This window comes from Salmo salar, chromosome 16 (genome assembly GCF_965601325.2).
Source record: "Salmo salar chromosome 16, fSalSal1, whole genome shotgun sequence".
Classification (NCBI taxonomy): domain Eukaryota; kingdom Metazoa; phylum Chordata; class Actinopteri; order Salmoniformes; family Salmonidae; genus Salmo; species Salmo salar.
This window is the reverse complement of record NC_138306.1, coordinates 25846339-25918427: the sequence shown is the minus strand read 5'-3', so window position 1 is coordinate 25918427 and position 72089 is coordinate 25846339. Positions and strand designations below refer to the sequence as shown.

At 44.5% G+C, this 72089-nt stretch overlaps 2 protein-coding genes across 2 annotated transcripts in view; both read left to right on the top strand.

Annotated features, from left to right (window-relative positions):
- The window catches only part of LOC106573511 (otogelin-like protein), a 56682-nt gene extending 56239 nt beyond the window's left edge, over positions 1-443 (top strand). Inside the window, exon 53 of the mRNA XM_082963251.1 lies at positions 1-443. This exon is cut by the window's left edge and continues 989 nt beyond it. The gene's annotated coding sequence lies outside the window, so the exon portion shown is untranslated.
- Positions 444-22082: 21639 nt separating this feature from the next.
- On the top strand, positions 22083-69310 carry LOC106573425 (phosphatidylinositol phosphatase PTPRQ). The gene is made up of 45 exons (XM_082963250.1): positions 22083-22187; positions 23425-23533; positions 25465-25579; positions 30392-30625; positions 31107-31335; positions 31494-31622; positions 31832-31978; positions 32281-32444; positions 36136-36643; positions 40823-40984; positions 41076-41255; positions 42464-42571; positions 42695-42976; positions 43188-43296; positions 43382-43657; positions 43973-44146; positions 44325-44479; positions 44645-44790; positions 44939-45067; positions 45864-46104; positions 46491-46874; positions 46955-47230; positions 47355-47506; positions 47707-47848; positions 47978-48259; positions 48450-48667; positions 48804-48966; positions 59813-59931; positions 60014-60200; positions 60322-60563; positions 60726-60795; positions 60963-61121; positions 61265-61583; positions 61695-61768; positions 63312-63411; positions 64796-64924; positions 65858-65884; positions 66105-66186; positions 66270-66360; positions 66447-66523; positions 66670-66804; positions 66889-67014; positions 67964-68245; positions 68405-68528; positions 68619-69310. Exons 1-45 carry the CDS (start codon positions 22118-22120, stop codon positions 68654-68656), a joined length of 7665 nt encoding a protein of 2554 aa, XP_082819376.1. The 5' UTR covers positions 22083-22117; the 3' UTR covers positions 68657-69310.
- Positions 69311-72089: the final 2779 nt, after the last annotated feature.

Genomic DNA, 72089 nt, shown 5'->3' with positions numbered 1-72089 from the left:
AACACTAGCTAGTCCTCTCTGGCTTTATAATGTTCAGTGCTGATTTAGTATGTCAGTGATCTAGTGCTCTCCTGATGACTGACATGTTTAATATGCCGCTAATATTTGTCTTAGAACAAAAAACATGAATTACAAATGTAAAACTTTTATACAGAAGTATTTGGATTTAAATCAATGAATTATTAATCCACCTAAGCATCTGGTAGTAGATGATCTGTAGTTCTACAGAAGGCTGTATCTGGGGTATTGTTTCTAGTGACGCATTGTGCCAGTAATCATACAGTATGTGCTGTATTGTTTCTTGTGAAGCATTGTGCCAGTAATCATACAGTATGTGCTGTATTGTTTCTTGTGAAGCATTGTGCCAGTAATCATACAGTATGTGCTGTTGCCATCACACAGATGTTACCACTCAGAATAGAACAATAAAACACTCAACAGTGTCTGACTGACTGGTTGGTGTTTTTTTTGCATGAATGAAAAACTTTCCATCCTCCTCCTCCTCTTCCTCCACACACACACTCCCCTGCTGACTCAGTGTGTTCAGTGCTGACGTGTGTTTGTGTTTCTCTGGCCTGGTAGTGTGTAATTATGGTTTGGGAGTCTGTAACAATGTGTGTGTATATACACTGAGTGCACAAAACATTAGAAACACCTTCCTAATATTGAGTTGCGCCCCCCTTTGCCCTCAGAACAGCCTCAATTCATGGACTCTACAAGGTGTCGAAAGCGTTCCACAGGGATGCTGGCCCATGTTGACTCCAATGCTTCCCACAGTTGTGTCAAGTTAGCTGGATGTCCCTTGGGTGGTAGACCATTGTTGATACACACAGGAAACTGTTGAGTGTTAAAAACCCAGCAGTGTTGCAGTTCTTGACACACTCAAACCACCTGGCACCTACTACCATACCCCGTTCAAAGGCACTTAAATCTTTTCTTGCCCATTCACCCTCTGAATGGCAAACATACACAATCCATGTCTCAATAGTGTCAAGGCTTAAAAATCATTCTTTAACCTGTCTCCTCCCCTTCATCTCCTAACCAATTGTGCTATTATGTGTTTTTTTCGCGATATTTGTGAATTATTTTGTACATAATGTTTCTGCAACCGTATCTTAAGGCAGAAAAGAGCTTGTAGATATCAGGACAGCGATCAGTCACCTCGGATTAGACAAAGATTTTTTCAACAACAACAGCAGCAGCAGCAAGCAGGACTCACGATATTCTCCAAACACCCCACAGGGCAGACGTCCCAATTATACGCTAAAGGAGGCGACGCAGAGGAAGAAGAGCGGGATGCCTCGTCCGGACCCGAAGAAGGCAACTAGGAAAGCTGCCGTTACCGTCAATATTACTCGCCAACGTGCAATCATTGGACAATAAACTAGACGAGGTACGATCATGAATATCCTACCAACGGGACATCAAAAACTGTAATATCCTATGTTTCACGGAATTGTGGCTGAATGACGACATGGATATGTAGCTAGCGGGATACACGCTGCACCGGCTAGATAGAACTGCACACTCCGGTAAGACGAGGGGGGGTGGTCTGTGCATATTTGTAAACAACAGCTGGTGCACAGAATCTAAGGAAGTCTCTAGATTTTGCTCGCCTGAAGTAGAGTATATTGTGATAAATTGCACGACACACTACTTGTCTAGAGAGTTCTCAGCTATACTTTTCGTGGCTGTTTATTTACCACCACAGACAGATGCTGGCACTAAGACCGCACTCAGCCAGCTGTATAAGGAAATAAGCAAACAGGAAACCACTCACCCAGAGGCGGCGCTCCAAGTGGCCGGAGACTTTAATGTAGGGAAACTTAAATCAGTTCTACCATATCTCTATCAACATGTTAAATGTGCAACCAGAGGGAAAAAAAATCCAGATCACCTGTACTCCACACACAGAGATGCGTACAAAGCTCTCCCTCGTCCTCAATTTGGTAAATCCAACCACAACTCTATCCTCCTGATTCCTGCTTACAAGCAAAAATTAAAGCAGGAAGCACCAGTGACTCGATCTATAAAAAAATGGTCAGATGAAGCAGATGCTAAACTACAGGACTGTTTTGCTATCACAGACTGGAACATGTTCCGGGATTCTTCCGATGACATTGAGGAATACACATCAGTCACTGGCTTTATCAATAAGTGCATTGAGGACGTCGTTCCCACAGTGACTGTACGTACATACCCCAACCAGAAGCCATGGATCACAGGCAACTTTCGCACTGAGCTAAAGGGTAGAGCTGCCGCTTTCAAGGTGTGGGACTCTAACCCGGAAGCTTACAAGAAATCCTGCTATGCCCTGCGACGAACCATCAAAGAGGCAAAGCGTCAATACAGGGCTAAGATTGAATCATACTACACCGGCTCCGACGCTCGTCGGATGTGGCAGGGCTTGCAAACTATTACAGACTACAAAGAGAAGCACAGCCGCGAGCTGCCCAGTGACACGAGCCTACCAGACGAGCTAAATCACTTCTATGCTCGCTTCGAGGCAAGCAACACTGAGGCATGCTTGAGAACATCAGCTGTTCTGGACGACTGTGTGATCACGCTCTCCGTAGCCGACGTGAGAAAGACCTTTAAACAGGTCAACATTCACAAGGCTGCGGGGCCAGATGGATTACCAGGACGTGTGCTCCGGGCATGTGCTGACCAACTGGCAGGTGTCTTCACTGACATTTTCAACATGTCCCTGATTGAGTCTGTTATACCAACATGCTTCAAGCAGACCACTATAGTCCCTGTGCCCAAGAACACAAAGGCAACCTGCATAAATGACTACAGACGCATAGCACTCACGTTCGTAGCTATGAAGTGCTTTGAAAGGCTGGTAATGGCTCACATCAACACCATTATCCCAGAAACCCTAGACCCACTCCAATTTGCATACCACCCAAACAGATCCAGAGATGATGCAATCTCTATTGCACTCCACACTGCCCTTTCCCACCTGGACAAAAGGAACACATACGTGAGAATGCTATTCATTGACTACAGCTCAGCGTTCAACACCATAGTACCCTCAAAGCTCATCACTAAGCTAAGGAACCTGGGACTAAACACCTCCCTCTGCAACTGGATCCTGGACTTCCTGACGGGCCGCCCCCAGGTGGTGAGGGTAGGTAGCAACACATCTGCCACGCTGATCCTCAACACTGGAGCTCCCCAGGGGTGCGTGCTCAGTCCCCTCCTGTACTCCCTGTTCACCCACGACTGCATGGCCAGGCACGACTCCAACACCATCATTAAGTTTGCGGACGACACAACAGTGGTAGGCCTGATCACCGATAACGACGAGACAGCCTATAGGGAGGAGGTCAGAGACCTGGCCGGGTGGTGCCAGAATAACAACCTATCCCTCAACGTAACAAAGACTAAGGAGATGATTGTGGACTACAGGAAAAGGAGCACCGAGCACGTCCCCATTCTCATCGACGCGGCTGTAGTGGAGCAGGTGGAGAGCTTCAAATTCCTTGGTGTCCACATCAACAACAAATTAGAATGGTCCAAACACACCAAGAAAGTCGTGAAGAGGGCACGACAAAGCCTATTCCCCCTCAGGAAACTAAAAAGATTTGGCATGTGTCCTGAGATCCTCAAAAGGTTCTACAGCTGCAACATCGAGAGCATCCTGACCGGTTGCATCCCTGCCTGGTACGGCAATTGCTCGGCCTCCGACCGCAAGGCACTTCAGAGGGTAGTGCGTACGGCCCAGTACATCACTGAGGCTAAGCTGCCTGCCATCCAGGACCTCTACACCAGGCGGTGTCAGAGGAAGGCCCTGAAAATTGTCAAAGACCCCAGCCACCCCAGTCATAGACTGTTCTCTCTACTACCGCATGGCAAGCAGTACCAGGGTGCCAAGTCTAGGACAAAATGGCTTCTCAACAGTTTTTACCCCCAAGCCATAAGACTCCTGAACAGGTAACCAAATGGTTACCCGGACTATTTGCATTGTGTGCCCTCCCCCTGCTACTCTCTGTTTATCTTATATGCATAGTAACTTTAACTATACATTCATGTACATACTACCTCAATTGGCCTGACCAACCAGTGCTCCCGCACATTGGCTAACCGGGCTATCTGCATTGTGTCCCACCACCCGCCAACCCCTCTTTTTACACTGCTGCTACTCTCTCTTCATCACATATGCATAGTCACTTTAACCATACCCACATGTACATACTACCTCAATAAGCCTGACTAACCGGTGTCTGTATATAGCCTTGCTACTCTTTTTTTCAAATGTCTTTTTACTGTTGTTTATTTCTTTACTTACCTACACACACTCACACACACATACCTTTTTTTCCACACTATTGGTTAGAGCCTGTAAGTAAGCATTTCACTGTAAGGTCTACCTGTTGTATTCGGCGCACATGACAAATAAACTTTGATTTGATTTGATCTACACTGATTGAAGTGGATTTAACAAGTGACATAAATAAGGGATCATAGTTTTCACCTGGATTCACCTGGTCAGTCTATGTCATGGAAAGAGCCGGTGTTCCTAATGTTTTGTGCACTCAGTGTATAATTACCATGTCAATAAACCATGTTAATGACACTTCGTCATCAGTAAAACACCAGTGGCCTCCACCAGGAAGAAGTGAAGTATTGAAGAGGCAGTAAACCACATTGATCCGTCATTGATTAGTGATTGATCAGTAAATTATTCATTTTTTTCTCATTCTCCACAGACCACTAGCTCACATTCAACTACTCGCTGTTCAGCTCTCTGGGTGTGCACACTCACTCTCTCTCATACACACACAGACTGTTTTGATCTGCCGTGTGGAACACACAGCAGTGGGGTTGGTTAGCAAACCACTGCATCAATGTGTGTCTGTGTGAGAAAGAGAGAGTGGTCCTGAATGCACTGGAGAATGAATCTGCAAAGAGGCTGAGGTGTATGGAATGTTGTCTATCTGGTCGACTTTAAGTTCTTTACTTTCAGCCTGTTCTTTCTCCCTACCCTTCTCTCTCCCTTTCTTTCTTTCTTTCTTTCTTTCTTTCTTTCTTTCTTTCTTTCTTTCTTTCTTTCTTTCTTTCTTTCTTTCTTTCTTTCTTTCTTTCTTTCTTTCTTTCTTTCTTTCTTTCTTTCTTTCTTTCTTTCTTTCTTTCTTTCTTTCTTTCGTTCTTTCTTTCTTTCTTCCTCTCTCCTCAGGAGTTGCTCTCTGTGTGGCTGCAAGCCTGGTTGTCAGAGCTATGGTTGTCATAGCTCTTATCCCAACAAAGAGGAAAGGGCAGCAGGGCAGAAAAAATTGGGCTGAACGACACACACACTGATTGAATTGGACTGTGCGTGTCTTCACACGAGGCTCTGCTTCTCGGAAAGCTACAGCTAAATTCAAAGTTGTGTTGCGTCACTGGGGAGGACTCCTCGGTGCAGTTCAGCTGTGATTACACTCCTCCTCCTCTTACACAGAGCTCTGACAACCTCAGTCCTCACTGAAGCCACTGGACGTGTAGTTACCTCGCTCTTCGGTACATAGATGAGATATCCAAACAGCCAGGTATTCTGATTCCAAAGCCATATTGATATTGGATGTATGCATGTTGTGGTACTATCTTTAGAGGATAGTGCATGCCACTCCTGTTGTGCACTGATGAGATGACCAGGCTTCCCCATGGATGGAACGGTGCGTGTGTGGCTGCTGGTAGGGTTCATCCAGGTAAGACACACACAAACAGTTTCTAGCTATTACTTTTAGGTGAAACAGTTCTATCTATCACAACACTCGTTTAACAGTCTGTGTCAAAGTTTCAAATGTGACACCTATAGTCTGAGCGATTTATAGAATGTCTATGTATAGAACATCTCTCTCTTTTCCCTCTCCCTCTCTTTCCAGGTGGTCAGTCTCTCTTGTGTCCAGTGCTCCGAGCCGGCGGTCGTGGTTGTTGAGGTTATGTTTGGCTGCTTCCCCTCCGGTCAGGATCCAGACTGCTACACTATCTCCTACAGAACGGCACACAACCTCACGGTCAGAACCCACCCACCACACCACCTCCATACAACAATCACCCAACCTCACGGTCTGACCACACAACCACCGGACAACCACAAACATATCGCAACCACTAAACCACTCTCTGTCCTCACCCCTTCAGGTGTGGCTTGATCCTATTGGCCACTCTGAGAGTTCGCCTGACTGCAGGCTGCTGCTCCTCATGGCTGAGGAGCCAGTAGAAAGTAACATCACACTGAACGCTATAAAAAAAACACCACACTGGAGATTAAGACCTTTCATATTGGTGAGCCTAACCTTGACCCCTGACCTCTATGGTCCTGTTATAAAACAGAATTGAACAGATAATGGATGAAAAGGAATGGTTTACTGTTTCACAATTAGGCTTGTGCAGTTGTAACAGGTTTGTGTGTGTGTGTGTGTGTGTGTGTGTGTGTGGTGTGTGTGAGTGCGTGCGTGCATTTGTGTTTGTTTATGTGTGCACTCTGTAGCTCCTGTCCCCCTCCTCTCTCCGTGTCGAGGTGACCACCACCAGTGCTTTGCTGTCCTGCAGCCTACAGAACCAACAGACCCTCACTGCCCTCAGTCTTCACAACCATGCACACCAAACACACACACACACTGAACACACACACAGACCACACACACACAACTCCTCGTACGCAGTGAGAGGTCTGCAGTCTGGAGCACACTACAGCATCACAGCAGAGTTGACCACGCCGTTCACACACCTCAACATCAGCCTCACCCAGAGACTACACACCACCATAGAGACAGGTATATTTTTAGATTTTTTTCCTTTATTTAAGCTGGGGGTCAACATTGAGACCAGGGCCCTGCATATACCAGAGCCCTGCATATACAATTTCATGAGACAAAATCACAAATCGAATACAATATAAACCAAGTTAAATACAACATAAATATTCACGAAAAACAATTCCATTCCTCAATAAGAAGGTTCCCAATCAGTATTTGAAATTGCTCGAGCAACACCAGAACATCCAATCGTAATGTATTTTGTAGTTAGTGCCAGCAGTGAGGTGTTTTAAAACTAAAAGTGGATTTACCTAGTTCGGTGGAGACCCAAGGAACCTCAAGAGTTAACCAACCTTGTTAACAGGTTTGGTATCTCATATTTTAATAGTGAAGTTAGGTGAGTTGGAATGTTGTGTAGTAGAGCTTTGTAAACAAAATGGGAATAATGAAGTGATCTACGGGACTTTAATGAGGACCAGCCAACCAGATTCAGATTCAGATCAACTTTATTATCCCACCAGCGGGAAAGTCATTTGGTCATGTGCTTGAAAAGACAGTAGATAAAACATGACAACACAAAAACGACACAATAAAATTCAGTCAAAGTGCTATAGCTCCACATTTAAAATGAAAGTGTAATATACTGTGTTCACGAAGGACCAACAGACTATCTATTATACAGCCTAATGGCTGTCTGAATAAACCAGTCCCCATATTTATCTGTTTTGATTTTCTTTTGAAGAAGTCTCTTTCCCCTTGTTCGGCTGCTGCTGTGACTGAATTCTAAGTGAAGGGGATGAGTACTGTCCTGTAAAATGCTTTCAAGTTTTAGGAGGATGAGTTTTGTGTACAGGTTGATGGCTAAAGGTGTAAGAGAACTTTTGCCTTATGGCAAGGTGCTCCATCATGCTTGAAAAGGCATTGTTCGTCACCAAACTGTTCCTGGATGGTTGGGAAAAGTTGCTCTCGGAGGATGTGTTGATACCATTCTTTATTCATGGCTGTGTTCTTAGGCAAAATTGTGAGTGAGCCCACTACCTTGGCTGAGAAGCAAACCCACACATGAATGGTCTCAGGATGCTTTACTGTTGGCATGACACATGGTTGCGCTCACCTTGTCTTCTCCGGACATGCTTTTTTCCGGATGCCTCAAACAATCGGAAAGGAGATTCATCAGAGAAAATGACTTTACCCCAGTCCTCAGCAGTCCAATCCCCGTACCTTTTGCAGAATATCAGTCTGTCCTTGATGTTCTTCCTGGAGAGAAGTGGCTTCTTTGCTGCCCTTCTTGACACCAGGCCATCCTCCAAAAGTATTCGCCTCACTGTGCGTGCAGATGCACTCACACCTGCCTGCTGCCATTCCTGAGCAAGCTCTGTACTGGTGGTGCCCCAATCCCGCAGCTGAATCAACTTTAGGAGACGGTCCTGGCGCTTGCTGGACTTTCTTGGGCGCCCTGAAGCCTTCTTAACAACAATTGAACCGCTCTCCTTGAAGTTCTTGATGATCCGATAAATGGTTGATTTAGGTGCAATCTTACTGGCAGCAATATCCTTGCCTGTGAAGCCCTTTTTGTGCAAAGCAATGATGACGGCACGTGTTTCCTTGCAGGTAACCGTGGTTGACAGAGGAAGAACAATGATTCCAAGCATTCCTTTTGAATTTTCCAGTCTGTTATTTGAACTCAATCAGCATGACAGCGTGATCTCCAGCCTTGTCCTCGTCAACACTCACACCTGTGTTAACGAGAGAATCACTGACATGATGTCAGCTGGTCCTTTTGTGGCAGGGCTGAAATGCAGTGGAAATGTTTTTGGGGGATTCAGTTCATTTGCATGGCAAAGAGGGACTTTGCGATTAATTGCAATTCATCTGATCACTCTTCATATCATTCTGGAGTATATGCAAATTGCCATCTGATAAATGATGTCACCATAGTCAAGAACTGCCAGGGGGGTTGACTGTATAATCTTCTTTCTGTTATTTTGGCAAGAGGCAAGATCTATGAAAAAAAGAACAATACACATTAACGTTGACTGGTATATGTCTGAGTTGACTATTGTCTCTCCTCAGCCCAGTGTCCTATTGGTTGGCTGGCGAGTGGAAGGAGCTGCTATAGTGTGAGTAGGCAGAGCCTGTCATGTGGCGACGCCCAGCACACCTGTATGGGCATGGCTTCAGGCGGTCACCAGGTAGAGGTTAAAACAGAGACAGACCTCCTCCTCCTCTCACCTGACCACACATAACAATCTGCTACTGCTCTGGACCGCTCTCAATGACAGAAAGGTAACACACACATAAGCGAGTGAGTGAGAGAAACGGGCTGTGTTAGCATGAATGGTGTTTGCTTTTCTAAACAGGCAGACACATTAGTTTCCTCCTTACAAAGGAGCGTGTTAGTCTGTGATTTAAAACTAATGATTGGGACATTCTCAGCATGTCTGTCTGACACGAACAAACACAAAATGTTTTTTTGTTGTTGTTTCTCTTCACAGGATAAGAGGTGGCCCCACTCGTCCGATGGCTCCTCCTACAACATGACTAGTGCTATGATATCATCATCGCTGCCAGCCAATCAGACGGACTGTTTTGCCCTGCAGAAGAACTCTACTGGACCCGGCTACTTTCTTACGCCGTTCTTCTGCCACATCCTTTTACCCTTTATCTGTCACTGGGAAAGTATGCATTAATACAGTCAATACCCAAGTAAATATACACCCCAATGCCTCTTTACCACTGCCAGACAAACATTAACCCTATCTCTCTCTGTCTCTCTTTCTCTCTCTCTGTCACTCTCAGTCCCTCTCCTCCCTCGTTTGTTCACCTTTGACCTGCTGGACATAACAGAGAGAAAAGCAGATATCCACTGGAGTGACGTCACGTTCCTAAACTCCCAACCCGCCCCCCAGCTCTATGTCCAATACAAAGATCAGGAGGAAGGGGAAGAAAATGGAGAAAAGGAGAAAGAAAGGGAGAAGAGAAGTGCAGGTCGTGTCCCAGTGTCCCTCTTGTCCAGAGGGCTGAAGGTGCCAGGTCTGTCCCCAGGGAAGGTCTACTCTCTGTCCCTCAGAGCCTCTCACTTCACTGGGGCCGCTTGGCACCTTGGGAACACGCACATCACTCACACACGGCCCCTTCCCCCTCGGAACATCACCATTTGCAATGTGACAGCCAGTCAGATCACAGTAAGCTGGACGGCCCCAGACTCCCAGCATGCTGTGCAGTGGGGCTTCCTGGTTTGCTGGGGGGATGTAGCTTCAGGCCAGGAGAGGAGAATGGGCGTGGCCAGCAGTTCCAGGTCAACTGTGATTGGAGGACTGGAGGGGTTCAGGAAGTACAGGGTCAGAGTTAACTCAGTCACAGAGCATGGTGTGGAAAGCTGTGGATGAACTGACCATACACACTGGTATGAAACTCTGTGTTTGTGTAATTCTTTAGGTGTGCTTCTGCCTGGTTGTGTGTCTTATAAATATATTGAGTTGTGTTTATGTGGTTCTGTACAGTATATTGACTGTGTGTGTGTGTGTGTAGCGGTGAGCCCCCCAGGTTTTGTGTATGTTTCTAGCAGAGGGGAGAATCTGACAACGTGTTGGCCGACCCTGTCAGGTGCGTGTGTGTAGTTCTGCCATCACCCAGCAGTGTGAGAGAGGGCTCAGTAACAGAGTCGTCAGTAGAGATGCTTTGGGATCCAGCCCCTGGACATGGACACAACTATGAAGTCATCTGTCTCGACTGTCACCACACACTTACGATACGTCTGTAGAGTGTGTGTGTGTGTGTGTGTTTATAACGTGTGTGTGCATGTATACTGTGTGTATGTGGTCGAGTAAATCAAATGTCATGTAGACTAAGAGTGAAATACTTACCTAAGCAGCATTTTTTGGGCCCTTCCTAACAATGCAAAGAGAAAACGAGAAATTATAGAAAAATAATAAGACCAGGAATAAATATCCAATGGGTAACGATAACTTGGCTATATACACGGGGAACGAGGACCGAGTCAATGTGCAGGGGTACGAGGTAATTGAGGTAGATAAAGTTGAAGTCGGAAGTTTACATACACTTAGGTTGGAGTCATTAAAACTTGTTTTTCAACCACTCCACAAACGTCTTGTTAATGAACTATAGTTTTGGCAAGTCGGTTAGGACATCTACTTTGTGCATGACACAAGCCATTTTTCAAACAATTGTTTACAGACAGATTATTTCACTTATAATTCACTGTATCACAATTCCAGTGGGTCAGAAGTTTACATACACTAAGTTTACTGTGCCTTTAAACAGCTTGGAAAATTCCAGAAAATTATGTCATGGCTTTAGAAGCTTCTGATAGGCTAATTGACATCAATTGAGTCCATTGAAGGTGTACCTGTGGATGTATTTCAAGGCCTACCTTCATACTCAGTGCCTCTGCTTGACATCATGGAAAAATGTAAAGAAAACAGACAATACCTCAGAAAAAAATTGGACACCTCCACAAGTCTGGTTCATCCTTGGGAGCAATTTCCAAACGCCTGAAGGTACCCCGTTCATCTGTACAAACAATAGTGCGCAAGTATAAACACCATGGGACCACGCAGCCATCATACCGCTCAGGAAGGAGACGCTTTCTGTCTCCTAGAGATGAACGTACTTTGGTGCGAAAAGTGAAAATCAATCCCAGAACAACAGCAAAGGACCTTGTGAAGATGCTGGAGGAAACAGGTACAAAAGTATCTATATCCACAGTAAAACGAGTCCTATATCGACATAACCTGAAAGGCCGCTAAGCAAGGAAGAAGCCACTGCTCCAAAACCGCCATAAAAAAGCCAGACTACGGTTTGCAACTGCACATGGGGGCAACGATTGTACTTTTTGTAGAAATGTCCTCTGGTCTGATGAAACAAAAATAGAACTGTTTGGCCATAATGACCATTGATATGTTTGGAGGAAAAAGGGGGAGGCTTGCAAGCCGAAGAACACCATCCCAACCGTGAAGCACGGGGGTGGCAGCATCATGTTGTGGTGGTGCTTTGCTGCAGGAGGGACTGGTGCACTTCACAAAATAGATGGCATCATGAGGAAGGGAAACTATGTGGATATATTGAAGCAACATCTCAACACATCAGTCAGGAAGTTAAAGCTTGGTCGCAAATGGGTCTTCCAAATGGACAATGACCCCAAGCATACTTCCAAAGTTGTGGCAAAATGGCTTAAGGACAACAAAGTCAAGGTATTGGAGTGGCCATCACAAAGCTCTGACTTCAATCCTATAGAAAATTTGTGGCCTACAAATCTGACTCAGTTACACCAGCTCTGTCAGGAGGAATGGGCCGAAATTCACCCAACTTATTGTGGGAATCTTGTGGAAGGCTACCCGAAACGTTTGACCCAAGTTAAACAATTGAAACGCAATTCTACCAAATACTAATTGTAAACTGTATGTAAATCTTATGTATGTAAACTGTATGTAAACTTCTGACCCACTGGGAATGTGATGAAAGAAATAAAAGCTGAAATAAATCATTCTCTCTATTATTATTCTGACATTTCACATTCTTAAAATAAAGTGGTGATCCTACCTGACCTAAAACAGGGAATTTTACTAGGATTAATGTCAGGAATTATGAAAAACTGAGTTTAAATGTATTTGGCTAAGGTGAATGTAAACTTCCGACTTCATCTGTAGGTAAGGATAAAGTAAATAGTCAACAGGATAGATAAGAAACCGTAGCAGCAGTGTATGTGATGAGTCAAAAGAGTTAGTGCAAAAAGGGTCAATGCAGATAGTTAAATAGTTAACCAATAGCTACCCGGACTAACTATTTAGCAGTCTTATGGCTTGGTGTAGAAGCTGTTCAGGGTCCTGTTGGTTCCAGACTTGCTGTATCGGTGCCGCCTAGTAGAGAGGTCCAGGATAGCAAGGGAGCTCGGCCCCAGTGATGTACTGGGCCGTATGTGCTACCCTCTGTAGCGCCCTTAGGTTGGATGCCAAGCAGTTGCCATATCAAGTGGTGATACAGCTAGTCAAGGTGCTCTCAATGGTGCAGATGTATAACTGTTTGAGGATCTGAGGGCCCATGTCCAATCTTTTCAGCCTCCTGAGGGGGAAGAAACATTGCCGTGCCTTCTTCATGACTGTGTTGGTGTGTGTGGAGTGGGCCATGATAACAGCTGGTGCTCTCATGCATGGTTCAGTGTTGATTGCCTCTAAGCAAGCATAGAATGAATTTAGCTTGTCTGGTAGGCTTGCGTCACTGGGCAGCTCGTGGCTGGTTTTCCCTTTGTAATCTACAATTGTTTTCAAGCCCTGCCACATCCAACGAGCGTCAGAGGATTCAATCTACGTCCTGTGTTGATGTTTTGACTATTTGATGGCTCATCAGAGTTCATAGCGGGATTTCTTATAAGTGTCTGGATTAGTGTCCTGCTCCTTGATAGCGGCAGCTCTAGCCTTTAGCTCAGTGTGGATGTTGCTTGTAATCCATGGCTTCTGGTTGGAATATATAAGTACAGTTAGTGTGGGAATGATGTCATTGATGCAGTCATTGGCAGCCTGCATACTCACAAGCCCTGTCACTCATTGAGCATGTTTTGGATGCTCTGGATCGACAGCGTGTTCCAGGTCCCGACAATATACAGCATCTTTGTACAGCCATTGAAGAGGAGTGGGACAACATTCCACAGGCCACAATCAACAGCCTGATCAACTTTATGGAAAGGAGATGTGTTGCACTGCATGAGTCAAATGGTGGTCACACCAGATACTGACTGGTTTTCTGGTGTTTTTACATTTACATTTTAGTCATTTAGCAGACGCTCTTATCTAGAGCAACATACAGTAGTGAATGCATACATTTCATACATTTTTTCCCCATACTGGTCCCCCGTGGGAATCGAACCCACAACCCTGGCGTTGCAAACACCATGCTCTACCAACTGAGCCATGCCCCTATAATTTTTTTAAGGTATCTGTGACCAACAGATGCATATCTGTATTCCCAGTCATGTGAAATCCATAGATTAGGGCCTAATGAATTTATTTAAATTGACTGATTTCCTTATATGAACTGTAACTCAGTAAAATCTTTGAAATTGTTGCATGTTGCGTTTCTATTTTTGTTCAGTCCATGTCCTTGTTCAGCCACGACTCCGGGAAACATAGATTATAACAGTTCTTAAGGTCCCGTTGATAGGATAGTCTCGAACGGAGCTCGTCCAGTTTGTTCTCTAGTTATTATACGTTCCTGAGGGTAGAGACGGTTTATTTACTCGCCGTCGTAGTCTCATCAGGGAGACTCTCCGGGACTTGAAAGAGATTAGGGCCTGGTTTGGAATGAGCAGTACATCCACAGCTGCTGCCTCGTTGAAAAATATGTCTTCATCTAAATTGAGGTTAGTGATAGCTGTTCTGATGTCCAGAAGCTGTTTTTGGTCATAGGAAATGATGGTGGAAATATTATGTACCAAAAAAAGTCAAGATCAGCGTAAAAAGCACACACACAAAATAACAGAATTGGTCAGGCAAGGTCAGGTAAGACGGCAGCTATCCATCTCTGCAGCGCCATCTCATGTGGGTTGCACACACATTATATAGATACTCGGCCGCATATCTATAGAATGTGTTAATATGTGTGTGTTAGGTCCAGAAGGTGTGTGTTCAGAGGGCAGTGTTCTCTGGGTTGCTACCAGGCAGGCTGTACCACTTCTTTCTGAGGACGGAGAAAGAGTCCTTCACAGACAGCCCCCCTGCACACACACACACACACACACACACACACACACACACACACACACACACACACACACACACACACACACACACACACACACACACACACACACACATGTCTCCATCCCTGCTTAATCAGTGTGTGTGTGCGTGTGTGTGTGTGTGTTTGTGTGTGTGCGTGCGTGTGCGTGTATGTTAGCTCCCAGTCCAGTGGATGTGTTTATCCTCAGTAAGACCACCTCATCTGTGACAGTTGGCTGGGGCCAAGCCAGTGGCGAGGTGAAAGGCTTCATCCTGTCAATTACAAACCAAACCTCCAATCAGCAGCTGAACCTCTCTGCCCAGGAGACATGGTGAGTCCTGCCCTCCTGGAACACTGTGTCCTTATTGGCTGATCTAGCTGCCCCTTGCTGTCTGGGTAACTCTGGTTGTGTTTGTGTGTGTTTGCGTGTTTGTGTGTGTGTGTGTGTGCGCGTGCGTGCGTGTGTAGGTCCTACAGGTGTGAGGGCCTCTCCCCAGGAAGCCATTACACAGTAGATGTTATCAGCAGCAATGGAGAGAGGAGGAGTACAAATGCTTCTGTAGACATCAACACCAGTGAGTAATGGAGACACAAAAACACACACCAGATATTTGACTGGCAACAACTGTGAGTTATCTTGGGAGGTTCCAGCAGGAACTGAAGAATTCAGAGTTTATCTCCAGTTTATGTTCCAGGTTAAGGTCAAGTTCAAATGCTTTTTTTCTACAAGCACACACACACACACACACACACATGCACATACACATACCTCAACAACACATCACACACACTACATATTAACCACATACAACGAACCCAGTACGATTAATTAAGATTGGTTGAGAGCGATGAGGGGAATGTTGACTGATATGACAACAGATGTTCTGATTGGTGTTTCTCTCTAGTCCCAGGAGCCCCACAGGAAGTGCTGCTGGTGGAAGAGGATGTAACCTCATCAGTGTTTGTGAGCTGGGGAGCTGCCGCAGGGGGATGGAGGATGGATCCTCTCCCTTACTCTCTCCTCTCTCTCTCTCTTAATTTCTTCTCCTCTCCTTCTTCTTCTCCTTTCCTTTCCTCTTTTCTCCATAATTTATAATTTACATCCCCTGACAAATCATTAACAATAGCAAATCATTAGCAACAACAGTCTCAGTTTACCCATTCATAATAATCCCCTTACATACACACATGCACACACAAATGCGCAAACACACAGTCATCACTCTGTCTCTCTCTCTCTCTCTCTCTCACACACTAACACACACACACATAGAATGAGTTCTTCGTAAGAGGAAGCAGGACAGGTGGGTCAAGTAACACTCAAGAGAACACACTCACCTGGTGGTTGCCTAGTGATCGTCGTCAGCGCAGATTGACTCTGGTTACCGGCCCTTTAAAGATGTATGACCCCCCCCACAGCCACCGCCAGGGAGAATGACCAAGCACAATACACACACGCACGTACACACACACACACACAAACACACACACAGACAGACTTACTGCTTTATTCTGTCCAGATGAACTGAAATGCTGTTCGCTCTATGCCATTGATTTGGGGTTTGTCACTGCCCAAACAACATTTGATTTTGCCCAAACAACATCCAACATTTGATTTTGTCCTCTAATGTTTTGTCTGATTGTGTGTGTTCTTCCTAGCTACTGTTGTGTCCGTCAGGGGACAAGTCATCATGTCGTGAGATGGTGGTCCATAGCAACAGTCTCCAAGTTGGAGGTTTGACCCCAGGATCAAATTATGACTTTACCATCCTTAGCCTGCTGGGATCAGACACCAGCCAACCTGTCATTACACAGTTCTCCACACGTAAGACACAAACACACACATACAAATCAACCTCTTTGTGGCAACTCTAAATGTGGCTGGCCATATCAGGGCCGTATCAGAGTTCCTAGTTGTAACCTTTGACCCTCAGATATGTGGAGAGACTGAGACAGAGCTGAGTGTGAGATGACCCAGATGAGACGTTATACTAATGTGTCTGTGTGTGTGTGCTGCAGGTCCGGCTGGTGTGTGTTCCCTCGCGGGACGCTGCCATTGGCCAGTTTGACTTCCACAGGGTAACTGTGGTAAATGGCTTGCATTCACACACGCTAGTGGTTGAGGCACGGCTGTAGCTACAACATGAGCGTGGAGCACATCAGAAGAGGAGAGGCAGGGACAGCAGCCTCCCTGACCGTAACCACAGGTACCTGAGTGCAACACAACTATTACTGAACAAAAATATTAATGCAACATGCAACAATTTCAATGATTTTAATGAGTTACAGTTCTTATAAGGGAATCAGTCAATTGAAACAAATGAATTAGGCCCTAATCTATGAATTTCACATGACTGGGCAGAGGCGCAGCCATGGGTGGGCCTGGGAGGGCATAGCCCCACCCACTTGGCAGCCAGGTCCACCGACTGGCGATTCAGGCCCAGCCAGTTAGAAAGAGTTTTTCTCCACAAAAATACATATATCTCTATCTGTCCCTCCCTCCATCTCTCTCCCTCCCTCCCTCTCTTTCTCTCTCAGTACCGGGCCGTGTGCGAGGGGTGTGTGTGGTGAGTGTGTCTGCTCAGAACTTCTCTCTGCATTGGGAGCAGTCAGAGGGGTGTGTGGACCAGTACCTTGTCAGCCTGCTGCCCATCCAAGGAACTGTCTCTGTCTACCACACACACAATGGACACACACACACACACACACACACACACACACACACACACACACACACACACACACACACACACAAGGAAGCGATTACACAGTCGATGTTATCATCAGCAGTGGAGACGAGAAGTTAACCTGCTTCTGTGAACATCAACACAAGTGAGTTATGGAGAAACACACACACATGAACATACTAGCACATACAGTGGCTTGCGAAAGTATTTACCCCCCTTGGCATTTTTCCTATTTTGTTGCCTTACAACCTGGAATTAAAATAGATTTTTTGGGGGGGTTGTATCATTTAATTTACACAACACGCCTACCACTTTGAAGATGCAAAATATTTTTTATTGTGAAACAAACAAGAAATAACACAAAAAAAACGGAGAACTTGAGTGTGCATAACTATTCACCCCCCCCCCCCCCCCCCCCCCCACCAAAGTCAATACTTTGTAGAGCCACCTTTTGCAGCAATTACAGTTGCAAGTCTCTTGGGGTATATCTCATTAAGCTTGGCACATCTAGCCACTGGGATTTTTGCCCATTCTTCATGGCAAAACTGCTCCATTTCCTTCAAGTTGGATGGGTTCTGCTGGTGTACAGCAATCTTTAAGTCATACCACATATTCTCAATTAGATTAAGGTCTGGACTTTGACTAGGCCGTTTCAAGACATTTCAATGTTTCCCCTTACACCACCCAAGTGTTGCTTTAGCAGTATCCTTAGGGTCAATGTCCTGCTGGAAGGTGAACCTCCGTCCCAGTCGCAAATCTCTGGAAGACTGAAACAGGTTTCCCTCAAGAATTTTCCTGTATTTAGCACCATCCATCATTCCTTCAATTCTGACCAGTTTCCCAGTCCCTGCCGATGAAAAACATCCCCACAGCTTGATGCTGCCACCACCATGCTTCACTGTGGGGATGGTGTTCTCAGGGTGATGACAGATGTTGGGTTTGCACCAGATATAATGTTTTCCTTGATGGCCAAAAAGCTTCATTTTAGTCTCATTTGACCAGAGTACCTTCTTCCATATGTTTGGGGAGTCTCCCACATGGCTTTTGGTGAAAACCAAACGTGTTTGCTTATTTTCTTCTGTAATCAATGGCTTCTTTTATGGCCACTCTTCTGTAAAGCCCAGCTCTGCCCAGCTCTCTACTCCAATCTCCGCTGTCGAGCTTTGCAGCTCCTTCAGGGTTATCTTTGGTCTCTTTGTTGCCTCTCTGATTAATGTCCTCCTTCCCTGGTCTGTGAGTTTTGGTGGGCGGCCCTCTCTTGGCAGAATTGTTCTGGTGCCATATTCTTAAAAAAAATGTAATAATGGATTTAATGGTGCTCCGTGGGATGTTCAAAGTTTCTGATAAAAAAAATGTATAACCCAACCCTGATCTGTACTTCTCCACAACTTTGTTGCTAACCTGTTTGGAGAACTCTTTGGTCTTCATGGTGCCACTTGCTTGGTGGTGCCCCTTGCTTGGTGGTGTTGCAGACTCTGGGCCCTTTCAGAACAGGTGTATGTATACTGAGATCATTTAAATATGCTCTCTCTAATTCTCTCTTTCTCTCTTTCTTTCTTTCTCTCTCTCGGAGGACCTGAGCCCTAGGACCATGCCTCAGGGCTACCTGGCTTGATGACTCCTTGCTGTCCCCAGTTCACCTGGCTGTGCTGCTGCTCCAGTTCCAACTGTTCTGCCTGCAGCTATGGAACCCTGACCTGTTCACCGGACGTTCTACCTGTCCCAGACATGCTGTCCCAGACCTGCTGGAACCCTGACCTGTTCGCCGGACATGCTACCTGTCCCAGACCTGCTGTTTTCAACTGTCTAGAGACAGCAGGAGCGGTAGAGATACTCTCAAATATCAGCTATGAAAAAGCCAACTGACACTTACTCTTGTGTTACTGACTTGTTGCACCCTCGACAACTACTATGATTATTATTATTTGACCATGCTGGTCATTTATGAACATTTGAACATCTTGGCCATGTGCTGTTATAATCTCCACCCGGCACAGTCAGAAGAGGACTGGCCACCCCTTATAGCCTGGTTCCTCTCTAGGTTTCTTCCTAGGTTTTGGCCTTTCTAGGGAGTTTTTCCTAGCCACCGTGCTTCTACACCTGCATTGCTTGCTGTTTGGGGTTTTAGGCTGGGTGTCTGTACAGCACTTTGAGATATCAGCTGATGTAAGAAGGGCTATATAAATAAATTTGATTTGATTTGATTTGATGTGACAGATTATGTTACACTTAGAATGCACACAGATGGACTTCATTTAACTAATTATGTGACTTCTGAAGGTAATTGGTTGCACCAGATCTTATTTAGGGGCTTCGTAGCAAAGGGGGTGAATACATACAGTGGGGGAAAAAAGTATTTGATCCCCTGCTGATTTTGTACGTTTGCCCACTTACAGAAAAATTATCAGTCTATAATTTTAATAGTAGGTTTATTTGAACAGTGAGAGACAGAATAACAACAACAAAAAATCCAGAAAAATGCATGTCAAAAATGTTATAAAATGATTTGCATTTTAATGAGGGAAATAAGTATTTGACCCCTCTGCAAAACATGACTTAGTACTTGGTGGCAAAACCCTTGTTGGCAATCACAGAGGTCAGACGTTTCTTGTAGTTGGCCACCAGGTTTGCACACATCTCAGGAGGGATTTTGTCCCACTCCTCTTTGCAGATCTTGTCCAAGTCATTAAGGTTTTGAGGCTGACGTTTGGCAACTCGAACCTTCAGCTCCCTCCACAGATTTTCTATGGGATTAAGGTCAGGAGACTGGCTAGGCCACTCCAGGACCTTAATGTGCTTCTTCTTGAGCCACTCCTTTGTTGCCTTGGCCGTGTGTTTTGGGTCATTGTCATGCTGGAATACCCATCCACGACCCATTTTCAATGCCCTGGCTGAGAGAAGGAGGTCCCCTTAGCAAAAAAACACCCCCAAAGCATAATGTTTCCACCTCCATGTTTGACGGTGGAGATGGTGTTCTTGGGGTCATAGGCAGCATTCCTCCTCCTCCAAACACGGCGAGTTGAGTTGATGTCAAATAGCTCCATTTTGGTCTCATCTGACCACAACACTTTCACCAGTTGTCCTCTGAGTCATTCAGATGTTCATTGGCAAGCTTCAGACGGGCATGTATATGTATTCTTGAGCAGTGGGACCTTGCGGGCGCTGCAGGATTTCAGTCCTTCACGGCGTAGTGTGTTACCAATTGTTTTCTTGGTGACTATGGTCCCAGCTGCCTTGAGATCATAGACAAGATCCTCCCGTGTAGTTCTGGGCTGATTCCTCACCATTCTCATGATCATTGCAACTCCACGAGGTGAAATCTTGCATGGAGCCCCAGGCCGAGGGATATTGACAGAATAATCACACCAAATATTGTCACCTTCTCACCAAGCTGCTTGGCGATGGTCTTGTAGCCCATTCCAGCCTTGTGTAGTTCTACAATCTTGTCCCTGACATCCTTGGAGAGCTCTTTGGTCTTGGCCATGGTGGAGAGTTTGGAATCTGATTGATTCATTGCTTTTGTGGACAGGTGTCTTTTTTACAGGTAACAAGCTGCGGTTAGGAGCACTCCCTTAAAGAGTGTGCTCCTAATCTTAGCTCATTACCTGTATAAAAGACACATGGGAGCCAGAAATCTTTCTGATTGAGAGGGGGTCAAATACTTATTTCCCTCATTAAAATGCAAATCAATTTATAACATTTTTGACATGCGTTTTTCTGGATATTTTTGTTGTTATTCTGTCTCTCACTGTTCAAATAAACCTACCATTAAAATTATAGACTGATCCTTCCTTTGTCAGTGGGCAAACGTACAAAATCAGCAGGGGATCAAATACTTTTTTCCCCCACTGTATGTACGCACCACTTTTCCGAGTTAAAAAAAAAAAGTTTTTAAACAAGTAATTTTTTTCATTTCAGTTCACCAATTTGGACTCTTTTGTGTATGTCCATTACATGAAATCCAAATAAAAATAAATGTAATCCACAAGTTGTAATGCAACAAAATAGGAAAAACGCCAAGGGGGATGAATACTTTTGCAAGGCACTGTAGCTCCCCCAGACCCAAACCCTTCCCAGCTCTGCTCAGCAGCCAGGTGTCAGATAACCCCCAATGTAACCTAACACACACACAGGTTGAGTAATAGAGCTCATTATTTATTTGGTAGACCTCCTGAGCTAAACCCTGAATCTTTTATTCAGTGAAGCTGCTCTCCCCAGAGAGAGTGAGATAGAGTGAGAGAGTGCCTGTGGGGAGTTATGGTGGACACAATGTCCTGACTCTCTCTGACCCTAACCGGCTGACCACTGGACGACTGGGTTACTACCAGAGCTGGACTATAACTACTACTGCTGAAGCTAACCTGTTGCTACCCTGGACTAGTACTACTACTGTAACTTACCTGCTCTAACTGTTTCTACTTTACGGTGGTATGCACTGCCCTGAAACTTTTCAACTCTAACCGGCTAACCGTGGCTAACTGTTCTTAACTGTGGACTGGGTTACTACTTTAGGCCTGGACTACTGCTCTAAGAACTAAGCTGCTGTAACCTGCTCTAACACTGACCTGCTGTAGCTAAACTGCTGACAACACTGGACTGAAGAACTGCAAACTAGAACTTCACGCTAACTGCTAACTCTAGACTAAGCCCTCTAATCTAGAATCTTTCGATAATGGTTAGCACTAGACGCTAACACGGCCTCTTCCTCTCTAACCTGCTGCCTCTGACCAGCTAACTGTGCTAACTCCATCATGGGCCTCACTCTCCTCCTGCTCATCACCTACCTGGGATACACACACTCACAGGTTAGACTGGCGCGCGCACACACACACACACACACACACACACACACACGTCTGCAACCGCATAGTTGTGTTGTAGTCATGTTCTGACCATGCGGTCTCTCATCAGGCTGATGTATCCAGTCTGAGTTCTCGAACAGCGTTTACGGTCATGGTGACTGCCGCGTCCTCCTCCAACCTCAGCCCTCCGGTCAGCCGCATTATCAACACCAACGAAACCGGTGAGACACAAACACACACACACACAAACACACACGCATACACACACGCATACACAAACACTTGAATGTGTGACAGTCAAACTAATAGTGCTCTGAGGAATCGTTGGGTCTGTTCTGCTGCTGCCCTCTGCTTTATTATCTCCCACACTGTGTGTGTGTGTGTGTGTGTGTGTGTGTGTGTGTGTGTGTGGTGTGTGTGTGTGCGTGGTAACTGTAGTCGTACTAAGCAGGATGAATGAGGCTGTAGTGAATGTCTGTGAAATGCCAGAGCTCTCACCAGAATAGAGCAAGCTGGTCACATACACCCACACCCAGTTGGTTGACCCAATACCAAACAACAGCAGTATCTGTAGTATCTGCAACAAGAGTAGGGGAGACCGGGGTTGGTTGTCTCACGGGTTAGTTGTCATAGATGTAATTATTCCCAGTCTAAATGGACCTGTGTAATATTTTTAAGGTTAAAATGTGTGCATTTAAAAAAAATAATTCATCCAACTGGTCAACTCACATGCATGACAAACAATTGAGGTGAGTGAAACTATGTTTTTCATAGGTGAAAGTAAAAATAACAAATCTTGGAATTTTCTTTGGAAATGTTTGAATTATGTGAGTATCCATGAACAATTATGTTTGTAGAAAAGAGTAACAGGAGAGCTATATTTCAAGCCTATCCTTTTTCTGTCACACACCCACACACGCACACATAAATACACAAAATGTCATACGTTATTCTCACAGCATAAAATGCTGAATTTTGTTAGGAATATTGTTCGATCAAAGAAAGGCTTTGCTGTTTCTAAGACTGTATGGTATAGTGCTTAATTTCTTGTTACAAAAGGAATAAGCTACTAGCAAACATAGTGGCAACCAACCCCATACTGTGTGACATCCAACCCCACGATGGGGCTGGTTGTAACAAGTGGACAGAGTGTGTTTGATGGCTTATAATTCCATGTTGGAATATGATATGAGGATTAAAAGACTCCCCATTTCAACCCAAGACCTTGGACTTGTAAGTCTTGTAAGATATACTGGTGCTGAGAAATACACAGGAGAGTAAAAAAGTGTGACAACCAACCCCGGTCACCCCCATCTTTCACAACATCCTCCCAATTTGTTGAATAGATTTACTTGTTAAGGACTTTTATGTATGGTTTGGTTGCTTTATGATGACATATCTAATAGAATTTCAGGAGATTTTGGTGAATATGGCTTGAACTACTTCTTCTTCTGCTAGCCCCAACATCCCCACCTACCAATCTAGAGGGAGAGAGGGTAGGCTCCAATGGGATCCTTCTGTCTTGGACCATGCCCTCTGACTCTCCCATCGACGGTTATGTGATCAGGTAAAGAGACATATTGTATGATGTAAACCCAGATTAAGCTGAACTGAGCTGTGCGTCCTCTGAAACACAACCCAGCTAAGCCACACTGCTTCTTGACACAACACCCACTTAACCCAGAAGCACCAATGTGTCAGAGGAAACACTGTACACCTGGCGACCATGTCAGCATGCATTGCACCTGGCCCACCACAGGAATTTCATTTTCCATTTGTTTTGTCTTGTTTTTCCGTACACCTGTTTTACATCGCCTCATCACTCTATGTGTATATTATCTTCTGTTCTCCCCATGTCTGTGTGTGTAATTGTTTGTTACGTGTTATGTGTGACGCTTCATGCTGGTTTTTCGCCAGGTCTTGTTTGGAACCCGTGGTATTGTATGCTGTACATTATTTGTGTGACGAGTGCGCTATTCACTCTTGCCTTTGGCGGGAGTGTCGTTACGCAATTGCGTCTGACTGTTTTCCTTCTGCCAAATAAAGTGTGCCTGTTCACTCATCTCTGCTCTCCTGCACCTGACTTCAGTTAACCAGTTGCGCACACTCCTGACAATGACTGATAAATAGCTAACAAAATAGCTAGATGGACCGAGTTTACCTTGTACCTTTATTGAACTTTTATTTCAATCTTTGCACCATCTCTATGCACACAGGGCCTTACACACTCACACAGCCACTCCAACACACACACACACACACACACACACACACACACACACACACACACACACACACACACACACACACACACACACACACACACACACACACACACACACACACACACACACACACACACACACACACACACTCCATCATTTGCTCACTCACACATAATATGCACATACATTTATACTGACTATACACCCTCACACCCACTCACATGCAAGCTGCTGCTACTCTGTTTATCTTACATCCTGTTGCCTAGTCACCTTTCCCCTATACATATCTACCTCTATCACTCCAGTATCCCTGTACATGTAAATATGGTACTGGAACTGATTTTCTAAATATTTCCTTTATATAGTATGCTTACTTACTTACTTTATTGTGTATTCAATATTTCTTATTCTTACTTCTCGTGTTGTTTTTCTTTCTAGTAATACATTGTTATTGATTATTGCATTGTTGGGTTTTGAGTTTGCAAGAAAGGCATTTCACTGTACTTGTGCATGCGACATTTAACATGCCACCAGGGGTCTTTTCACAGTCCCCAGGTCCAGAACAAATTCAAGGAAACATACAGTATCATATAGAGCCATGAGTGCATGAAACTCACTTCCATCTTATATAGTGCAAGTGAACAGCAAACCTGGTTTAAAAAAACAAATAAAGCAACACTTCACGGCACAATGGCTCTCTCCCATGTGACCTACTTGTTGTGTGTATGTACTGACATGCGTGTGTAACTGATAGATGCACACACACACACACACACACACACACACACACACACACACACACACTGCATGTGGGCGTCAGCTAATGGGGAAAATGTATATGAAGTGCAACGGGTTTCCTCAAAGGTTTTTAGTAATGACAGCACATTGGAGTTTACAGTCTAGGCTTAATCTGGGTCGGGAATAACACTATAAGGAGAATAGGTTGTTGATATTCCACATTTATTTACTTCTAAATCAAATTTAAATAAAGTTGTTTTTATATAATCTGGTGGTTAAATGTAGGGCTCCCAAGTGGCGCAGCAGTCTAAGGCACTGCATCTCAGTGCTAGATGCGTCACTACAGACCCATGTTCAATTCCAAGCTGTATCACAATTGGCTGTGATTGGGAGTCCCTTAATAAGGTGGCACACAATTGGCCCAGCATCGTCTGGGTTTGGCCAGTGTCGGCCATCATTGTAAATAAGAAATTGTTCTTAACTGACTTGCCTAGTTAAATAAAAATTTAAAAAAAAAAATGTGTTTCTATTTCAGGTACAAGGAGATGTGTCCATATCCAGATACCACCTTCAAAGAGGTGACCAAGCACCTGGATGTCCCTGAGACCCTCCTCAACCTCTTTTTACCAGGATCTACCTATAACATTAAGGTAACACTCAATCAATACACATAAGTACACTGTAAATCCCAATGTGCTGTCATTAATCAAAACTTTTGAGAAAACCTGTTGCACTTCATATATCTGAGTACAGTCACTCTAAGTGATTTTGTAGTCATTACTCAAACCAATAGATTCACTGTGACCCTGTAGGGCAGTAGTCACCAACCGGTCAATCGCGATCTCCAAGCCATTCGTAGTTGATTACCAAACATTTCTGTATAAAATCCAACGATAAAGCTTTGCGTTCCTATTTTTATTTCTTGTTTCGCGCTGTTGACAGTAGGTGCAGTGGTGATATTAGCATGTAATACTTCGTGTGAAAAAAAATAATAATTTGGCCAGATGCATGCCAGCAAAGCCACTACACAACACAACACTAAACAATACATTAGTTGCACTGTAATGGTGACAAACGGTGCCCACAAACTGTTAGGACAGCAGTCCCAACACCTTACCACTACGACACTTGGCTATCAACGGAGCCTTGTCTGGCAGCGAAACAGTTAATTCAGCCTCATTTACTGACTTTAAAAAAACATAGCTGATATGGCTGACTTGCTTAAACAAATGTGGTTTCTACTGACAGTTGAGATGTACAAACTATGGCATTAGGGGATGACAAGCGGATAAGAGGCAATCCGTAATTTCGATTAAGACATTAATAAGCAAGCCACGACGGATGTAGTCAATATAACTATTTGATTAGCACTTTGGAAATGTACAGCGACAGAATTCAGAACATGGGCCGTTCTCCCTGTTCACCAAGTCAGAACCGTAGGATAAATAAAGGGGGCATATAAGCAGACGAGGAAAGCTTTTACAATATTCAATGATTACATTTCTCGAAAACACGTTATAGGCTACATGTGCACCACCAAGTCAGAACAGTAGATGAAATGAAGAAGGGAAAATATACCAAATTATAAGGATGAGGCACATGGGCTACGAACAGCTTACTACACAACATACACTTAGTATTACTTTCTTAGCTACAGTATACATATCTCTGTGGCATATTACATCATTTATGCAGCACCATACAAGACATTTTTGGACTCACATACTGACCAGACCGGACGCATTACATACGGGAGCGTTGCAAAATACAGTATATTTACACATACATGTTATTCTATCATTGCACCAACACTGCTCGTGCGTGTTAGCGAGCGTCTGCGTAGCCAGGCGCTAAAATAGAACTTGGTTCTATTTGTGATACTCAACGTGCTGCAAGTCCTGCCTCTCCCATCTTCTCAATGGTTTTTAGGAGCATATACCCACTTGGGTGATTGAAAGATGAACTGAGGTCCCCACTGCAGTCCAGTTGGTTGTGGTAATGCACCTTAAAGTTTGTTAACAACCGCCATATAAAGTCCAAAGAAGAAGAAGCATGAATGAGGAGAGATTACTAGAAACGAACTCAGCTGACCATTTTATCTGTGGATTAATTGTCGGAGTAGAGGACCTCGTGCATTTCAGGTAAAATAACAACCCAATGTTTATGTCCCAGGACAAATGAGCTAGCAACAGCAAGCTAGCTAGCTAAATTGCCATAAATGTTTAATGCTTTTCAACCTATCCCCAAATTAATATAATTGGTTCAGAGTTTGTTTTGATATTTCAACCTACGTGTCCTGATCGCGTCTGGTGTGGGTAGACAAAATCAACTTACATGCGATGGCGCACGCGGACAAATGCATGCGTGCGGTCTGGTCAGTATGTCACCTTGTTGTGATGTGCTCACTTGAACAGGAATGTGGCGCGGCGGTCCTTCGTGGGTAAATTTTGTCATCAAAGTCTGGCATTCTCTGGATTTATGGCGCTTTCAAGAAAACTGGGAACTCTGAAAAAAAACAAAGTCAAATCATGATGACGTCAGTGATCTTCAGGTCGTAGCTCTAGAAAGAGGCCCGAGTTGGATAACCGTTCAAAACGTATTTTCCCAGTCGGAGCTCGTTTTTTCCCCGAGATCCCAGTTGTCTTGAACTCACTGAAGATTTCCCAGTTCCGAGTTAACAGTTGTTTTGAGCGCGGCAGAAATCATACTGGATTGACAGCATGGCCAATGTTGAATGTTTATAATTTTAAGCTTGGAAAAGAGACCCTTAAACCCAGAATTGGGACCACAGAACCACTCCACTGAATTTCTCTTCATTATTTCTCTTCATATGACAAGGGTTGAAAAGCATTTGCCAGTAGATCGTTGACTTGATTCATGATGATGACTGCTAGCTTGTAAGATAAGTTACTGTAGATACGTGATTTTACTTAATTGTATCTGTGGCCAATGACCTTGAGCCTTCTTGGATGGGCACTTCTAATGTAACTCGATGGCAGAACCCAAAGGGCTACAATTTTTTAGGTCTAACCCTTAGACTTGGCAGTGACGTAGTGTCCCCATGAGTGACAAAACACTGAGCCAATCACGGTGCAACGCTCCGTATTTTCTGCTGGCTTGCCCCACCACCACAGAATGCACTGAGCTAGGCTGAAACTGCCTTACTCAAGAAAACAAAGAAGAGACCATGTTTGTATGCCGCCTTATTAACTCAATGATATATAGATTTTTTTACATTGTTTGCAAACTGATATGTGACACGTTTTAATGCCAAAATAACATGCAAAACAGTCAAGCTAAAAATAATTATAAACTGGGTGGTTTGAGCGCTGAATGCTGATTGGCTGACAGCCGTGGTATATCAGATGTATACCACGGGTATGACTAAAAATTTATTTTACTGCTCTAATTACATTGGCAACCACTTTATAATAGCAATAAGGCACCTCGGGGGTTTGTGATATATGGCCAAAATACCACTCCGCGTTGTGTCGTGCATAAGAACAACCATACATGGTACATTGGCCATATACCACACCTCCTCTGGCCTTATTGCTTAATTAAATCTTTATGGCAATACATTACATATCTCATGAGGTCTTATTTTGAGGCCTAGCTTTACCGTAATGGCTGTGTGTGTGTGCATGCCTGTGTGTTCTGGGCAGATGCCTCCAGCGGGGAAACTATTCTCTTGATCTGGTTGAATAATTGATTGTGATTAAATTATTTATCATATAAACACATCTATGGATCTATGTCAATATGTTGTGTGTGGTCATGGTTAATAGTTTTCAGAATGCATTAATCCTTAATTACCTGTGTGTGTGTGTGTGTGTGTGTGTGTGTGTGTGTGTGTGTGTGTGTGTGTGTGTGTGTGTGTATCACATTACCAGACGTTACTTATGTGTACTGTATAAGCACACCCAGCAGTACTGAGCGAGCTATGTGCTGCTTTGCCCTGCTCCTCATTCAATAATCTCTATCCGTTGTTTCCTTTTCTCTTCCTAGATTTTTCATATTCTCTGTTCTGTCTTCTATTAATATTCTCTGCTCTGTTTTCATAGCTATGTAGCCATTTCATTATCTTATTAGAGTCAGAACCTCACTTTAACATCTCATCTAAAGGGTACTCTCTACAGCAGGGTTGGGCAAACTATGGCCCGCGAGCCCATTCAATCCGCCGTGCAGGAGATTTGAGTAAAACCCCTTATTTTTTTTTTTTTTTAAGGGGGAAATTATTATTTGGGGTTTAAATAACACTCCAGGCCACTCTTGAACATCTAAAACTAGATAGAGAGGATGTAGAAATTATAATGGATTAATATATTTTAAAATACCTGCCCTTTTTCTGGCCCGCGAAATTGATTTTGACCCCAAAAAATGTACAAAAATTATCTGTGTGGCCCTCCGTTGAATTTTGAAATCCCGATGTGGCCCTTGAGCCAAACAGTTTGCCCACCCCTGCTGTACACGGTAGTTACCCATTATATGATGCAAAACTTGTCATACTGGCTGTATTTGTATTTTTTTATTTATCTAGGCAAGTCAGTTAAGAACAAATTCTTCTTTACAATGACGGCCTACCCTTGCCAAACCTTAACAACGCTGGGCCAATTGTGCGCTGCCCTTTGGGACTTCCAGTCACGGGTGGTTGTGATATAGCCTGGAATTGAACAAGGGTCTGTAGTGACACCTCTAGCACTAGAGATGCAGTGTCTTAGACCGCTGCGCCACCAGGAAGCCCCCCTAAATGTATGCCTGATTGAATGAGGAATACTGCAGATGCACATGAAATGAACCCGGGAATCGCTCAGAGATGCACACGAATTATATACATTAAAAATGGGTGAATATTTCCTTTAAGACTAATATTTCATTTAATATTGACCCCATATGGCCTCCCCAACACCACAGCCAGCATCATCTGTGTCTCCTGTCCAGGGATGATTAGCGCTATCTGGAATCCTTGGGATGTCCCTACCCTAAACCCTAACATTACCTTTACCATTTTACATTTCTACTTCAATGGGGTAGGGACTTCCAAAGGATCCCCGATAGCATGGACCATCCAGGGATTGACCAGGCCCAATCCTGCTTAGCTTCATAGACAAACTAGCAGTGTGATGCTATGGCTATGTGTGTGTGTGTACCTGCCTGCCTGGTGTTGTGTGGCTGTTGCATCAGTAAACGTCCCTGATCGCTGGTAGAGATTAACATGGGGGAGATCTGATGACTGAATCTTGAATTAGTAATAATGACTCTCTCTCTCTCTCTCTCTCTCTCTCTATATATATATATATATATATATATATATATATATATATATATATATATATAATCTAGGTTGCAGCAGAAAACTCTGCTGGTATTGGTCCCTATAGCAAGTCTATGTACATCAAAACTGCTGAGGCCCGTAGGTATCCAATAAAAACATACAAATACAGACACACTTATACACACAGACAATGACATCAGTTTGTCTATCCCTTTCTCAAGCCCCCGGCCTGGTGACTAATCTGACAGCATTTGCTCAGAACCACACGTTCGTAGTGGTCACGTGGTTCCTGCCGCTCCGCATCAACGGTCTGATCAACAAGTTTGCGGTCAAAGCCAAACACGCTCGTACCGGTCAGACCGTCCGCATGCTGGAGCTGGATGCTGAGGAAATCATGACCGTAGCGCTACCACACTGCAACGTACGTATGTCTATCTGTCTTTCTCATTATTTCTCTGTCTGTCTAGAGATACTATGACCATATCGGTAACAGAAGAATATCTAGTTTTAACTTTGGTCCTCTGTGAAGTATGTGAGATTAGCTTTTTCAACTGGTTTTTCAACTTTCAGAAAATATATTGCGGTCCAAACAGAGCAATGCTACAGGCCTCCAGTTTTTTTTCTCTCCCTCTCTTTCTTTCACTCTCTCTCTCTATTCAACTAAATTGAAAGTGGATTTATTGGCATGGAAACAAACATGTGTTTATAGTGCCAAAGCAAGTGAAAAAACAAAACAACATCGACAAAACGAAGACAAAAACAATCAGACATTAACAGTAAACATTAGAAAGCTTTTAAAATATTATATCATTAGCAGTTAAAAAATGTAGCATAACATTTAAAATGTTACATAAGCTCTGTCTTTGTGTACTTAAATACATAGTGTGTGTCTGTGTGTGTAGGATGCAGTAGAAATCTTGTCTCGTGGGACCGCAAGTCCATCAGAGGTGACAGCGTCCTCTCCTCCTGTCACCCTGTCAGCCGTCCCACCTGCCACCACATGGGCTGTACCAATATCCGTAGGGGTGGACCAGCTGCGTCCCTACACAGCATACGTCTTCGAAGTGTCCGCTTTCACCTCTGACGGAGAGGGACAGGTAGCCTCCACCATGGTCCGCATGCCTGAGTCAGGTACACAAACACACACTCCACCTCTCTACATATCTCTGCCCATCTCTCCATATTGCTTTCTATAACCGTCTACATCTCAATTCCTCCGTGTCTCTCTATCTATTCCTCGCTTCATCTCTCTCTCTCTCACCATGTGAATATGTATTTGTGTGCTGCAGCCCCAGAGGACCCACCCTACAACCTGTCGGTATGGAATGTGACGTCTAAGTCAGTCTCTGTCTCCTGGGATCCGCCAACTATTGTTACCGGACGCTTCAGCTACGTCACCCATCTCTACGGCCCCACAGGTACACACACACATGCACGCATGCAGACACACACATATACAGTACATTTCAAATACTTGCTGAAGTAAAAACACTGAAGGTGGCAGATCTAACCCTAACACTGTGTGTGTGTGTGTGTGTGTGTGTGTGTGTGTGTGTGTGTGTGTGTGTGTGTGTGTGTGTGTGTGTGTGTGTGTGTGTGTGTGTGTGTGTGTGTGTGTGTGTGTCAGGGTTTATCTATGAGAACAGCACAGGGGACCTTAAGTTTGTGTACTCTGGTCTGACTCCCTACACACACTACAGAGTAGAGGTCCGGGCCAAGTCTGCTGGCCTGCTGGGGCCTGAGGCCTTTTCTGCTGTACTGACACATGCTGAGGGTAAGAACAGACACGTGCCTTGAGTGATGTGCTCTACCAGTGCAGTACTTTTCCTTTCCCTATTGGTCAATGAGGTGAGTGCAGGAGTATTTTCCTACCTTGAACATCTAAACATTCTGCCTGGTTCTCTAACATTGTCTCTAAGACTGTCTGGTTCTCTCTCTCTCTCTGTGTGTGTGTGTGTGTGTGTGTGTGTGTGTGTGTGTGTGTGTGTGTGTGTGTGTGTGTGTGTGTGTGTGTGTGTGTGTGTGTGTGTGTGTGTGTGTGTGTGTGTGTGTGTGTGTGTGTGTGTGTGTGTGTAGCTCCCAGTGCGGTGCAGGCTCTGCAGGCAGTAGCACTAGACTCTGTGTCGGTGGGTGTGAGTTGGAGAAGCCCTGCCCAGCCCAATGGTCTGATCACACAGTACAGACTCCTGGTTCTGTCTGACAACACACTGCTGCAGGACATCACTCTCATCGGAACACAGGTACCACTCTGCGGATCTGGTTTTACTATCCTTGTGAGGACCAGAAGTCCTCACAAGGATACCAAAACAAGTCAAATTCAGACAAGTGGAGAAAAAAATATATACAGTACCAGTCAAAGGTTTGGACACACCTACTCATTCAAGGGTTTTTCTTTATTTAGACTATTTTCTAAATTGTAGAATAGTAGTGAAGACATCAAAACTATGAAATAACACATGGAATCATGTACTAACCAAAAAAGTGCTAACAAATCAAAATATATTTATGTTTGAGATTCTTCAAAGTAGACACCATTTTCCTTGATGACAGCTTTGCACACTCTTGGCATTCTCTCAACTAGCTTCATGAGGTAGTCACCTGGAATGCATTTCAATTAACAGGTGTGCCTTGTTAAGAGTTAATTTCTGCAATTTCTTTCCTTCTTAATTCGTTTGAGCCAATCAGTTGTGTTGTGACAAGGTAGGGGTGGTATACAGAAGATAGCCCTATTTGGTAAAAGGCCAAATCCATATCATGGCAAGAACAGCTCAAATAAGCAAAGAAAATGACAGTCCATCATTAAGACATGAAGGTCAGTCAATACGGAAAATTTCAAGAACTTTCAAAGTTTCTTCAAGGGCAATCTCAAAAACCATCCAGTGCTATGATGAAACTGGCTCTCATGAATACCGCCACAGGAAAGGAAGACCTGGAGTTACCTCTGCTGCAGAGGGTGGACTATTTCAGATCGTCAGTGATGTGTATGCCGAGGAACTTGAAGCTTTCCACCTGCTCCACTGCGGTCCCGTCGATGTGGATAGGGGCGTGCTCCCTCTGCTGTTGCCTGAAGTCCACGATCAGCTCCTTTGTTTTGTCGACATTGAGGGAGAGGTTATTTTCCTGGCACCACACTCCCAGGGCCCTCACCTCCTCTCTGTAGGCTGTCTCGTAATTGTTGGTAATCAGGCATACTACTGTTGTGTCATCTGAAAACTTGATGATTGAGTTGGAGGTGTGCGTCAAATCAAATCAAACTTTATTTGCCACATGCGCAGAATACAACAAGTGAAGACTTTACCGTGAAATGCTTACTTACAAGCCCTTAACCTACAGTGCAGTTCAAGAAGAAGAAAATATTTACCAAGTAGGCTAATAATAAAAAGTAACACAATAAGAAAAACAATGACGAGGCTATATACAGGGGGCACCGGTACCGAGTCAGTGCAGGGGTACAGGCTAGTTGAGGTAATCTGTACATGTAGGTGGGGGCGAAGTGACTATGCATAGGTAACAAACAGTGAGTAGCAGCAGTGTACAAAAGGGAGGGGAATTGTTCAGCAGTCTAATGGCTTGGGGGTAGAAGCTGTTGAGGAGCCTTTTGGTCCTAGACTTGGCGCTCCGGTACTGCTTGCCGTGCGGTAGCAGAGAAAACAGTCTTTAACTTGGGTGACTGGAGTCTCTGACAATTTTATGGGCTTCCCTCTGACACCACCTATTATATAGGTCCTGGATGGCAGGACGCTTGGCCCCAGTGATGTACTGGGCCGTTCGCACTACCCTCTGTAGCGCCTTACGGTCAGATGCCAAGCAGTTGCCATACCAGGCAGTGATGCAACCGGGCAGGATGCTCTTGATGGTGCAGCTGGAGAAACTTTTGAGGATCTGGGGACCCATGCCAAGTCTTTTCAGTCTCCTGAGGGGGAGAAGGTTTTGTCGTGCCCTCTTCACGACTGTCTTGGTATGTTTGGACCATGATAGTTTGTTGGTGATGTGGACACCAAGGAACTTGAAACTCTCGACTCGCTCCACTGCAGCTCCGTCGATGTTAATGGGGCCTGTTCGGGCCGCCTTTTCCTGTAGTCCACGATCAGCTCCTTTATCTTGCTCACATTGAGGGAGAGGTTATCCTGGCACCACACTGCCAGATATCTGACCTCCTCCCTATAGGCCGTCTCATCGTTGTCGATGATCAGGCCTACCACTGTTGCGTCGTCAGCAAACTAAATGATGGTGTTGGAGTCGTGTTTGGCCACGCAGTCGTGGGTGAACAAGGAGTACAGGAGGGGGCTGAGCACGCAGCCTCGTGGGGCCCCTGTGTTGAGGATCAGCGAAGTGGAGTTGTTGTTTCCTACCTTCACCACCTTGGGGGTCACCCAGTTGCACAGGGCGAGGTTCAGACCCAGGGCTCCAAGCTTAATGATGAGCTTGGAGGGTACTATGGTGTTGAATGCTGATCTATAGTAAATTAGCAGCATTCTTATATAGGTATTCCTCTTGTCCAGATGAGATAGGGCAGTGTGCAGTGCGATGATGATTGCATCATCTGTGGATCTATTGCGGCGGTAAAGCAAATTGAGGTGGGTCTAGGGAGTCAGGTAAGGTACGGGTGATATGGTCCTTAACTAGCCTCTCAAAGCATTTCATGATGACAGAAGTGAGTGCTATAGTCATTTAGTTCAGTTACCTTTGCTTTCTTGGGTACAGGAACAATGGTGGACATCTTGAAGCAAGTGGGGACAGCAGACTGAGATAGGGACAGATTGAATATGTCCTAAACACTTCAGCCAGATGGTCTGCGTATGCTCTGAGGACTCGGCTAGGGATGCCATCTGGGCCGGAAGATATCGGTTTCCGTGACGTGGCTGGTTTTCACTTTCTAGTCTGTGATTGTCCTTAGACCTTGCCACATATGTCTCGTGTCTGAGCCATTGAATTGCGTCTCCACTTTGTCTCTGTACTGACGCTTTGCCTGTTTGATTGCCTTACTTAGGGAATAACTACACTGTTTGTATTCTGCCATATTCCCAGTCACCTTGCCATGGTTAAATGCGGTGGTTCGCGCTTTCAGTTTTGCGCAAATCCTGCCATCGAGCCACGGTTTCTGGTTATGGTAGGTTTTAATAGTACACAGTGGGTACAACATCTATACACTTCTTGATAAACTCAGTCACCATATCCGTGTATTCGTCAATGATATTCTCAGAGGCTACACGGAACATGTCCCAGTCCGCATGATCAAAACAATCTTGAATTGTGGATTCCGATTGGTCAGACCAGCGTTGAATAGTCCATTGCACGGGTACTTCCTGTTTGAGTTTCTGCCTATATAGATTTGCCAAAGGGAGGGCAGGGGAGGGCCTTAACACTTTTTTGGTTACTACATGATTCCATATGTGTTATTTCATAGTTTTGATGTCTTCACTATTATTCTACAATGTAGAAAATAGTAAAAACAAAGAAAAATCCTTGAGTGAGAAGGAGTGTCCAAACTTTTGACTGGTACTGTATATATATTTTTTTTTATTTAGTAACTCAGTACCCCCTGACCCCCAGCAACTGCGGCCCCTCATGATGAGTTCAGATTCTTTGTGGCCCCCAACACCCCCATCAAAGTTGCCCATACCTGGTTTAGGGTTAGGGTTACAATTAGTGTTAGGGTTACAATTAGGATTAGGGGTTAGGAGCAAGGGGTTAGGTTTAGGGTTAGGGGTTAAGGTAATGGTTAGGGGTAGGTTTGAATGGAAGCAAATGTTTTGGTCCCCACAAAGACAGTAAAACAAACGATTGTGTGTGTGTGTGTGTGTGTGTGTGTGTGTGTGTGTGTGTGTGTGTGTGTGTGTGTGTGTGTGTGTGTGTGTGTGTGTGGTGTGTGTGTGTGTGTGTGTGTGTGTGTGTGTGTGTGTGTGCCTGATGTTTTCATCTTATCTTCAGAACCTAAATGACACTGATCTCCATGGTGATGGAACATTAGTGCCAGGTATCCCTGGTGACTCTCTGCGGCGTAAGAGATCAGCTGACCTCAGCCTGACCACCTCTCCGCTTGCATTTACGGTCACCCTGCCCGACCACACGGTCGTCACCGGCATGACCATGACCACAACCAGCCGCACACACAGCGCTTCAACCGCCCCTGACCTTAATCCTAACCTTGACCACAACAGTTACACTGTCCCCACAGTCACTGAGAGCCCCAGTCTGACCAGTATGGGCCCTGGGACTGGGACTGACCAGACCTTTGATGCTGTAACTTCAGGGACTTCTGTCCTCTCCCTGACCTCTTCAACCCCGGCCACACCCCTCCCCTGGCTCACTGCCCACTCACAGCCCGGCCAGCTCACCTCTGGCCAGCCACGCCTCTCCACCCGCTCTGCACCTGCAGTCACTGGACACCTCCAGACACTCCCCTCCACCAGGTCTGCAGCCTCCAGCACCCCGGGAGGTACTGCACTCACTCCTAACCTAGAACCATTTCACCTTTTAACCTCTAAACCCTTTTTATAGGTGCAATATGCAGAAATGGCTCTGCCCTTTCCTGGTTGCTAAAATTATAATATTTCTCCTAATTTCAGTTTACATGACCAAACAAGCACTCAAAGTGTAGAGAATCATTGTACAATCTATACCGCTGTAAAATATATTTGAAATACCCCAAAATATAGTATTTTCAGTTGTTTGAAGCTGGTGTACAAAACTGAACGTGAGACGCAAACGCGAAACTTAAGAACGGGAAGCATAGAAATAGAGCACATAGAACAGATCCACCGCATCTTAGGCTTGCTTTCAATACCAATGACAGATCTATAATTCACATTACTATGCGAATTTGGTTGGGTCGCCCAAAAAGTTACATATTGCAGCTTTAACACTATACATATCTACGTCCATCACTCCAGTATCCCTGCACATTGTAAATATGGTACTGGAACTGACTAACCCTGTATATAAATCAAATCAAAGTTTATTTGTCACGTGCGCCGAATACAACAGGTGTAGTAGACCTTACAGTGAAATGCTTACTTACGGGCTCTAACCAATAGTGCAAAAAGGTATTAGGGGAACAATAGGTAAGTAAAGAAATAAAACAACAGTAAAAAGACAGGCTATATACAGTAGTGAGGCTATAAAAGTAGCGAGGCTACATACAGACACCGGTTAGTCAGGCTGATTGAGGTATTATGTACATGTAGATATGGTTAAAGTGACTATGCATATATGATGAACAGAGAGTAGCAGTAGCGTAAAAGAGGGGTTGGCAAGTGGTGGGTGGGACACAATGCAGATAGCCTGGTTAGCCAATGTGCGGGAGCACTGGTTGGTCAGCTCAATTGAGGTAGTATGTACATCAAGGTATAGTTAAAGTGACTATACATATATGAAAAACAGAGAATAGCAGCAGCGTAAAAGAGGGGTTGGGGGGGGGGCACACAATGCAAATAGTCCAGGTAGCCATTTGATTACCTGTTCAGGAGTCTTATGGCTTGGGGGTAAAATCTGTTGAGAAGCCTTTTTGTCCTAGACTTGGCACTCCGGTACCGCTTGCCATGCGGTAATAGAGAGAACAGTCTATGACTGGGGTGGCTGGGGTCTTTGACAATTTTTAGGGCCTTCCTCTGACACCGCCTGGTGTAGAGGTCCTGGATGGCAGGCAGCTTAGCCCCAGTAATGTACTGGGCCGTTCGCACTACCCTCTGTAGTGCCTTGCGGTCAGAGGCCGAGCAATTGCCGTACCAGGCAGTGATGCAACCAGTGAGGATGCTCTCGATGTTGCAGCTGTAGAACCTTTTGAGGATCTCAGGACCCATGCCAAATCTTTTTAGTTTCCTGAGGGGGAATGGGCTTTGTCGTGCCCTTTTCACAACTGTCTTGGTGTGTTTGGACCATTCTAGTTTGTTGTTGATGTGGACACCAAGGAACTTGAAGCTCTCAACCTGCTCCACTACAGCCCCGTCGATGAGAATGGGGGTGTGCTTGGTCCTCCTTTTCCTGTAGTCCACAATCATCTCCTTAGTCTTGGTTATGCTGAGGGATAGGTTGTTATTCTGGCACCACCCGGCCAGGTCTCTGACCTCCTCCCTATAGGCTGTCTCGTTGTTGTCGGTGATCAGGCCTACCACTGTTGTGTCATCTGCAAACTTAATGATGGTGTTGGAGTCGTGCCTGGCCATGCAGTCGTGGGTGAACAGGGAGTACAGGAGGGGACTGAGCACGCACCCCTGGGGAGCTCCAGTGTTGAGAATCATCGTGGCAGATGTGTTGCTACCTACCCTCACCATCTGGGGGCGGCCCATAAGGAAGTCCAGGATCCAGTTGCAGAGGGAGGTGTTTAGTCCCAGGATCCTTAGCTTAGTGATGAGCTTTGAGGGTACTATGGTGTTGAACGCTGAGCTGTAGTCAATGAATAGCATTCTCACATAAGTGTTCCTTTTGTCCAGGTGGGAAAGGGCAGTGTGGAGTGCAATAGAGATTGCATCATCTCTGGATCTGTTTGGGCGGTATGCAAATTGGAGTGGGTCTACGGTTTCTGGGATAATGGTGTTGATGTGAGCCATGACCAACCTTTCAAAGCACTTCATGGCTATGGACGTGAGTGCTATGGGTCTGTAGTCGCCTTTGTGTTCTTGGGCACAGGGACTATGGTGGTCTGCTTGAAACATGTTGGTATTACAGACTCAGTCAGGGACATGTTGAAAATGTCAGTGAAGACACCTGCCAGTTGGTCAGCACATGCCCGGAGCACACGTCCTGGTAATCCGTCTGGCCCCACAGCCTTGTGTATGTTGACCTGTTTAAATGTCTTTCTCACGTCGGCTACGGAGAGCGTGATCACAGTCGTCCGGAACAGCTGATGCTCTCAGGCATGCCTCAGTTTTGCTTGCCTCGAAGTGAGCATAGAAATGATTTAGCTCGTCTGGTAGGCTCGTGTCACTGGGCAGCTCGTGGCTGTGCTTCCCTTTGTAGTCTGTAATAGTTTGCAAACCCTGCCACATAAGACGAGCGTTGGAGCCGGTGTAGTATGATTCAATATTAGCCCTGTATTGATGCTTTGCCTGTTTGATGGTTCGTCGTAGGGCATAGCAGGATTTCTTGTAAGCTTCCGGGTTAGAGTCCCGCACCTTGAAATCGGCAGCTCTACCCTTTAGCTCAGTGTGAATGTTGCCTGTAATCCATGGCTTCTGGTTGGGTTATGTACGTACAGTCACTGTGGGGACGACCTCCTCGATGCACTTATTGATGAAGCCAGTGACTGATGTGGTGTACTCCTCAATGCCATCGGAAGAATCCCGGAACATGTTCCAGTCTGTGGTTTTAAAACAGTCCTGTAGTTTAGCATCTGCTTCATCTGATCAGTTTTTTATAGACCGAGTCACTGGTGCTTCCTGCTTTAATTTTTGCTTGTAAGCAGGAATCAGGAGGATAGAGTTGTGGTCGGATTTACCAAATGGAGGGCGAGGGAGAGCTTTGTACTCATCTCTGTGTGTGGAGTACAGGCGATCTAGAATTTTTTTCCCTCTGGTTGCACGTTTGACACGTTGATAGAAATTTGGTAGAACTGATTTAAGTTTCCCTACATTAAAGTCTTCGGCCACTTGGAGCGCCGCCTCTGGGTGAGTGGTTTCCTGTTTGCTTATTTCCTTATACAGCTGGCTGAGTGCGGTCTTAGTGCCAGCATCTGTCTGTGGTGGTAAATAAACAGCCACGAAAATTATAGCTGAAAACTCTCTCGGCAAGTAGTGTGGCCTGCAATTTATCACAATATACTCTACTTCAGGCGAGCAAAATCTAGACTTCCTTAGATTTCGTGCACCAGCTATTGTTTACAAATATGCACAGACCGCCCCCCCCCCCCCCCCCCCCCCTCGTCTTTTTGGAGTGTGCTGTTCTATCTTGCCGGTGCAGCATATATCCCGCTAGCTGAATATCCATGTCGTCATTCAGCCACGATTCTGTGAAACATAGGATATTACAGTTTTTGATGTCCCGTTGGTAGGATATTCATGATCGTATGTCGTCTAAATTATTTTTCAATGATTGCCCGTTGGCGTGTAGTATTGACGGTAACGGCAGCTTTCCCACTCGTCTTTTCCGGGTCCTGACCAGGCATCCGTCTCTTTGTCCTCTGTACCTGCGTCGCTTCCTCTTGCAAATAACGGGGATGTCGGCCCTGTGGGGTGTTTGGAGAATGTCCTGTGCGTCCTCCTTGTTGTAGAAAAAATCTTTGTCTAATCCGAGATGAGTGATCGCTGTCCTGATATCCAGAAGCTCTTTTTTTGCCGTAAGATACGGTTGCAGAAACATTATGTACAAAATAAGTTACAAATAATGCGAAAAAAAACCACATAATAGCACAATTGGTTTGGTGCCTGTAAAACTGCTGCCATTTCTTCTCTTATTTTTATTTCTCGTGTTTTCTTTGTTCTACCTTATGATACTTTTAGTATTGCATTACTATTGATTCCTGCATTGTTGGGTTTAAAGCAATAAATGCATTTCACTGTACTTGTGCATGTGACATTACAACTTGAAACTTGATTGAAGACTACAGAAGTTGATGAGTGGAGTGAGGTGTGTTACCATGCACTACAGTCTGTCCTTTATACTGTGTGTGTGTTCGTTCCAGGACTGTATGTGAGAGAGGAGGTGATAGACATGAAGTCTGAGGAGCTGTCTTACCTCGTCTCTGGTCTTAGTCCCTTCACTGAATACACCTTCACCGTTACCGCGGCTACCGCTATTGGAGAGGGTCCTGCCTCACACGTCTCTGAGAAGACCCGCGAGCAAGGTACACATAGACACTATATATACATTGTTTTTTAGTAGTGTCATTGTTGTTTATTATTGTTCTTTATTGTTGTGTGTTGTTGTTGTCATAGTTCCTAGCTCGGTGGTGGCTGTGTCCTATCAGAATGTTAGCTCCACTTCCATCCTGGTCAGCTGGACTCCGCCTCTCTACCCCAATGGACGAATCACACATTACACCGTTTACGGACTCAACCTGCACAGCAACCAGACCCTGCAGAGAGTTACCCACAACACCAGCGTACTGCTCACAGGTAACTCACACACATGCTGTATGTACACATATACACACATGGGACAGGCCTGGTTCAAGCCTGTGAATATGTATTGGTGTTAAGCTGCTTGCTGTGTGTTTCAGGGCTGGGGAAGTATACAGGTTGTAAGCTGCTTGCTGTGTGTTTCAGGGCTGGGGTAGTATACAGGTTATAAGCTGCTTGCTGTGTGTTTCAGGGCTGGGGAAGTATACAGGTTATAAGCTGCTTGCTGTGTGTTTCAGGGCTGGGGAAGTATACAGGTTATAAGCTGCTTGCTGTGTGTTTCAGGGCTGGGGTAGTATACAGGTTATAAGCTGCTTGCTGTGTGTTTCAGGGCTGGGGAAGTATACAGGTTATAAGCTGCTTGCTGTGTGTTTCAGGGCTGGGGCAGTATACAGGTTATAAGCTGCTTGCTGTGTGTTTCAGGGCTGGGGAAGTATACAGGTTATAAGCTGCTTGCTGTGTGTTTCAGGGCCGTGGTAGTATACAGGTTATAAGCTGCTTGCTGTGTGTTTCAGGGCTGGGGAAGTATACAGGTTATAAGCTGCTTGCTGTGTGTTTCAGGGCTGGGGAAGTATACAGGTTATAAGCTGCTTGCTGTGTGTTTCAGGGCTGGGGTAGTATACAGGTTATAAGCTGCTTGCTGTGTGTTTCAGGGCTGGGGTAGTATACAGGTTATAAGCTGCTTGCTGTGTGTTTCAGGGCTGTGGTAGTATACAGGTTATAAGCTGCTTGCTGTGTGTTTCAGGGCTGGGGAAGTATACAGGTTATAAGCTGCTTGCTGTGTGTTTCAGGGCTGGGGAAGTATACAGGTTATAAGCTGCTTGCTGTGTGTTTCAGGGCTGGGGAAGTATACAGGTTATAAGCTGCTTGCTGTGTGTTTCAGGGCTGGGGAAGTATACAGGTTATAAGCTGCTTGCTGTGTGTTTCAGGGCTGGGGAAGTATACAGGTTATAAGCTGCTTGCTGTGTGTTTCAGGGCTGGGGAAGTATACAGGTTATAAGCTGCTTGCTGTGTGTTTCAGGGCTGGGGAAGTATACAGGTTATAAGCTGCTTGCTGTGTGTTTCAGGGCTGTGGTAGTATACAGGTTATAAGCTGCTTGCTGTGTGTTTCAGGGCTGGGGAAGTATACAGGTTATAAGCTGCTTGCTGTGTGTTTCAGGGCTGGGGAAGTATACAGGTTATAAGCTGCTTGCTGTGTGTTTCAGGGCTGGGGAAGTATACAGGTTATAAGCTGCGAGTGGCTGCATCTACTGCTGTAGGAGAGAGCTCTCTGTCTGACCGAGACGATATCTTCGCTGTCACACCCGAGGATGGTACCTGGCACACACACACACACACACACACACATACATACACACACCCCCACCCCCAACTCTCTCATTATGTGTGTTTCATGATAGAGAGTCCAATGTTATCCCTTTCTCTCTCCCTCTCAGAACCTGACTCCCCACCCATAGGATTGACAGTGGTAGACACCTCTCCCTCCACCACCACCCTCTCTTGGTCACCCCCGGAGAGAGCCAATGGGGTGATCCAACAGTATGAGGTCCTGTACGAGAACCAATCGTATGTGGCAGTGTTGAACATCTCTGTCCCCAGAGTGACTCTGACAGGGCTGATGCCGTTCTCCTACTATAACGTGTCTGTCAGAGCATACACACGCCTCGGACACGGGAACCACACCTCAGACACACTCACTATGCTGTCTGGGGAGGACGGTGAGTCTACACACACACACAAACATACACACACACATACAGTACATACAAACACACACACACACCACTCTCCGAGTGGTTACCCACTTGAACATGCAGTGAAACTGGACAAATATAAGCACCCCCTATTTGACCATTTATTTCACACAGACACAAACTAGGCACATGCACACACTAACGCCACATATTGAAGTGTGTGTGTACCCTCTAGTACCGGGAAGTCCTCCCTACGGCCTGTCCTATGAGTCCGTCAGTCCCAATGAGGTGAATGTGACCTGGGAACCCCCCCTAGTGCCCAATGGAGTTATCACGCACTACAGGTACATTTCTGCATGGATTCTGGATTTGTACTGTCTCATGATGAAAAGGCACTTTAAATTACGTTTGATTTGATTTGATTTACAGCCTTGAGCTGCGAAACTCTTCCCACTTCCTCAACCTGACCACACCCGTTAGCCACGTCCAGATCACTCACCTAAGGAAGTTTGCGCAATACACTCTGGTGGTGAAGGGACACACACGAATGGGCCCTGGAAACCACAGCAGTGACCCACTCAACATCACCACACTGGAGGATGGTGAGAGCCTCTCTAACACACAAACACACCCCAGAACCACCGCAGTAAACCACTATACATCACCCCAATGGAGTGAGGGATCTGGGGTAAGAGGGGGGAGGTAGAGGGAGACCATGGTTAGGGTCATTGTGTTTCAGGTGGCCGCGTAGTGGACTATGGTGTTAACAAGACCAGAGACCCTGGACCACAGAAGGTTCATCATCACCTCCTCTCACTTCCTCTGTCTCAAGTCTTCCTGATCCTCTGACAATACAGGTCAGAGGTCAGGGGCTACCACAGTGTTATTTAACAACATCAAAACCATCACTTCTAACCAACCAGCTTTACTTCACAGGGCTGTGCTTACAGATGAGCCAGCATGCAGGCGATATTTCCAACGATCAAGGAGCGTTTAGCTAACATTCTCTCCTCCTTCCAGTCCATTTCCCCTAGGGACGTGGTTGGTCTTAAATAATAGGAAGTGTGTTTCAGACCCAGACACTCCCCCTCAGTTCCTGTTAGCCAGGAAGTTGTCAGACTACGAGGTAGAATTGTCATGGGAACCGCCGAAAGAGGCCAACTCTGAGATCCTCTACTACATAGTCAGAGTCTGGTGAGTTTGATTTCAATATTGATCGTTAGTTTGAAACCTACTGCTGATGTGATGTTGAAAAAGATGTTGAGGGATGAGGCATTCTGATTGAAGCATGAATTACAGCTGCAACATGGCCAGCTCCAACACAGCTCCAACATGGCCTCTTCTTCTTCCTCCTTCCTTCTCTCTCCTGTAGGAATGAGTCATCTGAGGTGTGGCATAATGTAACAGGTACAGCGGTGGTGATCAGCGTTGACTCAGAAAGTCGCTTCAACGCCTCTGTCTCCAGCTGGACGCGCTTGGGGGACGGGGGAGTCCTCATATACATCAGCTTCAGTATTATTGACGCAGGTACACACACACATATACGTATGGCAAACACGCATGCACGAACACCCACACACACAAACCTTTGAGAAAATCTTGTAGTGCCAACTGAACATGCCTCCAGTTCATTTTTAGTAAACACAAGTGACATGCAACTTGCACCAAATCACTCCTGCAATTCTCTTCCAGTGCCATTTGACCCACCCCAGAATGTGTCGTTGGTGAACCTGACCTTTTCTTCAGTGACTGTCCTCTGGCAACCCCCCACTCAGCCAAATGGAATCCTCCTTCACTACACTCTGTACTACTCAGACAATACCACTGTCACAGAACAGGTGAGTTATACAGCATTACATTGTATACTACACAGACAATAACGCTGTTATAAAGCAGGTGAGTAACACACACACACTGTACGCTCATGTTTAAAAGTGTGTTATTTTCTACTGTAAAGGCATTGTTTCTCTCTCTTCTCTCCATCAGCGTATCCCAGTGTCAGAGCTGGACCCTGTCTCTCTGGGGGAAGACCTGTCCTACTGTCTGTCTGGCCTGAGAGGAGGACAGAACTACAGCCTCTGGCTGACCTCCAGCACCATGCAGGGGGACGGAGGGGTCCGTACTGATCCTTTAGACCTACTCACCCCAGATGGCGGTCAGTTTCACAGACACACACACACACACACACACACACACACACACACACACACACACACACACACACACACACACACAGAGAGAGAGAGAGACTGCACTGTTTTTTCCAACCTCTTGTTGAACTTGATAAAATCACGTAAAAATTCTGCGATTGAAGTGTAACTTTCAGCTGGCTGGTAAAAGGAGGTAAGTCTGTCAGTCTGACAAACTGGCCCTTTTTGTCCCTCCGAGGCCTCCGTACCTCAGACAACCAGTTTGTATCTCCTTTTACTGAACCCTTTGGAAGTTTACTCTTTGACCTGTTGGATATCTGATAATGTCTTATATTCCAAACAGAGCAATGATACAGGCATCCAGTTCTTTTGTAAACACATTGGCTATCAACATACATCCAGTAGAGATGTTTCATCATGTAGTTTTGTGAGTAGGTCATTATCGTATTAGTGTTAGTAGTTTAGTCTGTAGCTTAAGATGCAAATGAATCATTTTTAAATGGCAGTATCTGGATGATCACAAGAAGTAGCAATGTTCCTGTCAAATAAATGATGTAGATAAAAATTGTAGCTTTTGTGTTATTCAAAAGAAATGTAGTTATTGATCCTATTTGACGATGATCTCTTTGTTTTTATGTGATTTTGGGAAAAATTGTGTAGACAGACTGCTGCCTTCATCTAACGTGTAATACTGACTGCCTCTTGTTTCGCTCTGAAGATGTCTCTAATACTGACTGTGTGTCTCTGCCTCTGTGCTCCAGCCACGGGACCTCCAGCTCACCCTGCCTCTCCTGCCCTGCAAAGCCCAGCAGGGCTCACTGCCCTGGGCTCAGACACCCACACACCGCCCTCTCTCCTCCACCCATCCATCCACTTCACCAGCCTCTCAATCTGCCTTCACTGAGGTCTCCCCTCCCTCCTTATATCTTCCAACTCTGCGTCTCTCCTTCTTTCCATCCCTGTTTCCCCTGGTGCACATGCTCAGTTTGCTCTCTCCATATGGTCAGACTCAGTGACCGGAACTTAGAGGATGGACACCGGAAGTGGGTGTGGCCAGGATGAGTATCTGCTATTCAAAATGTCTCTGTTTTTTTTGTTTCTCTGGTCAAAGTTTTCTTGTTTTATTCCACACTGAGGTTATTCTCTCCATATGGCTCATGGGGTGATGAAGATGTTAATGATGACGATGTTGTTAATGATGATGATGATGACGAAGTGCTGTTTTATGTTTGTTGGTGTGTTTCTCTCCCTGGGGTGGCTCCAGTGTTTGATTGGTTGATAATGTTGCTGGTTTGGGTGTAGATGTAGTATTATGTGTACATACAGCACAAATAACCTGTAATGTTCTTCTAGTGCTAGGACTGAGTCTGAAGAATGATATTGTTCAGTCAGTGATATTAATTCCCCCTCTCTCCCCACAGTGCCCAGTGATCCGGTCCACAATCTCAGTGCTCAGATCTTCAGTTCTACAGCCATCATAGTAAGCTGGGACCCCCCTATGGAACCCAACGGACGCCCCTTCTACTTGCTCACCCTGCAGGAAGCAGGACACCCCCAACCCCCTAAACCTCTGAACCCCTCTTACCCTAACACCAACCCCCCCGGACCCCCCGCTGTCAACAATACCATCACCAAAACAACCAACGATAACGTCTTCCTGTTTACCAAACTGAGGAAGTACTATCCCTACGTCTTCACCGTTACCCCGGCAACCAGCGCCGGCCCGGCCCACAACCACACCAGCCTGCTGCACGTGAGGACTGATGATGATAGTGAGTCTACAGACACACACACACACAAATGCACACATGTGCATACACATACATACTATTAACCCACTCTCTCCCTCCAGTTCCCAGTTCAGCTCCAGTGCTGGTGTCTAGTAGGAACCTGTCGTCCTCTTCAGTGTCTGTGGTGTGGCAGCGCCCCCTGGAGGCCAATGGAGAGATAACAGAGTATTCCCTCACCATGTTCGGCCCTGGCGGCTCCAACACCACACACACCCCCAACACCACCCTCACACTCACACAGCTGCTGCCCTACACAGCCTACAACCTCTCCATCACCGCAGCCACCCGCAAGGGCTCCGGACCCCCGCTACTACTGATGCTGCACACCGATGAAGCAGGTAATCTCTAACCTCTCACCTTTAATCCCTACTAACCTCTAACCTCTACCCTACCATAATCCATCCAACTGCTGCTGCATACAGATGAAGGCCAGTAATGTACTCTAACATTGTGTTCAACCAGGTCCGATGTCTCCTCCCCGGAACCTGTCTTTGTATAACCACACAGCCTTCTCTGTGTGGCTGACCTGGGAACCCTCTCTGGAACCCAATGGTGTGGTCACAAACTACGGCTTCAGGATCTGGGAGATTAACACAAACACAATCAGATATCAGGTACTGCACACACACAAACACACACACTCACAAATAAACATAAACATTTTTAAACTGGAGTGCTGCAACTTTGCTATGTTCTGTCTAGAAGATGTCCTAATTTCTCTTTCTCTCTCTCTCTCGCTCTCTCTCTCTCTCTCTCTCTCTCTCTCTCTCTCTCTCTCTCTCTCTCTCTCTCTCTCTCTCTCTCTCTCTCTCAGAACTCTACAGGTCCGTGGACAGAAGGACAGCTGAGTGGGTTCAGGCCTCACAGCTCCTATGAGATCAGTGTGCTTAGCTACACCAGAGTGGGTCATGGAGACCAGTACAGCACTCCTGTGTCCTTCACAACCAATGAGTCCGGTATGTATGTGGGTGTATGTGGTATGTGTGTGTGGGTATGTGTGGTTGTGGAACTAGAAATAAAGTGCCATATGCATGTGGAATTGGCTATTAATCCTTTTGCATAAACCCTGTCTCTCCTGGCTCCAGTGTCTGAGGCGGTGGGTAACCTGTCCTGCTCTGGTCTGGGCTGGGATTCTGTGTTTCTACACTGGGAGCATCCAGCCAACCCCAATGGACTCATCCTGTACTACCAGGTCCAGGTGGACAGACACTCAGACTCACAGTCATACATACACCAGGCTGACACAAACCAGTATACGGTCAGCGGGCTGGCGCCGGACGCAGAATTCACACTCACCGTAACAGCTGTCAACTCTGCCGGCCCAGGAGACCAGGACAACTGTACTGCCTACACACACCCCGAGTCAGGTACACACACACACACACACACACACACACATACACACACACACGCACACACACACACACACACACACACACACACACACACACACACACACACACACACACACACACACACGCACACGCACACACGTATACTACACCAGGAGACCAGAGGAACTGTACCACCTCAACCCACCTTTATATCCCCCTGCAGTTCCTGGTGTCCCTCGCTTCCTGAGTGTGTCAGAGGCCACGTCCACCAGCGTGACGCTTCAATGGGCTGCTCCCCTCTCTGCTCTGGGCATGCTCACTGAGTACCGCATCACCGTGCAGCTGCTGTCACCTGACTGCCTGTTCAACACACCCCTTTCTGAAGCCACACCCCTCCCAGAGCCGAGCCCTTCCCTGGCTCCAGGCTGCGTGGATCAGGAGGTACATTTACCTGGATATCTGAATGTAAATGTTGTTAAGCTGCTGTGTCGTACATCTGTCTACATGTATATCTGCAGAATGAATTTCCTAACACTGAACTCAACATCATGTTCATGTTCATGATGTTCCTGGTCAGGTGTTGGTGTCAGTGAACGGTTCTGATGGTGTTGAGGGCAACAGGAGCATCACTCTCCAGTCTCTGGCCAAGTACCGCCTCTACCGCTTCAGAATCACAGCCCTTACTAATGCTGGGCCAGGAGAACACACACCCTGGAGATACACACACACACTAGCTGGGAGTAAGTACACACACCCACGCCCGCACACACACACACATACAGTCACATCCAATAGGATTGGAACCCTTGACAAAGATGAGCAAAAAAGACTGTTTAAAATAAATAATACAAATACCGAGCTATATTGTATGCTCCAAAAAATGAGAAAAATCTATTATTTTATACTAATACAATGTACTAATACAATGGTGAATGTGCATAAAGATTACATAATTCAGATATGACATAATTGTTTTGACTACAGTGCCAATGAGACAATAAATCAGCACAATCTACATTGTTGTTTTTTTCTAACTGTCGGCGTCTTGGAGCTAGAATTATGATAATGAATATAGTGCTAATGACGATACAAAAAAAGATTCAATGTTGAGACCAGTTGAGCCCTGTATAGCACCACAATATACATCAAAATACAATAAACACATTAAACTACACATTAAAACACACATTATTATAGACAACAATACACGAAAAGCAAAACATAATCAATAGTTGAGCGGGTCGAGAGTTTCAAGTAGAGGTCGACCGATTATGATTTTTCAACGCCAATACCGATTATTGGAGGACCCAAAAATGCTGCTACCGATTAATCTGCCGATTTTTTTCCCCTTTATTTGTAATAATGACAATTACAACAATACTGAATGAACACTTATGTCACGTCCTGGCCAGTATAAGGGTTAATTGTTATTGTAGTTTGGTCAGGACGTGGCAGAGGGTATTTGTTTTATGTGGTTCGGGGTGGTGTTTTGGTAAAAGGGCGTTTGATTTAGTATTTCCAGGTTTTTGGTTTATGATCTATGTTTATGTAATTCTATGTTTAGTCTAGGTAGTCTGTTTCTATGTAGAGTTAATTGGGGTGGACTTCCAATTGAAGGCAGCTGTGTGGTGTTGCCTTTGATTGGAAGTCCTATATTAGTTGGGTGTGTTTGTGTGTTTGTGGGAGATTGTTTCATGTTTAGCGTGTGTAAGCCTAACAGGACTGTCAGTATATCGTGAGTTCGTTTTTTGTTATTTTGTATATTCATTTTGAGTTTATTAAATGTTCAAAATGAACTATATCAACTCTGCTGCATATTGGTCATCTTTTTCCGACGATGATTTCGCTATATCGTCTGACGACGAAGAAATCCCTGACAGAATCTCCCACCAAACCAGGACCAAGCAGCAGAGGAAGGAGCAGAGGTATTTTGAAATGGACAAACGGGAGAGATGGACATGGGAGCAAGTAATGGCCGGAGAGGGCCCATGGAGAAAGGCGGGTAAGGACCGGGAACGTTACCGAGGAACGCGACTGGCGTTGAAGCACGAGAGGCACCCCCAATAATTTTTTGGGGGGGGCACACGGGTAGTTTGGCTAAGCCAAGGAAGAGCCAGAAGCCAGCTACCCGTGGTTATATGGAGGAGCATATGAGGTGGAGAGCGCCATGTTTCGCTGAAGAGCGCACTATCTCACCCATACGCACGCACAGTCCGGTGCGCGTTATTCCAGCCCCTCGCAGGTGCTGTGCTAGAGCGGGCATCCAGCCTGGTAGGAGGATGCCTGCGCAGCGCATCTGGTCGCCGGTACGCATCCGAGGACCAGGCTACCCAACTCCCGCTCTACGCACGGCTACCATCAGGCCCCTGCACAGCCCAGTCCGCCCTGTACAAGCACCCCGCTCGTACAGGGCTACTAGTTCCATCCAGCCAGGACGGGTTCTGCAGGAGGTAAGATCAAGACCGCCTGTGCGCCTCCATAGCCCTGGGTTTCCAGCTCCTGTCTCTCGTGCGGACCCGGAAGTGCGTCAGCCCAGTCCGACTCGTCCTGTTCCCGCTCCCCGCACTAGCCTAGAGGTGCGTGTTCCCAGTCTGGTACGTCCAGTACCAGCACCACGCACCAGGCTTCAAGTGCGTCATCCCAGTCCGACGTCGCTAGAGCTGCCCGTCAGTCAAGAGTCGCCAGAACTGCCCGTCAGTCAAGAGTCGCCAGAACTGCCCGTCAGTCAAGAGTCGCCCGAACTGCCCGTCAGTCAAGAGTCGCCCGAACTGCCCGTCAGTCAAGAGTCGCCCGAACTGCCCGTCAGTCAAGAGTCGCCCGAACTGCCCGTCAGTCAAGAGTCGCCCGAACTGCTGTCAGTCAAGAGTCGCCCGAACTGCCCGTCAGTCAAGAGTCGCCCGAACTGCCCGTCTGTCAAGAGTCGCCCGAACTGCCCGTCAGTCAAGAGTCGCCCGAACTGCCCGTCAGTCAAGAATCGCCAGAGCCGCCCGTCAGTGAAGAGTCGCCAGAGTGGCCAGACTGCCCGGAGATGCCAGAGTGGCCAGACTGCCCGGAGATGCCAGAGTGGCCAGACTGCCCGGAGATGCCAGAGTGGCCAGACTGCCCGGAGATGCCAGAGTGGCCAGACTGCCCGGAGATGCCAGAGTGGCCAGACTGCCCGGAGATGCCAGACTGCCCGGAGATGCCAGACTGCCCGGCGATGCCAGACTGCCAGACTGCCCGGCGATGCCAGAGTGGCCCGACTGTCTTCCGTGTCTGCCAGAGTGGCCCGACTGTCTTCCGGGCCAGCCCACTGTCTTCCGGGCCAGCCCGAGTGGCCCGTCTACCCGGAGCTGCCGGGGTGGGTCGTCTGCCCGGAACTGCCTGAACCAGAGCCACCTCCAGATATAGGTGGGTTGGGGAGGGGGGGTGTAGCACAGTGCCGTCGTTGACGGCAGCCACCCTCCCTTCCCTCCCTTTAGTTAGGGGGATTTTTTTGTTGTTGTTGGGGTTTTTGTTATTTTTTAGGTGCTTCCGGGGTTAGCACCTTTAGGGGGGGGGGTACTGTCACGTCCTGGCCAGTATAAGGGTTAATTGTTATTGTAGTTTGGTCAGGACGTGGCAGAGGGTATTTGTTTTATGTGGTTCGGGGTGGTGTTTTGGTAAAAGGGTGTTTGATTTAGTATTTCCGGGTTTTTGGTTTATGATCTATGTTTATGTAATTCTATGTTTAGTCTAGGTAGTCTGTTTCTATGTAGAGTTAATTGGGGTGGACTTCCAATTGAAGGCAGCTGTGTGGTGTTGCCTTTGATTGGAAGTCCTATATTAGTTGGGTGTGTTTGTGTGTTTGTGGGAGATTGTTTCGTGTTTAGCGTGTGTAAGCCTAACAGGACTGTCAGTATATCGTGAGTTCGTTTTTTGTTATTTTGTATATTCATTTTGAGTTTATTAAATGTTCAAAATGAACTATATCAACTCTGCAGCATATTGATCATCTTTTTCCGACGATGATTTCGCTATATCGTCTGACGACGAAGAAATCGCTGACAACTTATTTTAACATCAATAAAATCAATTTAGCCTCAAATAAATAATGAAACATGTTCAATTTGGTTTAAATAATGCAAAAACAAAGTGTTGGAGAAGAAAGTAAAAGTGCAATATGTGCCATGTAAGAAAGCTTACGTTTCAGTTCCTTGCTCAGAACATGAGAACATATGAAAGCTGGTGGTTCCTTTTAACATGAGTCTTCAATATTCCCAGGTAAGAAGTTTTAGGTTGTAGTTATTATAGGAATTATAGGACTATTTCTCTCTATACGATTTGTATTTCATATACCTTTGACTATTGGATGTTCTTATAGGCACTTTAGTATTGCCAGTGTAACAGTATAGCTTCCGTCCCTCTCCTCACTCCTACCTGGGCTCGAACCAGGAACACATCAACAACAGCCACCCTCGAAGCAGCGTTACCCATGTAGAGCAAGGGGAACAACTACTCCAAGTCTCAGAGCGAGTGACGTTTGAAACGCTATTAGCGCGCACCCGCTAACTAGCTAGCCATTTCACATTGCTTACACCAGCCTAATATTGGGAGTTGATAGGCTTGAAGTCATAAACAGCGCAAGGCATTGCGAAGAGCTGCTGGCAAAACGCACGAAAGTGCTGTTTGAATGAATGCTTAAGAGCCTGCTGGTGCCTACCATCGCTCATTCAGACTGCTCTATCAAATCATAGACGTAATTATAATATAATAAACACACAGAAATACGATCCTTAGGTCATTAATTTGGTCGAATCCGGAAACTATCATCTCGAAAACAAAACGTTTTTTCTTTCAGTGAAATATGGAACCGGTCCCTATTTTATCTAACGGGTGGCATCCCTAAGTCTAAATATTACTGTTACATTGCACAACCTTCAATGGTATGTCATAATTACGTAAAATTCTGGCAAATTAGTTCGCAACGAGCCAGGTGGCCCAAACTGTTGCATATACCCTGACTCTGCGTGCAATGAATGCAAGAGCAGTGACACAATTTCATGTTAGCAGGCAATATTAACTAAATATGCAGGTTTAAAAATATATACTTGTGTATTGATTTTAAAGAAAGGCATTGTAGTTTATGGTTAGGTACATTGGTGCAACGACAGTGCTTTTTTCGCAAATGCGCTTGTGTCACGGGAATTTTCGAATCCCAATGATAATAATTCACAATCAATAAAACTTGACTAATCCCCAAGGTTTGTAAGACACTGGGTTAATAATAATCAGGCAAGGACTCAGCTTTCTGCAAAAGGTCTGTACAGTTTATTCGGAGAGCGTTCTGAAGTACATTACACAAAGAAGTTCATTTTATGCTCCCTCCCCGCTTACGCACATACCTCCACACAAACTGTAGATATCCTACGCACATCCATACACACAAACAGTAGGTGAATAGTATCCCTCCCCGGACTTCTCACCACTGTTAATCACTATCCAGCGCTGCCTGTTCCTTTCCCCCGAGATTAGGGGGACCTTGAAGGTTACTCCCTGTTTCTTCCAAGCCTCTTCAGGTCAGGTCACACACACATGTCTCCAGTTCCCTTAGGCCCACTAACACACACACATTTCTCTTCCTCCTGGGCCTCTACTAGTCCTTATGGGACTTACGTTCAGTACTTTAATTATTCATCACACATGCTACATATCTACTAATTACTAATCAGTTACGTTTCAGGGAGTGATTCTTTATTCATTTACCTTTATTATATAATTTCCTTATCATTCCACCACCCTTAAATGACTAAATAATTCACATTGATTATCAAATGCTATATGGAAACATAATTGTGATACAAGGATTAACCAAACCAATACATGTATATACATCCAATACTCATCAATGACTGTCCTGGGCCTATCTCCAATTATGACACTTCATTTCAGGATTTTCATCATAATTATCATGAAAGGAACAGTCAATCTATACATTGAAAGCGGTCTCATCAAACATTGGCTCCTCGTGGTTAAAAGAGATGGAGCCATCTTCCAAGCCTGGAGGCCTGTATTCGTCATCCCGCTGGTTGGAGCTCGGAATCGGTCCATATCTCACCATCTGCTGCATCAACGATTTCTCTAGAGTTCTGGTGATTAAACCTCTCACACATGGGACCAAACAACATCCACACAATACTAACACACTCATACAGGTGAAAGCAGCCCACAATACAGTACTTACAATACTTTTCCATTTCCCAAACATGCTATCGAACCACCCTGTCAGGGAAGTATCCACCCCAGAGTTCTCTGCTAACTCATGAGCTAATGTGGTCAAACCGGCCAGGGCCTTAGTCACTGATCCATCTGAAGCTGTGTTATCAGTAATGTATGTGCAGCAATGAAACCCAATCATTCTACCTACACCACCCTTCTCTGCCAATAACATATCGAGAGTCAGTCTATTTTACCAGGTCATGAGGGAGGTGGCGGATAATTGGTCAGAGAACCCCTTTACTGCATCCCCGGTTTCATTCATGAATATCTGTTGATTATAATAGATGTCATTAATCCATTCCACATTTTTATTTATTGTCAACCACCAAAATAATGTAGTGGTAAAGCCTTCACCTTTTTGATTCATAGCTTCATATTCATCTGGAACTCCCCTGGGGATGCCAATTGCATCCATCTAGACAAGGCTACTCCCATCCTGGTCAAAACTCCTCCTGTGCCTACTTTAGCCTCCTATAACTGGCCTCTGATGACTAACTCGAACTGGTTGGACCAATAACCCCGGGGCGCAAGTTCCTAACCACCCTTTTTGGTAGTTTCTGTCGTATGCATCCTTTGCTGGTACTAGCCCACCCTACATCAGTTATAGGTGCTGTGAGGTTAAGAATTTTCCCCTGTTCTTCTAAACCTAAGTCAGTCACATTAACGATTACCTTTCAGCCCTTAAACACCCCTTCTTCCTCTCACTTCGGAATAGTTCAATAAGGTCCATTTCCAAATGTTGGAATTTTTTTTAAAACATACTTTTTTAAAGTAATTATCCTCTAGGCCACTAAGTCTTTCCTAACCTTTAAGTAATTATCCTCTAGGCCACTAAGTATATCCAAACCTGCAGTGTTTCCTTACCTGCTCTACCATCCTTCCTCCCTGTTGACACCTGGCTCCGCCCCATGTGTCAATATTGCCGCATATCTAAACAGTGTCTTTGGTAAGATTAGTAAATTATCCTTATGTCAGACCTTCTCTTGTAGGATTGCCCCTTTCATTTTCCACATGTCCAATTCTCCCTGGGGCGTTCGTTCTCGGCTATCCTGTAACAATTCTCTGTCAAGTGTCTTATCTTCTTTAAGATTTATCTGTGCTGCTTTGTGTGGTTTTAAATGCCTATGTGCTTGTCTGTGTAAATAGTAACCATTCTCTCCCTTCTTATTTCGCAGGCTCTAGTCAATGCTACTATTTCGGCCTGCTGTGCAGAATAGTGTCTGGGCAATGGTTCAGTGTCTAACACCTTAGTTCCTGAAACCAACTAAGCTTTCATTCCCCTTTTAGTTAGGGTAACAACTACTTTCAACAAAATCATCATATCTCTTCCTAGCGAATTTACCAAACGTAAACTAAACGTAAACTAAAATACATGCCTCTCCTCCTAACTTTTCATATTCTTTTTTTTTAAACCAATGGAGCCGATAGTCTCTCCATGAATTAATATCCTAAAGCTAAGCGAACCAAATTCTCTTCCCTTTTATTCTTATTCCGTCTTTTTCTGTCTGTCACGGTATTATTTCTGTCCCCCATTTCTCGGGAGAGCCTTACACTTTGCCATCTAATCCTGTTTATAATTTAACTATGCTGGTCTCCACTCAGTAACCATTATCTAAACCTTCTGTGTCACTTCTATCTTCTCTTCCTGGCTTATGCTCTCCTCCTGCTACTCCCAAACCATCAAGGTCTGAGCAGTGCAGGGGAGGACTTCTCCGTCTGCCCTTCCTTCTATCTGTCTGTCGCTCTTTCTCATAACTGTAAGTGTCAAATATTGGTTCTGTTTCCATCTAATGACTAACTGTCTCACTGTCTCCCTGGTTGCACTCCTGGATTTTAGAAAAATCAACATGTCTATGGTAGTAATATCAAGATTATTGCATAGTTAAGTAAGTTTATCTGATACTCTCAATGATCCTGGATCACCACGGATGTCATATATCCCTGTCCTGTTGGTTTAGAATATGTCCTAAACACTTAACCTAAGTCTTACCATTATTAAACTTGTCTTGCTAAGATTATAACCTTATTCAACAACAAAATATAATAATACTATTATATCAATTCCACCACCTTGTTGTGTTAAATCTCTTCCACTGAATACAACAACAGCTGACTACCTAAGGGAAAATAAACTTAGCTAGATAATGTAGAAGAATACTACTACTGGTCAAAAGATATTCAAATAACATAATCAGATCAAAATCACTTATCTGAACAATTCCACAAAGAAAAATCATTGTACCCTTATGGTTCTAGGAAAATAGACTTAAGGAAGCCTACCCTTAGTCTAAGGCTTTGCCCTTTCAGTCTTCTCATTGGTTCAAATTACAAATATGTCTAAGAACTTTAAACTCCATCATCATTATCAGTTATACAAATTTCCTTAAAATTAATATTACAAATGACCTTAACCTGTTATGGCTAGGGGGCAGTATTTTCACGGACGGATAAAAAACGTACCCGATTTAATCTGATTATTACTCCTGCGCAGAAACTAGAATATGCATATAATTATTGGCTTTGGATAGAAAACACCCTAAAGTTTCTAAAACTGTTTGAATGGTGTCTGTGAGTATAACAGAACTCATATGGCAGGCAAAAACTTGAGAAGATTCCATACAGGAAGTGACCTGTCTGACAAGTTCTTGTTCATCTTGGCTCTTTTTATTGAAGACTGAGGATCTTTGCTGTAACATGACACTTCCTACGGCTCCCATAGGCTCTCAAAACCCGGGAAAAAGCTGAATGATATCGAGGCAGCCCCTGGCTGAAACACATTATCGCCCTTGGTAAGTGGCCGATCAGAGGACAATGGGCTTAGGCACGTGCACGAGTCGACCCCATGCATTATTTTCTTTCGTCTTTTTACCTAAACGCAGATTCCCGGTCGGAATATTATCGTTTTTTTACGAGAAAAATGGCATAAAAATTGATTTTAAACAGCGGTTGACATGCTTCGAAGTACGGTAATGGAATATTTATAATTTTTTTGTCACGAAATGCGTCGTGCTCGTCACCCTTCTTTACCATTCGGATAGTGTCTTGAACGCACGAACAAAATGCCGCTATTTGGATATAACTATGGATTATTTGGGAGTGCATTCTGACGAAGAACACCAAAGCTAATAACATTTTTCTTATAGTAAATCTGACTTTGGTGAGTGCTAAACTTGCTGGGTGTCTAAATAGCTAGCCCTGTGATGCCGGGCTATCTACTGAGAATATTGCAAAATGTGCTTTTACCGAAAAGCTATTTTAAAATCGGACATAGCGAGTGCATAGAGGAGTTCTGTATCTATAATTCTTAAAATAATTGTTATGTTTTTTGTGAACGTTTATCGTGAGTAATTTAGTAAATGTGCACCCCGGAAGTTTGCGGGGGGTATGCTAGTTCTGAACGTCACCTGCTAATGTAAAAAGCTGGTTTTTGATATAAATATGAACTTGATTGAACAAAACATGCATGTATTGTATAACATAATGTCCTAGGGGTGTCATCTGATGAAGATCATCAAAGGTTAGTGCTGCATTTAGCTGTGGTTTGGATTTATGTGACATTATATGCTAGCTTGAAAAATGGGTGTCTGATTATTTCTGGCTAGGTACTCTGCTGACATAATCTAATGTTTTGTTTTCGTTGTAAAGCCTTTTTGAAATCGGACAGTGTGGTTAGATAAAGGAGAGTCTTGTCTTTAAAATGGTGTAAAATAGTCATATGTTTGAAAAATTGAAGTTTTTGTATTTTCGAGGAATTTGTAATTCACGCCATCATTGGCTATTGGAGCAGGTGTTCCGCTAGCGGAACGTCTAGATGTAAGAGGTTAACCTCTCTTGGGCAGGTGGGACGCTACTGTCCCACCCACGGTTCACACTATTCAACAGCCAGTGAAAAATCAGAGCGCCAAATTCAAAACAACAAAATGTCATAATTCAAAGTTCTCAAATATACGACTATTTTACACCATTTTAAAGATACACTTCTCCTTAATGTAACCACATTGTCCGATTTCAAAAAGGCTTTACGTCGAAAGCATAAAGTTAGATTATGTTAGGACAGGGACAACACAAGAAAAACCACACAGCCATTTTCCAAGCAGGAGAGGGGTCACAAAAAACAGAAATTCAGCTAAAATATTCACTAACATTTGACGATCTTCATCAGATGACACTCCTACGACTCAATGTTAGACAATACATGTATGTTTTGTTCGATAAAGTTCATATTTATATCCAAAAACAGCATTTTACATTGGCACGTGATGTTCAGAAAATATTTTGCCTCCAATACTCCCGGTGAATCAGCACAACAATTGACAAAAATACTCATCATAAACATTGATAAAATATTAAATTGTTATTCAAAGAATTATAGATAACCATCTCCTTTATGCAACCGCTGTGACAGATTTCAAAAAAGCTTCACAAGGATTTTTCTCAGGTTTTTGCCTGCCATATGAGTTCTGTTATACTCACAGACATCATTCAAACAGTTTTAGAAACTTCAGAGTGTTTTCTATCCAAATCTACTAATAATATGCATATTCTATTTTCTGGGCCAGAGTAGTAACCTGTTTAAATTGAGTACGTTTTTCACAAGGATTTTTCTCAGGTTTTTGCCTGCCGTATGAGTTCTGTTGCAAAATAGCCCCAACAGGTTAAATAAAGGTGTAATTATTATATATATGTATATATATTTTTTAAATAAATACATTTCAAACAATCGGCAAATCAGTGGCCAAAAATACAGATTACCGATTGTTATGAAAACTTGAAATCGGCCCTAATTAATCGGCCATTCCGATTAATCGGTCAACCTCTAGTTTCAAGTTCCTTGGTGTCCACATCACCAACAAACTATCATGGTCCAAACATACCAAGACAGTTGTGAAGAGGGCAAAACAAAACCTTTTCCCCCTCAGGAGTCAGTTAAGAACAAATTCTTATTTACAATGAAGGCCTAGGAATAGTGGGTTAACTGCCTTGTTCAGGGGCAGAACAACATATTTTTACCTTGTCAGCTCAGGGATTCAATCCAGCAACCTTTTGGTTACTGGCCCAATGCTCTAACCACTAGGCTACCTGCCGCCTACATTTATTCTACAATGTAGAAAATAGTAAAAAATAAAGAGAAACCCTTGAATGAGTAGTTGTGTTCAAACTTTTGACTGGTATGGTATATATATTTTTTACATTTGCATACAATATAGCTCAGTATTTGTATTATTTATTTTATACAGTCTTTTTTTATCATCTTTATCAAGGGTGGCAATAATTCTGGATGTGACTGGAAATACAAGTACCTACACACCCAGGCAGTATGTGTATATGTTTACCTGTCTCTCCCCTCAGACCCTGATGCCCCTCCCAGCAACCTCTCAATGACCATGTCCTCCAACGGCCTCCGTATCGAATGGCAACTCCCAGATGTGATTACCGGCCCCACTTCCTACCTCATAGACGTAATCTCTGTGAGTACACATGCACACACACACTCAAATAATAATGAGAAAAAAGGAGTTTCTTACATCTGTATGTTGTGTTGTTGTTCAGCTGGATAGCGAGGGGTTAAACCAGTCTGTAGTACTCGGCCCAGAGGAGCTGAGGACTGTAGTTGTGTCGAACCTGACTGCGTTCACTCGCTACTCTGTGACCGTGACCGCCTTCACTGGACGACTGGAGAACGCACGGCGGGACGGACAAGCCACTGAGCCAACTGTCATCAGAACAATGGAGGAGGGTGAGGAACCCACACATACAGTAATACAGTAGCGACTTCATTCAACTGCTAGAAGGTAGTTAAGCACTCTCTCTCTCCTCCTCCTCATCCTCCCTCCATCCCTCTCCCCTCCTCCCTCCAGAGCCCAGGGATCCTCCTAAGAACGTGACCCTCCAGATAATTCCAGAGGAAGTGACACGTGTGTTTGTGACCTTTGCCCCCCCGGAGGAGCCTAATGGGAACATCAGTTCCTATACGGTGCTGGTCTACCGCCAAGGACAGCTAGAGATGACCATCGACCGCCTCACCGTGGTCCAAAACGAGAACCGTACCCTGACCGCAGTCATCGATGGGCTGAAGGGAGGCTACAACTATAGTATACGGGTGAGGATCTCACACACACACAGGCACAACTACACAAACACATGGTTCACAACTATAATATACGGGTGAGGAACACACACAGTGTCACAGAACAATTGTGCTTTCTGAAAAATTATTCTCACCACTTGAAACACTCCGACCAACTCTCTCTCTCACACACAGATTGCAGCGGTAAACGGAGCAGGTTTAAGCCCCCCCAGCTCAGAGGTTCAGATCACTACAGGGATCAAAGGTACAGTGCTACTTAAACACTACATAACCCATTCATAATCCCTACATAACCCCTTTATAACCCCAACAGCCTTAGAAACTTAGTCGTAGGGGGTGTCATATTGTGAAAATATGTGTATGCACTATGAACACTTCATGATATAGAAATGTGTGTGTGTGTGTGGGTAGCTCCTGCCAAGCCCACCCAGAGACCCCAGGTGGTGCTGGACCGAGGAGGAGTTGCCATGGTAACCTCCAGAAGCATCATTGTTCGCATGCCAGCCTGTTTCTACAGCAATGACAACGGACCAATCAACAGCATCCAGGTCATCGTGTCCGAATCTGGGGGTACAACATCTCACACACACTAACATGCTCAGACACACACACATAAACACACATCTATCGCACAGAAAATATATCCTGAACTAAAATATATAGGAGCCACTGCTATAGGTCTAGTCTGACATCTGTCTGTCTCTCTGTCTCAGTGATGGACAGCATGAACCTGACCAACTGGAAGACAGCATTTCTCTCTCGTCCCGCCCCCTACCTAACAGACAATGGCTTCCCCAACCCACTCTGTGTGAGGGACCGTATGAGCAGGGACACACAAACCAGCAGACTCACTTTCTCACGCATTAGACACAGCATTGTGAGGGACAGGGTTCTGGAACATAGAGACTCAGGGGGGGAGCGCACAGACCACCAGGATGATCACTATGTCATCGGAGAGAAGGACAACTGTCTAACTGAAGAGTACAGTAACACACTCTGTAACGGACCCCTCAAACCAAACACTGTCTACGTGTGAGTATACACAACACAAACATGTAAACACATACACGTGTACATAGATATAAACACGTACACACATACATACAAAGTACAATACAGTGCATGTCTTTGTCCGTGTGGCAGGTTTAAGTTCCGAGCCACCAACATCCGGGGCCAGTACACAGACTCTGACTACTCTGAGCATATCAGAACAGCAGGTAAGCACTCCTCTTCTCTCCACAAACATCTTTCCTCTCCGATGCAAACTGATTAAACAACACCACTCTCACTCCTTCTGAATTTTTTACATTTTAGTCATTTAGCAGAGGTTCTTATCCAGAGCAACTTACTGTTAGTGCATTTATCTTAAGATTACTAGGTGGGACAACCACATATCTCAGTCATAGTAAGTACATTTTTCCCAAAAAAAGTAGCTATCAGCAAACTCAGAGCTAGTAAGTTTCAAGTTAATGTCACATGCACAAGTACAATGAAATGCCTTTCTTGCTCTAAACCCAACAATGCAGGAATCAATAATAATGCAATACTAAAAGTATCATAAGGTAGAACAAAAACACACAATAAAAAAAAAATTAAAAAGAAGAAGAACACGAGAAAATTAGAATCTATATACGGGGTCAGTTTCAATATCATATTATTTTCAATGTGCAGAGATATTGGACTAATGGAGGTAGATATGTATAGTCAGTGCTTGACTTTGACTGAAATAGGTTCCGGTGTCGTGCAGAAAATCTCCCCCCCCCCCTTCTAATTTCCTTAATTTTTTGCCTAGAGTCAAATACTTTCTATAGAACAAACTTCTCGTCAGGATAGGCAACCTAAATTAATAATTAATGTATGTGTGTTATATTAAATATAGAGGGAGTAAAATGTTGGCAAGCAATAAACATTTCAGAACAACTACTAGTTGAATAAAACATGGGAGAGATGACGAATTTTGGCAAAGAGATTTATAGACTAATACAAAATCAGTAGCGGATTTAGGTACGGGTGACACGGCCAACCGCCTAGGGCTGCATCTTGCCGGGGGGGCGGCACAGGGCGCCCCCCGGGTGCGGGCGCTGAAGGGGGGTTCGCCCAGGGCGAAATACCAACTAGAACCGCCACATACATTTCTTCTACTATGTCAGTGAACGGAGTGAAGAGCAGTAATCTCAACTAGCAAGCAAGTCGCAGCAATGAAGAACTCGAAGAGGGGGAGAATTCTGGCATGGAGGAGATTTTCGGTACAACACCTGTTCTCATTTTGGGTGCCGGTACTGTTTACATTTAGTTGCAGGAGCTCCACGATACTTTTGAGGTAATATTCTATAAGAAGAACAGGAGCTCAAGCAGCGTAAATTATGATTGTATGTGAGTGTGTGGACGTGTGTGTGGAGTTAGTATTTGTGTGTGCATGATATGCGTGTGTTGGATTGTCAGTGTGTGTGAGTGTGTAGAGTCCTGTGAGTATGCATATACTCAGTGCAAAAATAAAAACAAAATGCAAGGGTCAACTCACATAGTCCGTGTAGCCTTTCTGTTAGCTATGTCTTGTGGCTTGGGAAAATAAGCTCTTCAGGCACTTTCTTTACGACTGTGCGTGTTTGAGTGGACCATTTTAAGTCCATAGTGATTTGGACACCGAAGAACTTGAAGCTCTCGACCCGCTCCATTGCAGCCCGTTGATGTAAGTGCAAGTGTTAGTTCTCGAAAGGCTTCTTAATTTTTCTCTTCCCCTCAACCCCTCCTGTCTGTCAGTGGATGGGTTGTTGACCAGAGATGAACAGATCATTCTGGGAGTTCTCCTCTCCTTCTTCCTGGCCCTGCTGCTCATCCTCATCATCTACGCCTCTGTCAGGTAAACTGGTTACAGCTGATGCTTCTAGTTTTGTAGTTTTTTTTTGTTGTTATTTATTTTTTGTTTTTCTATATTTAAATGTTTTTATTGTTTACTTTTTTAATAATTTGTACATTTTTATTATTAACAAATATCAACAAACAAAAGAGGAATAGTCACATGCAAACGAGCATACATACAAACTATTTACATTGCAAGCAATCCTAAACAAACAAATCATATTCATTAATAATACAAGTTTTAGTTAAAGTAGTGCCATATTGATTAAATTATTTTCTAAAGTGAAAAAAAATTGGTTTTGAATTAGACCATTTGCATTTGTGAATATGAAATTTACCTAGTATTATTAGCAGTTGAATTAAATATACTACATCTTTATCGATGTCAGAATTTCTGAAATAAATCATTATATCAAAACCATTAAATAGTACATCTGGTCCTATTTTTTTGTAACAAAATTCTGTATGTCAATCCAAAAAAATCTACTATAAATACAGGCAAAAAACTAATTCAAAATGGTCTCCTTCTCCATTCCACAGAAATCACATTTATAGTCAATATTCAGCTTGAATCTTTCCAAAACATGTTTCACAGGATAAATTCTATGTAACATTTTAAATGAAACTTCCTTTACCTTGTTACTGATACAATATTTGTTAGCAATTTTCCATGCTTTCCCCCATTGTATATCACCGTAGATATTTGACCAAAAGAATCTTGCTGAGGGAATTGTAGTATCACAAACAATATTCCTAATCTGTTTATTACTACATTTATCTTTGATGTTAATATTGCCAATGAATATATTTTCATGTAAATCTATGTTACTTACATCAACCACAGAGGAATTTAAAAGAGATACAACCCCCCTTGGAATCGCATCAAAAACAATTGCATATTTTTTCGGGGTTATTGGAATTTTAAATTTATCAAGAAATTCCCCGTATGAGAGTAGATATCCATAATCATTCAGTAACTGACCAACCAAAATAATTTAATTCTCAAACCAGTTACGAAAGAAAAGACACTTATTTTTAAATCATATATCTTTGTTGTTCCATGTAAAGTATCTGTGAGGGGAAAACTGTGTTTATACGCTAACATCCAAGCTAAAATTGCCTGCTTATGGAATTTGGCCAACTTTACTGGGATTTTATCAACATCAAAATTACATCGAAGCAAAAATTCTAAACCACCAACAGAGTCAAATAAAGGGAAGACATTCCAAATACTGTTCTGGTTCTTAACATACTTCAGAATCCAATTGATTTTTAAAGTATTATTTAGAGTATTGAAGTCTAAAACCTCAAGTTTTCTAGTTCAAACCCAGCCAGCCATAGTCAGTTGTGTCAGAGTGATTGACATGTTCCTCATCCAATGACAGGATCCGTCAGCGTCAGAAGGAGGGCGGGACCTACTCTCCCCGGGAGGCGGAGATTATAGAGACCAAGTTTAAACTGGATCAACTGATTGCTGTGGCTGACCTGGAGCTGAAGGAAGAGAAACTACACCGGTCAGTGTGTGTATAACTGTGTGTGCGTCTTTTTCTCACACATACACACTCATTTTAGTCACTCCCTCTCTCTCATTTGCACACAACTTCACAAAGGTTTACCCACTGTAACATTATGCTCACTCTGCCTCTACTACTCTACCTGCATGCCTACAGAATGTGCATGGCTGCTGCTAACACACGCACATACACACACACACACACACGCACACTACAGTACACACATAAACACACACAAGGCTGTCTGTGCTTTCCACTCTCACTCTAACCCAGAGTTTTCCAAACTCGGTCCCTGGGACCCCAAGGGGTGCACGTTTTGGCTTTTGCCCTAACACTACACAGCTGATTCAAATGATCAACTAATCATCAAGCTTTGCTCCAACTCCTCTCTCAAACTCTCTCTCCAGGTATTCCTCCTTCTTCTTTAGACGGAAGGAGATATTTGTCATCCAGTAAGTTGTAGTGGGCAGTATGTGTAGCCCTTATTATATAGCACTCCATGTGTGTGTGTTGCTTTGCTACAGTTGGCAGTGTGTATTGTTGTCTCTCATAGCTTTAGTCGACTGAAGTGTTGTTCAGTGTGCCCGTCTGTAACTGTACAGTAATGGAAAGTAAAGTCTGCTGTACTCACAGTGTGCTGGTGTGACTGTACAGTAATGGAAAGTAAAGTCTGCTGTACTCACAGTGTACTGGTGTGACTGCACAGTAATGGAAAGTAAAGTCTGCTGTACTCACAGTGTACTGGTGTGACTGTACAGTAATGGAAAGTAAAGTCTGCTGTACTCACAGTGTACTGGTGTGACTGTACAGTAATGGAAAGTAAAGTCTGCTGTACTCACAGTGTACTGGTGTGACTGTACAGTAATGGAAAGTAAAGTCTGCTGTACTCAGTGTGCTGGTGTGACTCATATTGTTCTGTCAACTCTGTTTCAGACTTCTCAGCTACAGAAAGTCTCTTAAGTAAGTCACCTAATGAGTGTGTATGTTCTATGTGTACATTATGTGAGTTGGTTGGGCAATAATATTTGGATTGGTGCCCTGTGAAGGATTTCTCTTACCCCCACCTCCTGTTTGTTTGATCTGTGTTTTCATATTTGGTTTATGTATTCATGTGTGAGCTGTGCCAAGATTTTCCTCTTGTAGGACAATAAACATGATTCTGATTATCTCTGTCTCTCAGGCCGGTCAATAAGAAGTCTTTCCTGCAGCATGTAGAGGATCTGTGTGCCAACGAGAACACCAAGTTCCAGGAAGAGTTTGCAGTACGTAACTCTAACCTCTGACCCCTGTGAAAACCTATGTGTGCGTGTATGTGGATTAACAGCGTTAACCCTGTCTTCTCCAGGAGTTGCCCAAACTGCTGCAGGATCTGGCAACTTCAGACGCTGACCTTCCCTGGAACAGATCCAAGAACCGCTTCACTAACATCAAACCCTGTATGCACACACACACACACACACACACACACACAGTGAGCGTAACACACACACACACACAGCCTAACACATTCTCTCCTCTACAGACAACAACAACCGTGTGAAGCTCTTGTCTGAACCTGGCATGCCTGGATCTGACTACATTAACGCTAGCTTCATCTCAGTGAGTCACACACACAGAGAAAAGAGAACACTCATGCTTTCAGAGAAGCTCACATTTCTAAACACCCCAACGTTTGTGTTTACTACAAAACTGGAGACCTGTGACCTACTCTGTTCTGGCTATAACATTCTTCCTCTCCCCCTTAGGGTTACCTGTGTCCTAGTGAGTTCATAGCAACCCAGGGTCCTCTCCCCGGTACTGTGGCTGACTTCTGGAGGATGATTTGGGAGACTCGCACACGAACCATCGCTATGCTCACACAGTGCTATGAGAAAGGAAGGGTAAGGACCAGACCAAGGTTTTAGTAGTGTCAGGGTTGTATGTCTGTTTAGATCCGGTCACCAATTTTGTGTGGGTGTGTTTAGATCCGGTGTCACCAGTACTGGCCAGAGGACAATAAGCCGGTGACAGTGTTTGGGGACATCATCATCACCAAGCTGACAGAGGACGTTTATCCTGACTGGACCGTCAGAGCTCTCAAAGTGGAGCGGGTAACACACACACACAGTGCATTCGGAAAGTATTCAGGCCCCTTGACTTTTTTTCACCTTTTGTTAAGTTACAACCTTATTCTAAAATGGATTAAATTGTTTATTTTCCTCATCAATCTACACACAATACCCCATAATGACAAGGCAGAGAGCTATTTTTTTTTTACATTTAAATAAGATATTTGTTAAAAAAAATATATAAATTAGCAAACATGCCAACTGTTTTGGCTTTGTCATTATGGGGTATTGTGTGTAGATTGATGAGGGAAAAAAAAATAGTTTATCCATTTTAGAATAAGGCTGTAACGTAACAACATTTGGAAAAAGTCAAGGGGTCTGAATACTCATCGCGATATGGACTCTACAAGGTGTCAAAAGCGTTCCAGAGGGATGCTGGCCCATGTTGACTCCAATGCCCTCCACAGTTGTCAAGTTGGCTGGATGTTCTTTGGGTTGTGAACCATTGTTGGTTGATACACTCAGGAAACTATTGAGCGTGAAAAACCTATCAGCACTGCAGTTCTTGACACAATCAAACTGGTGCACCTGCTGCCATACTCCGTTCAAAGGCAATTCAATATTTTGTCTTGTCAGTACAGCCTCTGAACAGCACACATACACAATCCATGTCTCAATTGTCTCAAGGCTTAAAAATCCTACTTTCAATTGTCTCCTCCCCTTCAACTACACTGATTGAAATGGATTTAACAAGTTACATCATTAAGGGATCATAGCTTTCATCTGGATTCACCTGGTCAGTCTGTTATGGAAAGAGCAGGTGTTCCTAATGTTTTGTACACTCAGTGTATATTTGAGTACCCCAGAGTAAACAAGTTCAGAGTTATCCTCTTGACAATAAAATCATTATTCTCTCTCTCCTTCTCTAACTCCCTTGCTCTCTCTCCCTCTGTCACTCCTCCCCCCTGTCTGTCTCCCTTTCTCCCCCTAGCATGGGGACTACATGGTGGTTCACCACTTCAACTACACCTCCTGGCCAGAGCATGGCGTACCAGATTCCAGCACCACACTCATACAGTTTGTTAGAGCCATCAGAGCCAACAGGCATGAGAACACCACTATCGTGGTGCACTGCAGTGCTGGTGTAGGCAGGACAGGAGTGTTTATAACGCTGGATCACCTGATCCAACACGTCAGTGATCACGACTTTGTGGACATCTACGGTCTGGTGGCTGAACTACGCAGTGAGAGGATGTGTATGGTGCAGAACCTGGTGAGAAATATGCATTTATACAACATGTATCATAATATGAAATATTCTTACTATGATATGGATATGATACTTCATAGTATGATCTAGTTTCCCCATGTTTTCCTGGTGTATTCAAACCTGCCAGACAGAATCTTAGAGTCTGTTCATGCATGTCCCCAGGCCCAGTATATGTTCCTACACCAGAGTACTCTGGATCTGCTGAACAGTAAAGGAAACAGCCAGTCCATCTGGTTCATCAACTACTCTGCTCTGGAGAAGATGGACTCACTGGAAGCTATGGAGGGTGAGCACACACATATACAAGAACACACACTAGCATACACATACGTCATTAACGCACATTTCACATATCTACTGTTTTGTGCTCTTGCAGGTGATGTTGAGCTGGAATGGGAGGAGACTACGATGTAAAGGCTGAGAACTTATCAGTCAACTTCACACCTGATGAACACACACCTATCCCTTGGTCATGGGGCCAAATCCTGGACACACTGACTGTTTGTCAGATGGATTGCTCCACCAGAGATAGAGGAGGGAGAGAGATGATAAAGAGGAGGGAGAGAGATGATAGAGAGAGAATTGTGTAGTCCAAACAGAGTAATGTTTCCTCCAGCTTCTTTGGGAACACAACTTGACCTTTTCTGGCAGGAGGGTCAAAACAACACAACAGAAACTTAGTTGTTTACCTGGCCTGAATCATCACACCATTACAGTCCTCGTGAAGTCCTGCATCTTTTGTATAAATCCACAGGCAGAAAAGAGAGGGATATATATCACACATGGAAGTTTACAGGTATCTTGCAATAGTCATTCCACTGTGTATTTCATTGGATTCTTGTATCATGTTTTTGTATATTAAGTTTTTCGGCCAAATAGTGTTGTCACTGTGTTCATATGTTTGCTTCGCTGTGTTACTACGTTTATATCACGTGTTGCTATGTTTGTCATTGTAATTGGGGGGGTTTGAGGTATAATGTATTTGTGGGGTGTTCTTGTGTATTTGATGTATTTTGTTCCACATCTGTGTTTTGGACCCGAAGTAAAATCAACTCCACTACTCACCTACTCTGTCTCTCAGTGAGCTGTTTAGTGTATAAAAATGACACCCCAAAAAGAGTGAAGCATGAAATACACTGAGAATCTCACTGCTGATACTATAGGTACTTGTGGGAGGCCGTTCCTTCTCTTGCTAGAACAAAAGCGGTACCTGCTGCGTGCCGACCCGGTAGCAACGAACCTACGCAATGCTCGTCAGTGGCCAACAACTTGACTTGGAGCCAATCAGAAAGCACAAACCCCCATGTGGGGGAGCCCAAAAAAATCTGGGGGCTTTCTACAAAATAGAATCGTGACCATAAGCAATACGCATGGATATGCATTGCCAAACAACGCTACTGCCACCTTCTGGTTTGGAGTATTTTAACAAGGCTGAGTGGCTGACGACTTCCAAAGTCTTTGCTGTGTGAACACGAGATTGACTGACTGTCATACAATTTGTCTTCTGATGAAGAGTAAGAAATATCGGACCAATACGCAGCGTGGTAAGTGTCCATACTTATATTTTTATTCATACGTGAACACTGAAAGAAAACGCACGACAGTCCTGTAAGGTAACCTTGCCTATACATGGAACAATCACCCACAAACACAAGAGAAAATAAACCCATATAAATATGGCCTCCAATAAGAAGCAATGACAACCAGCTGCTTCTAATTGGAGGTCGTTCCCAAAACTAACATAGAAATACTAATACTAGAAATACGAACATAGAAATATAAAACATGGAACAATACCCAAAAAACCCAGACAACACAAAACAAACACACCCCTGCCACGTCCTGACCAAACTACAATAACAAATAACCCCTTTTACTGGTCAGAACGTGACACTGACACTGTTCAGAGGTGCTAAGTACTGTCGGCAGGCAAACTTTTCACACACAGACAGACAGGACCCAGGACTCAAGGCAGAGTACAAACTACTTTATTATGTAATTCTCTTCAAACAGAAATCTTTAGAAATATTCCATTAGTAAACACTAATTGTTATAAACATGATATCTTAGTAAATACTTAATGTGACGGTGCACAGGTGCTCTCTTCAACAGTGTAAGACATCTCCAAGATGGATGCAGGACAGGCGAGCCAGACTCAGGGTTAGGGTGATATGTTAGGGCTTTAGAACATGCTAAAATGTCTACTATGACTCCTGCTTGTTTTCCACTTAGCCATCTAGCTAATGCTAACGCTAGTGTGATCACAGCTACAGTATAGCCCTTTACACAGAGCTCTAATTATGATAATGTGTCATCATCTCTGTGTGTGTCTCTCATGGTAACAGTGGGATTCTGTTGCCCCCATGATCTGAAAAACAAATAGATTTCCACCTCTCTGTACAAATACATAAATACACACATCGGCAGTCCGTCCATTCCTTTTACATTATATATATATATACCACCTATATACTGTGCACATATCCAGTATTCCGATATACTCTAATAATATGGTGTAACACGAAGATCAGCCTCAGTGGGTCACCACGTGTCACAGACCTCAGAGAGAGGGGAAGGGAGGAAGAGATGTAACAACACTCTATAATAATAATAATAATGAAACATATTCAATATTCTGACAAATAAACATACTTAAGTAATTCTGTGGTTTAATTCTGTGTGTGTGTGTGTGTGTGTGTGTGTGTGTGTGTGTGTGTGTGTGTGTGTGTGTGTGTGTGTGTGTGTGTGTGTGTGTGTGTACTGTGTGTGTACTGTGTGTGTACTGTGTGTGTACTGTGTGTATATACATTCCTATGTGACATGCAGTCCAGTGGAGAACAGGTTTAATCATGTGAGAATGGGTAATAGTTAACCCTTTAAGTGAGATTGAATATTCAACAGGACAAATTAGATAGAACGTTAGAACATTACCAGTTAATAAGATACAATGTTCATGTTATTACTGATCAAACGATAAGTTAGAATGTTGAACAGTTTGTCGTCAGTACTGGTATTTTCCTGAGTGTGAGGCTTGGACCAGTGTAGAAAAACCTCAGAGAATAGAACAATGGTATTCGCACACACATGCAAACAAGCACACACAGACACACCCTTTCACACGCACATACACTGGCAGACCCTCATATTCTCAAACACACATGCACACGCAGATATGATAATCAGGGTACAAGTCAGATATTACGAATAGAAATACAGATTGTAATCAGCTGTAAGCCAGGAGTCAGGAGAAACAGTCTTCCCTCCCTGCTACTCTGACCTACTCACTTCTTCCCTCCCTGCTACTCTGACCTACTCACTTCTTCCCTCCCTGCTACTCTGACATACTCACTTCTTCCCTCCCTGCTACTCTGACCTACTCACTTCTTCCCTCCCTGCTACTCTGACCTACTCACTTCTTCCCTCCCTGCTACTCTGACCTACTCACTTCTTCCCTCCCTGCTACTCTGACCTACTCACTTCTTCCCTCCCTGCTACTCTGACCTACTCACTTCTTCCCTCCCTGCTACTCTGACCTACTCACTTCTTCCCTCCCTGCTACTCTGACCTACTCACTTCTTCCCTCCCTGCTACTCTGACCTACTCACTTCTTCCCTCCCTGCTACTCTGACCTACTCACTTCTTCCCTCCCTGCTACTCTGACCTACTCACTTCTTCCCTCCCTGCTACTCTGACCTGCTCACTTCTTCCCTCCCTGCTACTCTGACCTGCTCACTTCTTCCCTCCCTGCTACTCTGACATGCTCACTTCTTCCCTCCCTGCTACTCTGACATGCTCACTTCTTCCCTCCCTGCTACTCTGACCTGCTCACTTCTTCCCTCCCTGCTAC

Excerpts from the sequence above, each read along its gene's own strand:
- LOC106573425 (XM_082963250.1), top strand. The coding sequence starts at position 22,118 with ATGGTGACTGCCGCGTCCTCCTCCAACCTCAGCCCTCCGGTCAGCCGC. Across the intron at positions 46,105-46,490 it reads CAGTTTGCTCTCTCCATATG|TCAGTGATATTAATTCCCCC; the intron begins GTCAGACTCAGT and ends GATATTGTTCAG. Across the intron at positions 67,015-67,963 it reads GAGCTCTCAAAGTGGAGCGG|CATGGGGACTACATGGTGGT; the intron begins GTAACACACACA and ends TTCTCCCCCTAG.